Source organism: Gymnoscopelus microlampas, assembly GCF_963454915.1.
Source record: "Gymnoscopelus microlampas genome assembly, chromosome: 11".
NCBI lineage: Eukaryota > Metazoa > Chordata > Actinopteri > Myctophiformes > Myctophidae > Gymnoscopelus > Gymnoscopelus microlampas.
In genome coordinates, this window is record NC_139948.1 from 4,811,760 (window position 1) to 4,875,824 (window position 64,065).

The 64,065-nt window shown below is 41.4% G+C and overlaps 1 protein-coding gene across 1 annotated transcript; it reads right to left on the reverse strand.

Moving 5' to 3' along the window:
• Positions 1 to 23,868: 23,868 nt before the first annotated feature.
• On the reverse strand, positions 23,869 to 34,565 carry LOC311054513 (sodium- and chloride-dependent GABA transporter 2-like; the record flags this gene model as incomplete). Its single annotated transcript, XM_084070528.1, has 14 exons — positions 23,869 to 24,066; positions 24,915 to 25,085; positions 26,672 to 26,772; positions 26,880 to 26,982; positions 29,342 to 29,479; positions 29,795 to 29,907; positions 30,553 to 30,677; positions 30,926 to 31,029; positions 31,161 to 31,295; positions 31,558 to 31,690; positions 32,069 to 32,156; positions 33,470 to 33,610; positions 34,178 to 34,312; positions 34,406 to 34,565. 14 exons carry the CDS (start codon positions 34,563 to 34,565, stop codon positions 23,869 to 23,871), a joined length of 1,845 nt encoding a protein of 614 aa, XP_083926654.1.
• Positions 34,566 to 64,065: the final 29,500 nt, after the last annotated feature.

Consider the following 64,065-nt stretch of genomic DNA (forward strand, 5'->3'; position numbering starts at 1 on the left):
GCCACAGTATCCGGGAGGCTCCTTCCGCATCACCTTCACTGGATCCAGCACAGCACACAACCACACCAAGACAGCTGTCAATCACTCTGCCGACTTCCTGTTTCCTGCAGCAGACCACACCCACCAAGGAAATTACAGTTGTATTCATCACATCAATCTTTCTTCTCATAACATCACTTCTGAGAGTGAGCTCCTGTCTCTCATTGTCACAGGTAACCCGAATGAAATTAACTATACAAGTCACAATATGCAACTCAATCAATCACACTTTAAAATTACTTAATTTCAGAATACATGTCTTTAATGAGAGCTGTTCCATATATGATGTTTTATATTCCAGCCTCTATTTCGACACCAAGCATCTTCAGAGTTTTACTCACAGTGCTGCTGCCGCTGCCTCTGTTACTGCTGTTAGTCCTCTATTGTCTCTGGAAGGTATACATCTTTACCCAATACAAGACTGAAATGTACATTAAGACGTAACTACACCGTTTTGATTTAAGAGCCTGATCTGATCCAGTAAGTAAAAGTTGGGTGCTTCTGTGTTTATCCAGGCTGACAGAGGGCAGAGAGCAGGAGTGGAGAACGTCAAGTTGGTTTCTTATAAGATTGTTGGTCCCGGTGCTGAAGCTGGGCCGAGTCAATTGGCAGAATACCACCTGGACTCAGAGGTGCATCTCCATGTTGAAGCTGGACCCAGTGAAGATGCAGAATACCACCCGTGCATAGAGGAGGATCCCCAAGGAGGTGCTGAAGCTGGACCAAGTGAGGAGGCAGGAGTCCAGGGAACAGAGTTGTAACTCCAAGGAGTTCATGTCACATCCATCACATAACATGACCTCAGTCAAGGTTTGAACAATCACAATGGACACATAAGTACAATGGCCCCGATTCATTATGCTGGTCGTAAACATGGGGTAAATAAAGTTTCTAAAGGAGGGCGTATTTTCTGTACTCACAAAATGACGTGCAATTCTCAAAGTCGTATATCCCTGAGATGTGCGTATGACCAGGTGTAGGACATGATTAATCTGGAAGGCTGCATCCAACAGCATCCAACTTCAACGTCACCGTGCTGAACAGTGGTGCCATGTCCGCTTATTATAAGCAAATTTGGGCTTATTTTTCTGTAAAGTTGCTTGTAAATATTGGCAGCTGTGGGGTGCGTTTTTTTGGGCTTGTTTCTAAAGTGTAGTTGATTATTTGGCTTGCTTCACAATTGTTCAATTATTTTAACCGGTGGTTCTCAAATATTTTTATGTCATAGACCCCCAAGTTAATATGTAGGCTGGAGCCCCGTACCAGATTTGTGTTGTTAGTGTTAATGTTTAGTTAAAAAATATTCCAAATATTCCACATTTTATTTCAATTTATTCGGTTTGGGCGGGGGATGTAGGGTACCTTATGAGCTAGATCTGGGGCCCTGTTTTCGCCAGTGCCTTACCCATTATCCCTAAACTCCTTTGCCATTTCTTACTATTTTTGAAAACATTTTCAAATAGTTCAAATAGCTAATCTACAAGCTCACAACATGTCGATGTAGATTGGCTAGTTGAACTATTTGAAAATGTTTTTTTTTTTAAATAGTAATAAATGCCCCAAAAAATAGGGATAATGGGTAAGGCACTGGCGAAAATATGGCCCCATGTCTTTTTCTTGATAGCTACAGAGTGTGGTCTGGGGTGCATGTCAATGCCTTACAAACAACATGAATAAACCACAAGCAGCAGCTCATGTGTAGGCTGTGGTTGAAAGGTCACTGCCTTTAAAGGAGAATTCCGGTCATTTTAAGTGTTATGTTTGATGTGTGTCAAATCACTTACCAACGTAGGAATGAAAATCGCGTAACTCCACAGAGCCCCCTATCGACCCCCACCGTTGTCATTATAGGAGGATATAGGATAGCCCAAATTCGCCTATTTTAACCAATGCAAAGTCTGTTTTTTTGCTTCTAGTACTCATTGTTGAGTCCCATGATAATGTAACAGGCGCTAAAACTCCCGACAAGCTAACGGCTAATAACAAACGAGCTAACGCTGGGGCTGCTTATCTCTCTGCATGGCAGCCCCAGGTTGCCAGGTCGGGAGAGAAACCAGCAACCAGCATTAGCTCGTTCTGTTATTAGCCGTTAGCTTGTCGGGAGTTTTAGCGCCTGTTACATTATCATGGGACTCAACAATGAGTACTAGAAGCAAAAAAACAGACTTTGCATTGGTTAAAATATGCGAATTTGGGCTATCCTATATCCTCCTATAATGACAACGGTGGGGGTCGATAGGGGGCTCTGTGGAGTTACGCGATTTTCATTCCTACGTTGGTAAGTGATTTGACACACATCAAACATAACACTTAAAATGACAGGAATTCTCCTTTAATAGACCACCGAGGCTCTAAAATATGTAGCTGGTATCAACAGGATGTATAGTTCGGGCCCACGGTGGTTCCAGCTGACAGCTTTAAGTTCAATTTACAGGGCAGGCCAGGAAAAAAAAAAAAAATTAAAGTTGTAAACAACAAAGGCACAACAATGTGAACAGTTTTAAACATTGAATTTATACAACATTGTGTATTGTTGACAAAAACAATAAATAGATAAAGAGAAAACTGATTGAGGTGTCCTGTGTCCTAAATGTTTTATGTGTAGTAGAGGAAGTGTGGATGGTCGATATCATAAGGTGTAGCCACCTTAACCATTAGAACCCATATACTGTACTAATTGATGTATGTTGTTATGACCAGTGGTGTAAAGCAACTGTTGCGGCTGATATCATTCCCAATAAATGATCAGCCGGCAGGCTAAGCCTGGGAGAAATTAAAACTGTATGACGCGCATAAAAATGTAAAATATTCAGTTCCAAACAAATGCTCAAGTTTAAAATGCTTTACTTTCAAGTTCAGTGCACCAAATTATTACAATTTACAATTAAGAAATAATGTAATAAATATGTGTCAAGAAATCGAATAATTTAAACAGTGAGCAATAACAAAATACAAAAAATGCGGTCAACAAAAATATGGCTCTCCCAGCTCACCCTGCGTCCAATGGGCAAACCAACTCATCAATGTAGGTGAGCAGGTGAGAGCCACATTTATAGTCAGTGGAGGCCACCCACAAAGGCACACCCAGCAACAAGGTGCCAATGAGGTGCCTCCATCAATAAGTCAATCCAGTGCACAAATACAATACTCATTTGGCTCCTACATTCCGGCCCCTAATTATGCCTGGGCATTAATTACACATGTATTACTATGCAGGAGACAATGATTAACCTTAGCGAAATTTCATCATTCAAAAATAGAAAAATCAATGCAATTCATTATCATCTGTGTCAATAGAATCTTCATCCATATTCTCCCCTCCGTCTGCGAAAAAGAGAAATAAAGGAGCGAGGAGAGAGAGAGAAAAGTTCAAAGAGCTTAAGAGCTCCAAGCGACAAAGGATTCACAGAGCGGGCGTGCTCCAAGTGAGACTTCATGACCCCTCCGCTTTTTGAAGCTGTGGCAGTCTGCATGTCCTCGTTTGCCTGCTCCTTGGCCTGAACTTCAATCACATCTTCTGGAGAGACCGTTCCAGGGAGATCAGGCTGTGCTGGCCACTCAATTTCAGGCTCGTCCAAGTACGTAGGTCCTGACACCCAAGTGTCAGATCTCAAGCAAGATTCCACCCTCGCCCCTCCGGAAGCCATCTCCACCACCGCAGCTGTCAACTCAATGCGAGAACTTGTGATGGATTGCACTGGAGCCACACGTGCCTTACCGCCCAATACAAAAGAACAGTGGGCCTCATGAAGTTCCTCCAGCCAGACTGTACACTCCTGGGCAGCACCGACTGTTAAAGCATCACTCCAGCCCAGCTGACTTCTGTACGGGCAGTGAAGGCATTTCTTCGCAGCAAACACCACAGGTGCAAGGAATTGGCTGGGATGTTCAGCAACTTTCCTGTTGTTCTGCATCCTGACATCAACCAACTGAGTTGTGGTCTTCTCTAGACAGTCCAAGTTGTTCATCCTGCGCACATTCAGGGACGTCTGCCTTCATCTGCTGCTCCCACAGCTGGTCAAGTCTTGCGACCGAAATCCGAGCGGTGTCAGTTGTGCAGTCTCCTCTCAGGGGGCCATTCACGGTCCAACCCAACATTGTCCTGACCGCATACGGATCTCCATCCACGCTTCTGACCACCTCCCACGGCTCCAAAGCCTTGGGAACATTGGTTCCAATCAGAAGATCCACCCCTGAGTCGATCAATGTCATCTTGATGTGTTCAAGGTGCGGCCATTTCCGCAGATCTTCCTGCCTAGGGATGTTACCATGGTGGACAGGCATACATTTCTGCGTGAACATTGCAGGTAGCTCACAGAAACCTTCTGTGTCCAGCCCAGCTACCTCCAAATCTATCACAATGTGACTGCCCACCACCTTCTCCTGACCCATTGTCCTTAGAAGAATGTCAGACCTTCTTCCCGAGAGATTCAGCCGGTTCATAAGCCCTTCTGTGCAGAATGAAGCAGAGCTCCCAGGATCAAGAAAAGCATACGTGACCAATGTAGTCTGACCTTTCCTGGACTTCACCCGAACCGGAAGTATGGCAAGTGTACAGTCACTCTCTCCGGCCCCAGTAAGACCACTGAACTGTACCGAGATCAAAGGGTTCCTATCTGCTGCCCCTGCTTCTCCTTGAGCTTGCATTGAACCTTTGTCTGTAGAGTAGACATGCAACATGGTGGGATGTCTCATACTGCACACATTGCACACAAGGCGTTTGTGGCAGTCTCTGCTTCTGTGCCCAATGCACATACAGCCAAAGCACACCCCTTTCTCTCTCAAGAAGGACATCTTCTCAGTGTGCGTCTTCCTTTCCAATAGATGGCACATGTCCAAGGAATGCCCAGCTCCACAGAGCAAGCAAGCAACAGATGAGCCATGTTCTCTCTTCAATCCAGCGTCACTGTTTGTGTCGACTGTAGCGACAGTAGTCGCAAAGCTACTTCCTTTTGCTTCAGAAAAGTACTGGGGTTTAGCAGGCCTCACTTCCTTCCTCGGTACTGCAGGGGAGGAATCCTGTAGATCCCCAAACAGTGGGTCACTTGCTATTTTCACCTGCCCTTCAATAAACTCTACAATCTCACGAAAGGTGTCCCTGCGATGGAACCTTTCCTGCAAACTGTAGGCGAGATCTCTCCACTTTTCCCTGAGCTTATAAGGCAACTTCCTAACAACTGTCTGCATGTTAGCAGGGACATCCAGCTCGTGTGTGGACTCGAACTCTCCTAGTGCATTGCAACAAGCCCGCAACAAGAAGCTGTAAGATTGAAGAGCCTTGACGTCCTCAGACTTTAATGCTGGCCACAAGAAGACCTTGTCCATGTAAGCAGATGTGATCTTCAATGGGTCGCCAAAGTGCTCTTGCAGTAAGGATTTGGCCTTGGCATAGCCACTTTCAGCAGACATATGCTGACAGCTTCGAACCATGTCTCTAGGCTGCCCTTTAGTAAATTGTTCAAGATAGTATAAGCAATCTTTAGCATTGCGAGTCTTCTCTTCGATGCAATGCTCAAAGGCTCTCTTGAAAGTTTGGTACTCCAAAGGATCACGATCAAAGATCTGGATGTCACGTCGTGGAAGAAAGAATAGTGACTGTTGTTCAGCCAGCAAAGAAGTGATCTGGTTTTGTTTCTCCAAAATAGCTATCAGCTGACCATGATCGGCACTGTCTTGCGCTAAAGGTGCAGGTTGGTATGACTGTAACTGAGGACGTGCTTGAATGTTATGTGAATGCTGTTCACCTGTCGAAGTATACTGAGATGGCTGACCTACTGGCTGCCCCACTGACACAGGAACAAACATCTCAGCATTAACATTCAATGTATTCATGCCATCTGCCCCACTGGCTACAGCACCAGACACTCGAGAGGTGCCCGAGACTTTCAATACGTGAATTTTAGCTGCTGACGCTGCTATTTCCATCTCCAAATCGAACAGCTCTCTCTTCTTTCTGACCTGCGACCTGACCTATTGTTCCCCACTAAACTGCTTAAATAAATCTAAGCTATCCAATTCAACCCTATGTCTTCAGCATGGAACGATAGGTATTTACATGCCTAGATATATCAGTTCTGAGACGGCAATCCTGGGCCAACCCAATTCACGGGCCATAGAATGAGGGCCGAACCCGTTCATGCACAAGAAAATAACAAACTAATAGCCTATAACCGGAGCTATAGACCATTTTTGTTGACTATGTTGCGGCTGATATCATTCCCAATAAATGATCAGCCGGCAGGCTAAGCCTGGGAGAAATTAAAACTGTATGACGCGCATAAAAATGTAAAATATTCAGTTCCAAACAAATGCTCAAGTTTAAAATGCTTTACTTTCAAGTTCAGTGCACCAAATTATTACAATTTACAATTAAGAAATAATGTAATAAATATGTGTCAAGAAATCGAATAATTTAAACAGTGAGCAATAACAAAATACAAAAAATGCGGTCAACAAAAATATGGCTCTCCCAGCTCACCCTGCGTCCAATGGGCAAACCAACTCATCAATGTAGGTGAGCAGGTGAGAGCCACATTTATAGTCAGTGGAGGCCACCCACAAAGGCACACCCAGCAACAAGGTGCCAATGAGGTGCCTCCATCAATAAGTCAATCCAGTGCACAAATACAATACTCATTTGGCTCCTACAGTAACAAAGTGCATTTACTCAAGTAGGCTACTGTACTTAAGTACACTTTTGAGGAAGTTTTACTTTACTGGAGCATTTCCCATTTTCCATACTTTTACTTCTACTCCAGTAACTCCACTACATCTCAGAGGCAAATATTGTGCTTTTACTCCATTACAATTATTTGAAAACTTTAGTTACTAGTTACTTTGCATTTATAAATTATTACATTATAAAACATACATTAACCACTTTATCCCTATTTTATACATAGTAGGCTATTTGAAAATAGCCGATCTACAAGCTCACAACGCGTCGCGGTGCAACGCGTTGTGAGCTTGTAGATCTGCTATTTTCAAACATTTTAGTACTTTTACTTTTGGTATTTTAAGTATATTTTGATGCCAATACTGTTTTACTTTTACTCAAGTAACATTTTAAACACAGGCCTTTTACTTGTAACAGAATATGTTTATATTGTGGTATTGCTACTTTTACTTAAGTAAAATATGTGAGTATGACCTAGCTCGTAGGCCATAACAAAAACGAGGAAGGCTGGTTTAAAAGTGTGAAAATAATGTATTCATTTACAACATAAAATAACTCAAAATGCCACAAATAATCATATAGGGTGTGTTAATGAAATCAGTAGGGTCAGCAAATCTGTGGTTTTGTGGTACGTAGTGTGGGGTGTTGAATGGTGCACACCAAGGACTAAACTAAAGAGCACCAAACGCTTTCATCTGGGGTGAGAGAGAGAGACTGAAGTGTGGCCAACACCCAGCCTTTTATAGGGCACCGTGGGAACACAGGCCAGGTGCTCCCAATGCACCTGGTTGGCAGCCCACTGCACAACATGCAGGCCCTGTGGAAGACATAACGACAGACAGAATACCCAAACACACAGCAGGCTCTGGTAGGCCAGACTAAAGGGGCTGTGACATAGTCAAATATCAAAAATAATGTTGTTAGCTTGTAGATCTGCTATTTCCAGTGAATGTTGCCAAGCTGTCTAGAACAGAGTTTGTATGACCTGCCTGTATAACCTACATCACTGATATCTATGGAACAGCCCTGCACCTTCACTGACACTAGAGGGAGCCACTATCACATAGGGTTAGGTTAAGGACTGGAAATATTTGACCAACTTTGATACTTTGTTGACCGGGGTCCCCCAGGGCTCTATCCTGCCCCTGCTTTCTTCCTTCTACACCACATCTCATCGCCGAAAAGAACCAATCTGCAAGCCTCATATCGTGACGCATAAGCTTCTGCTGTTTGACAATTATGACATGCCCAACATAATGGGCCTCATTCAGCAACCGTTCTTAAGAGGAAATAGACCCACTTAAGACGTTTTTAAGAAGAGTTTGGAATACACCAGTATCTTCTTAATATTTTGTGAAGCACACTGAAGAGCACTCTTAGGGTGGCCTTTGAGTTCTTACGTGTAATATGTTTGTGCAAATTAACTGTTTCTTCTTTTTTCTCAATTCTACAATTGTATAATGTAGGATTTAAATATTTTTATCTTATCTTTAGAGCAGTGGTTCCCCCGGGAGTCCACAGCAAACGAGGAGCAGTTTAACCATTTTAACCCTATTTGTACTTTGTTTGAAAATAGCTGATCTACAAGCTCACAACGCGTCCCATTACTGCCCATTTTGATCTTATAGATTGGCTATACAATCCAACCCAAACAGACCCGGTTGAGTTGAAGCCCAAGTCCCATACCCACCCTCAACCGGGTCTGTTTGGGTTGTATTGTAATTTTCAGAACCATCAGTGGTTCTCAGATATTTTCATGTCAAGGACCCCCAATAAATGTGACCCCCATCTGAAAATATTTTCTGCCAGGGACTCGCATAAGTGAAGATTTTTGCATTTTTCACAATTTCTAAAGATTCATCAAAATGTTTCGAAAGTAGCCGATCTACACGCTCAAAACAGGCAGTAATTTGATGTGCTGTGATCTTGTAGATCAGCTATCCCAAACAAAGGGTCAAAGTGGTTAAACTGTTCCTTGTTTGGCTGTGGACCCCCTGGAACTCCCTCAAGGACCCCTGGGGGTCCCCAGACCAAACTTTGAGAACCACTGCTCTAAAGACATGATACAAATATTATTGTAATTTAAATCCTACGTATATTATACAACTGTAGAATTGAAGAAACTTCAAGAATACATTATTTTTGCAGAAACATGTCACACTTAAGAACTCAAAGGCCACCCTAAGAGTGCTCTTCAGTGTGTGTAGATTCTGTTCTTACCTAAGAACAGATCACAGCTAAGAAAACATTGGTGTATGTCAAAATCTTCTTAAACACTTCCTAAGTGGGTCTAAGAAGAAATGTTCTCTTAGGAACGGTTGGTGAATGCGGCCCAAGGCACGCACAGCCTATAATAAAACACAGTAAAAGTCTGTTACTTTTCAGGATTCAAATTAAAAAGTAGCTGAAGTAGCAGATCTACAAGCTCAAAGCGCATCACCTTGCGCCGCATTTCGAGCTTGTGGATCTGCTAGTTTTGATGCTTTTGTGTGACGCTGTAGAATGATCAAGTAGGGCATTAATTTACGAAAAAACACAAAAAGTTAAAATATGGAGTTAAGAAGTTTCTGCCCAACAGCAACGATATATAGCAACATTTTCAGAAAACTGTTATGATTTAGAAGACATTTGTAGAATCCGCCTCAGGTCTTAATAATGTCTGACTCCTCCCACCCTTCCCACCATCTCTTTGAACTCCTCCCATCTGGTAGGCCGTTCAAGAGCTTGGGGGGAAGCACCAGCAGGTCATCCAACAACTTCTTCCCCCAAACCATCAGAACCCTGAACGCTCGCCACATATTGCCCCCAAAACTAACATCTTGAGGGATGAATAGCACTTTTATCTATATTGCACTTTGAATGCATCAGCACTTAGGATATTGTTTTACCAATGTTGTCTGCTCTCTCTACCTTGCATCGGCCGTGTCTCCTTTTAACCCATAAAGACTTGAAGCCGATTCTACATGTCTCCTAAATCTCAACAGTATTCTGAAAAACGTATGTTTCTATATCAGTGGTGCTCAATCTTTTTCATGCCAAGGACCCCCAAAACTATATGTATTTGGCCGCGGACCCCCATCAAAATATTTTAAGCAAAGATTTGAGTTAAAATGTTTGCTTTAAAAATATTATTCAAGTATTCAAAGATTTGCACACATTTTCACGATTTTTGAATAGCCAAAGTGTAAAATAATGCTTTTAGCTCAAATCTAAAAATGACACAGTTCCAGGTCTTAATGGGTTAAATGTGTCTATTTTTAAATGTAAAGCACCATGAGTTGAGCATGACCCTCCCCTATTTTCCTCCAGGGACCCCCTTCTGTAAATTTCGACTGGTCCCTTAACAGTACCTTCTCCCCTCAGCAGCCAAGTTACCCTCTAATCCAGTGGTTCTCAACCTTTTCAGGACGCGACCCCCCAAAATAATCATATATGAACTGGCGACCCCCCACCCTGACAAGCATTGGAATTGTAGGAGTTGAGGCATTGCATTTAGTTTGACTGTTCCCAGATACATCAGATACTATCAGATCTACAAGCTCACAACACCTCACAACACGAGTTGTGAGCTTGTAGATCGTCTATTTTCACAATTTTTGCCTCTTATATTATTTGACAATTTGGCCAATGTTTGAGCAGTTTTTATAGTATAGTTTGTTGATTACTTTTGATGCAGTAATGGTCTTTTTTCATTTGATAAATTATATTTAAAAAAATGTATTAAAAAGGTCTTAAAAGTCCTTAAATTGTCACTTCACTGTCATCTGTCCCGACCCACAGGTTGAGAACCACTGCTGTAATCTACCCCCTCCTTCAGTGTGTGTCAACAGAGAAAGCCTTTGAAGCTGAGAAGTGCTTTGGATATCATGTCCATAGGCCTAGTGCTCTGCACTATTCCAACTATAGACAGTAAAATAAAAACAAAAAAGGGGGTGAAAAAACGAAGGGGACGTAACAGTTTCTATACGGACCCGTTTTGCTCTGCAGTGAAACTAACCTACTAAATGAGTTAATGCTCTCTTTTGGCGTGGTGTGGTTTAGAGCTGGGATCGGCAAGATGTTTTCAGCCCGAACACGTCCCGTTACTGACAGCTTTGTGTCCGACCCGAATCAAGCCCGACCATTAATTATTAATATATGCGTCCGACCCGGGGCCCGGCACAGACGCTTTTCTTTCTTTCTTTTTTTTCTCTTTTTTTTTCTTTGAGAAAGGCACTTTATTAGTCAGGCAGGCAGCACATTATAACACGTTTGCCTGTCAGTGTATAATAAAGTGTCTTCCTCAAAGACAAAATAATGAAAAAAAAGAAAGAAAATGCGACTGACTGATTATATTAGGGGTCTGTAAATTACCATGAAAGGGGACCGTTTTATATCTATTCAGTATGTTGATTAAAGGCTACAGTTATCAATAGCCTTTATTGTTTCGGCCTGGCGAGTATATGTTTTGCACCCTGTCTGTCTGTCCGTCCTTCTGTCTGTGAGCAGCCAATATCCGGCACCTTTGGCCCAGTCGCTGCGAAACTATGCACACTCCCTAGATGCCAAAGCAGAACCTCTGCCCCAATTTTTTCAGATCAGACTGTCATAGTCTGTTATAGCGCCACCAGCAGGTATAATTTAGCAAAACACATTTTTGAAACAAAATGCCTCAAAACATGAATGCAGTGTCTATAAAGATATCTTTGATCTCAAGTGACTACTTGGTAAAATAAAGGTAAAAATATAGCTGCAAGCAGCAATAAGCGGTTTCGAGGGATAAGGCAGAGGCAGGCAGAGAGAAAGAGTGAGTGAGTGAGTGAGTGAGTGAGTGAGTGAGTGAGTGAGTGAGAGAGTGTGAGAGAGAGAGAGAGAGAGAGAGAGAGAGAGAGAGAGAGAGAGAGAGAGAGAGAGAGAGAGGAGAAAGAGAGGCAGTTAGAGAGAGAGAGAGAGAGAGAGAGAGAGAGAGAGAGGCAGTGAGAGGCAGTGAGAGAGAGAGCGAGAAGAAGTGAACATGCATTAATTAACAAAGTCATGCTTTTTGTTCAGTAAATTATATTTGCACTGGTTAAATTGGGGTGTGAACCAGGGACCTACAGACTTGCGGGTAGACAGTGTAAAGGATTCCTTTAACAGGTCCGTTCATGAAAGTCCTTGCGGTCTTGTTTCCAATGAGGACCTGTGAGCAATTAGGGGTTAAGAGTCTTGCTCAGGGACAAATTTCATTTCATCAACAGATTTGCTGGCCTGGAATCGTACCTGGGGCAACCAGGGCCTCTGGCTCCCTAGGTGGGCTCACTAACCACTCAGCTATGGCCGCAGTACTGACTGAGCCATTGGATAGACAGAATTGGATTTCATGTGTGGTAAGCTATCATACAGCATGGGTTGCTTATCATCATCTATATATACAATTTGAATCCTGCGCCATGTCGGTTGTCTGTATGCGACGCCAGTGTGACGTAATCTGACATCACGATGACAACGCCAGTGTGACGTAATCTCACGACAGCATGACATCACATGACATCACATCCTACCTATAAATTCTAGGATGCCGTCAGATCGCACCAGTTCGACGGCTTCCATAGTGGGTTTTGGTCATTGGAGAGGTGATGCACGTCACCTCTTTCTGAAGTGGGTACTTTCAAAGCCTGCCGTGGATTTAGGAGAGCACAAAACTCTCTCTCACACTGTGAGGTGCCTGTAAGGTGGCACTGCAAAGTGAACGACGCGTCACGCTAGACGTTCGGGCCGCGTAGCGGCCCCAACTTCTAGTATACATACAAGCTCATAACGCGTCAAATTGTAGATCGGCTGTATGTGGTTACTGTAGGTGTTGTATTAATAATTACATCTGCAAAGTAACAAGTAACTAAAGCTGTCATATGCTGTAATTGTAGTAGAGTAGAAGTAACACAAATGGAAAGTAAAGTAAAAGTACCTCAAAATTGTACTGTGCTTTGTAAGCACTTGTATTGGTACTTGAGTAAATGTACATGTACACTTTTCAGCACCATTGAGGAGCCAATGACTGACAGGCTAGGTATCACCAGGTGCACTAATTGCTATAGTGCAGAGGGACATGGGTTGATATTAATGGTATTAATAGCGTGGCATTGGGCGCTTAAAGTTAAATATTTGAAAAACTAAACATTATTTCAAAGAAAAAGCCACCAGGCCACTAATGAGTTGTGAGTGAAGACAGGTGTGATTGGTGATGAGTGAGAGCAGGTGAGAGGGGTGGATCCAATCCATGGGAATAAGGATATCCTACTATAATCCTACTATAATTCTAGTAATCTCACGGCGGTGTCTTGGGTGGGTCTTGAGTGGACTCTTGATCACACTGCGCATGCGTCGTTGCCAGGTTTCGCGAGAGAAACAAGCAGCAAGGTCTATGAAAACGAGGCCAAACCAAACGAACCCTACAAGCAACGAGATCTATGAAAAGAAGGCCAAACAAAGCGCCTTCAAACATATAACTTGCCTCTTGGAAAACAGCCGATCTACAAGCTCACAACGCGTCCCCACACCCACCTGCACTTTCACAACCAACGCCAAAACACAATACCACCAATATTGCCACTAAAGCGCTTACAATAAGCCGACATGGCAACTCAGCCTGCTTCCATCCACACCATAGACCCCTCCCACTCTCTGAGAGCATTCTGGAAACACACCAGACTTTTCTCACACACACGATGCACAACACATATGCACTTTTAGATCCAGTCCTATTTTAAAAGTCTGCGTATGGGGGACTCGCGTATCCGCGCGCCTGGTGTAGCCGCTACCATTGATAATCACTTGGATCTAAACAAACGCGCTGTACGATGTCTGTGTGTGTGTGTGTGTGTGTGTGTGTGTTTGGACGGGACGACGGGAGCATGAACCGTGGTGTGTGTGTGTGTGTGTGTGTGTGTGTGTGTGTGTGTGTGTGTGTGTGTGTGTGTGTGTGTGTGTGTGTGTGTGTGTGTGTGTGTGTGTGTGTGTGTGTGTGTGTGTGTGTGTGTGTGTGTGAGTGAGTGAGTGAGTGAGTGAGTGAGTGAGTGAGTGAGTGAGTGAGTGAGTGAGTGAGTGAGTGAGTGAGTGAGTGAGTGAGTGAGTGAGTGAGTGTGTGTTCGCGACGGGAGCATGGTTGCTGACTAGATGACTCTTTTCTACACCCACCCTCACTAACCTTCACCTCAGTAAAACAACGACCTAACGAAACGTAAAACGAAGATTGTTGGGGACAGGGATCGAACCAGCGACCTATGGATTCACATGTAAATGTAAACTGTAATGAGTGGGATCTGAACCGGGGACCTTTGGAACATGAGGCTAGTCTTTATTGATTGAGCTAGTCAAACCACAGCCTCAGACAATGAGAAAGGAGAATCCAACAAAACAAAAGGGCGAATGAAGTACGTCATACATTGAAAACAACTACTTTCAAATAAGCATTTCACGTTATCTTTAACAATTGCACATGTATTCATTGATACAGTCATGTTGTGTGCAATGCAATTATAATGATAATGAAGTCTACATGAGGTGGGATTCGAACCGGCGACCCTGTGGTTTCAAGGCAGATGATTAAGCGATCAAGCTATTGGACCAACAGACCTGAGTCTCTGAAAAAGGTGCTCACACATTTATTTGACACAGTTTCACGCAAATTGCTCAGAAATCCTTGGTTTAAATGTTTTTCAAACTGCTCAATATGGCGTAAAATCTGAGGGCGGAGCTCACTGGTCAAAGTGATAGATGTGGTCCTCATGAGTCAAGGCACATGTGTAAGCAAGTTTCACGGCTGTCGGCCAAACGAGGCATGACTTTTGCCTGTTTAAAGTTTGCATGTTCAAAAAATTGCTATAGCGCCCCCCTTTGACCAATTGGAGTAAGATTGGTTTCAGTGATACTTGGAATGACCCTCTACATTATTGCAAAGTTTCAAACAAATGTGAGTCTGCATGTACGTGTTAGGGGCAGACGAATAATTTTCATAAAACTGCAATATTCATTGGCTTATATAAAAGCTTAACGTTTTCACTTATGGAAAATCCGCTCGCTCACGTTTGTAGGCATAGGTCCAAAGTTCATGTGTAAAAAGTTTCTTGCAGATTGTTCAAAGATCCCAGGAGGAGATACATTTTTACTGTTTTTCATATAATTCAAAATGGTGGGAGATCTAAAGGTCAGAGGTCAAAAGTCAGAATGTGAAAGTTGTTCGGCATGAGGAGACACATGTGTGTATTTAAGTTTCATGGCTGTAGGTCAAACAGGGCATGAGTTGTACCTGTTCAAAGTTGGCATTTTTCAATTGATTGCTACAGCGTCACCCTTTGGCCGATGGTTTTGAGTTTCGGGTCTTCGCCGTTTGGCATAGCCCTCTACCATATTGCCGAGTTTCGTAAAAAGCGACCACACGTTTAGGCCAGAACTGCAAAAGCGGCAGAAGAAACGGGGCAGTCTCAATAAGGCTTCGAGCCTGATAGGCCTCGAAACCTTAATAAATAAAGATAAGTCATCATGCTGAGGAAAGAAGATCACACAGTAAATGCAACACACTCCCATGTTCAAGAGCACTAATCACCATACAACCAAGCAGCTGGAACTTTTGTCTTCCATGCCAGTGGTTCTCAAACATTTTCATGCCAAGGATCCCAAAATTGATGTATTTGGTCGCTCCATCTGAAAAGATGTTGTGCTAGGGACCCAGATAACAGAACTATAACATTATGCTATAGTGCTTAAACTGATTGTGATGCTATATTAACTCATTTTGCTGTGGGAACCCCTTCACGGACACACCTGGAAAAAAAGTCCAGGACACCTGGACAAAAAGTCCAGGTGTGATCAAGGACACACTTGCCTCTGTAGTTACAGTTCCAGTCTGCTTAATGTTTCACAGACAGATGAAATGACAAACTGTTTAATGACCATCAAACCGGTTTGTTTGCACCACCCGTGACATGCAATCATACATCAATCAATAATGGTCCAGTGTGTGCTACTGACAGACAGGGAACGTTCCGCACCAGAACGATTTAATCACATCATGATTTTAAATGTTTTAACCTTACATGAAATCAATTATTTATTGTCTCTGCCAGGCCTAAAGGCATGGGGGGAGGGGGGTATGTTTTGCACCCTGTCCGTCCGTCTGTGCGTCCGTCCGTCCATCTGTCTGCGAGCAGCTAATCTCCGGCACCGTTGGCTTGATCGCAGCGAAACTTTGCACACACACTCCCTGGATGCCAATTCCGAACCTCTCCCCCAAATTTTCCACAAGTGCCTGTTATAGATTACAGCCAATACGCCTGTTACAGATTACTGCCAATACTCCTAACTTAAAATAAAGGTTTCTAAAGCTTGAAAAAATATTTGCAAAACTTGATTTTCCCTCATCTTTCAACACTATTCAACCTCGCCTGTTTGTGGATGAACTCTGTAAACTACTTTGGTGTTGACCCTAGTTGTGTTGATTGGATCCTCTCCAATAGATGACGGTGAGGCTGAATGAGAGCATGTCATGTGAGCTCTGTTCATCTACTGCTGCGTTCTGAAATTACTCATTTGTATTATATATGACTGTCAGGGCCAGTTTCATAAATATACTGAAGATTGACAATTGCCAATGACGATGAATCATTCATGGCCCTGTGGTTGATTATTTTTAAACTGGTGCAAAAACAAACTAAACTCAATGTATCAAAGACAAAAGACATAATGGTCCTTTCGTCCTTCATTCAGAACACCATCACTGAGGGTCAAGAGGTAGAACCAATTGTCAGCTACAAATACTTTGGTTCATTAATCAATAACAATCTCACTTTTCATGGTTTGTAGGAGAGGTCTGTAACAACTTTTCTGCCTAAGTAAAGTGTAAGAGAGAGTTTGCTGTTACAATAAAACAACGTATTTCCATACACTGTACGCAAATTACAGCCTTCACTGACTATGTACAAGTTAAAAGGATTCTAGGTAACTTGAAGCCTAAATTTAAAAATATTTATATATATATATATTTTGCATTGTTAGCGGTGCCAGCCGCTCTACATTTGACGGTGTCTGTCCGTCCGTCCGTCCGTCCGTATGTTTGCGGACGGCAAAGATGAAACACATACGGCACTTCAAGAAATGCACACACACACACACACACACACACACACACACACACACACACACACACACACACACACACACACACACACAAGCCAGCACTGCACTGCACACGTGCGCGTACGCACACACACACACACACACACACACACACACACACACACACACACACACACAGAACATGCGGTCCTGCGAGGCGCACCATTGCAACACATGCGCCACTTAAAGAGATGCACACACACAAGCCAGCACTAAACAGGTGCGCAGGCGAACACACACACACACACACACACACACACACACACACACACACACACACACACGCGTAACATGCAGACTTGGGAGGCGCACCATTGCAACACATGCGCCACTTAAAGAAATGCACACACATGTACAAGCCAGCACTGCACACGTGCGTTGGGCGCACACACGCACACACACACACACACACACACACACACACACACACACACACACACACACACACACACACACACACACACACACACACACACACACGCACACACACACACACGCACACACACATACACGTAAAATGCTGACCTGCGAGGCGCACCGTTGCAACACATGCGCCACTTAAGGACATGCACACACACAAGCCAGCACTGCACACGTGCGTGCGCACATGCACACACACACACACACACACACACACACACACACACACACACACACACACACACACACACACACCAGAGGTAAAATAAAAGTGCGGTGGAAGTGCGCCCTAAGAGCGGATTTTTGCTCTTAAAAACAACAGAAACACACACAAAAAAATCTAAGACATTCCAAGTGGTTCTTAAACATGTCCATAGAGGCTGCAGCCAGAAGACCTGTAGAAGCGCATTCCATACCTTTTTGTTTTTGACCTTTTTGAGTAGTGCCAACCACTCCTACATTTGACTTTGTCCGTGTGTGTGTGTGTGTGTGTGTGTGTGTGTGTGTGTGTCTGTATGTATGTTTGAGCACGACCTCAGCATGACCTCAACAGCTGCGGCTGATTGCAACACAAAGATGCAACCAGTTACACTAATTATACACAAACAGGAGTGCAACACACACACGCGCACACACACACACACACACACACACACACACACACACACACACACACACACACACACACACACACACACACACACACACACACACACACACACACACACACACACACACACACACACTTTTGAGTAAAAAATACTTAAACTGAGTAAAAATACTTAAACTGAGTAAAAATACTTAAAATGAGTAAAATACGTAAAAGATGTTAAAATGAGTAAAAACATGTAAAAGTCACGATAGGCACCACTCTCTTCACACTGGGTGTGATTTTTCAGCCTCAGTAGTAGCAGCCTATGTGTGTAAAATGTAAATGTAAGATGTGAAGAATAATGAAATTCACAGTGTTAATCAATTGACAGGACAATGTAAATAGCCTAACCCTATATTGTTCCCCAAACTGCCTGTGTGTGTACAGTATGGCGGCACATTTAAATGACTCACGTCCAAACAAAAGCTCAAGTTTAAAATGTTTTATTTCAGTGTCACCAAACAAATACAATACAAGTTTCCAATACATATATGCAATAAATATGTGCAAAGAAATAATTTAAACAGTGAGCAAAATTCGAAATGAGGTCAACAAAATATACCTCTCCCAGCTCACCCTACCTCCACGGTCAAACCAGCCTTAAGGTGAGCAGGTGAGGACAATTACTTGTAGCCGCTGCAGGCCACCCACAGAGACACTCCCACCATCAAGGTGCCAATGCGGTGCCTACATCTATGAAACCTATCAATACACCCATCACCCAATGCAGTGCGCAAATACAAATAGCCCATTTGGCTCCTTGAGTAACTGTAATATGTATTACTAAAACGTGAACGTAATTAGTTATATTACTAGTTACTGGAAAAAGGTCATTTTTTTTCAATAAGTTACTTTAGTTACTTTCCAACACTGCACACGGAAAGGAAATATATGAACATATATGCCAATATATGGCAGGTATATGCAGAATATATGCTGCATATATGTCATATTCAGGTTCATATATGTGCATATATGTTGATATATAGGGAATATATGTCTCATATATAGCTCATATATGTTCACATATATGCCACAATCAGGTTCATATATGTGCATATATGTTGATATATAGGGAATATATGTCTCATATGTAGCTCATATATGTTCACATATATGCCACAATCAGGTTCATATATTTGCATATATGTCATAAATGCCTACATATATGCCTACATATATAGCTAATATGTATTTGACTTTTTGCATATATGTCATACATAATGCCTATATATATATAGCTCATATCTCCCTTTTTTATTTGCAAGGTAATATGTGCATATCAGTCCAAAGTTATATAAGAAAATGTATTCATTATTTCATTATTGTATATATTTCCATTCAATGTAGATTGTGGTTTGTGGATTGTGGAAGATACTGTATAACATAAAGACAATATTGTTTAATTAGGTCTGCTGCCACTCTTATTTATTTTAAAACACAACTAAAGACCTTTCTGTTTTCCATTGCCTTCTAGAGGCACAACAATTTAAAATGTTTTACATGATGTGAACATAATCATCATTATCAGTTATTATCATTAGTAGTTGTATCCTTCAACTTCTTGTTTATGCCCCAAATGACTGCTATACAGGTTTTGTAGCAATTTTGTAGCAATTATGGAAATATTAGACCCTACTTACTTAAAAATATGTTCATTTAAAAAAAAAAAAGTTTTTACATTTTGGACCAATTTACATTGAGGTGTGCAGATATCCCATGCCGTGCCCATCTATCCTGTTACTTAAAGCAGTGGTTCTCAACCTTTTCAGGCCGAGATCCCCCAAAATAATCATTGAACTGGGGACCCCCAACCCTAATATGCATTTGGAATGTAGGAGTTGATGCATTTAGTTTGACTCTGTTCCACAGATCAATATTGTGAAAATAGCCGATCTACAAGCTCACAACAACGGCTTGATGGGTTATTTTTGCCTCTTTCTTATATTTTTGGCAATTTGGCCAATGTTTGACCAGTTTTTTTGTATAGTTTGTTGATTACTTTTGATGCAGTAATAGTCTTTTTCTTTGCTTTCTTTTATTATTTTTTTTATTTTTTTTAGGTATTAAAAAGTTTACTTAAATTTTACTTCACTGTCATCTGGGAAACTCCCCAAAATCATATGGGGACCCCCCTGTGGTTCCCGACCCACAGGTTGAGAACCGCACTCTCACAGAAATACGTCACGCAGCTCTGGGCGGAGCCTGTTCGTTTTGAATTTGTCATGTGGATCTAACTAACGTCTGTTGGCTGAGCGAACATTTATTTACAAACAAATCGGGTGCTTCTGTGCTTCTACTCTACTAGATAGCAGGTAAGTTCTTTAATTAGTTTATGGAATTATGTTATCTAACTTGTTAGTATCGTAAAAGTGCAATTATATTAGCGTATTAGCCATGGATCACACGACGCTCGTCCGTCATGAGCGTCATGGCTGAACTGCAACCTGGTTTTTGTACTTTTTCTATTTACAACCTGTACATCCACATACACGTTCAGATTTTAAATATAAAGTGCTTACTCCATGGCCACGGATGTTACAAGTCTACTAGGGCACTCGGAAATACCTGTATTGTCTGTATTGTTCAATAAAAAGCATTTTAATTCGATCGGTGGCCATTTTTCCCGTATTTCCTCGTGCTTTCAACTACGCGACCCTATTGGTTGGGAGGTGTACTGCACTCTGATACATTATAACTCTATGACACAATGGCCACCGATCGGATTAAATGCTTTTTATTGAACCATCCGGAATAATACAGGTACTTACACCCACCCGAAGTGAATTGTAACATCCGTGGCCAGGAGTTAAGCACTATATATTTGAAATCAGAACGTGTATGTAGATGTAGGGCCGTAAATGGATAAAGTGCAAACACCAGGTTGAAGTTTCGTCATGACTGTCATGATACAGTGATTCGCTCAGGTTAAGCTTAAATTATGTTTTGTCGTAAGACTGTGTTGCACTCCCAAAAATCACTGATCTACAAGCTCACAGCGACGCATTGTGAGCTTGAGATAAGGTTTTTGGGGTGTGTAACACAGTCTTAGACATGGCATTAGCATATTCATTTCCATGTGGTGCATGAGTGTTTATTTCAGGTATCAGTCCACCTCAGTGAGAGCTAATGTTGGCGTTTGTTTTGACTGTAATTCATTATTATTATTATTATTATTATTATTATTATTATTATTATTATTATTATTATTATTGTTATTATTATATCTGTGAATTTTGAACCTACAGTACAAAGCAAAATCATTTAATTAAGAGAAAGAGAGTACAGTACCAATGGATCCTTAACAGTTCAATTTACACTGAGAATTTTAATGTGCAGACAGCTTTGGTAATCTGTTTCTTTTAACTTAGTTTGTTTTACAGACAGTAGCTAACAAAAGCAGGTAATGGTTCTCAAAGTGAGCACCAGGGACCCCCAGGGGTCATTGGGGGGTTTCTAGGTGGTCCCCTGGTAAATGAGGTTATATAGCATCAAAATCAGTTTAACCACTTAAACCCTATATAAAGTGCCTATTTGAAAATAGCAGATCTACCAGCTATTAAAAAACTAAAGAACACTGTAAACAATATGTGTGGAATATTTTTGAAACACTTTTGTAACTCAAATCTTGAGTCTGCATAGCCAAGTACATACTAATTAGGGGGTCCTTGACATGAACATGTTTGAGAACCACTGATTTGTATAACATGAGTTCATTAATCAGTTCTGCATTGTGAAACACTTTGCCAAGTTCATCAGAAGAACTGAATGAATTATGAGAAGGGGGCACGGTGGTGCGAATTATGAGCAATCTGATGAGTTAACATTACTTTTTAAATTACTAACACACAAATAATGTTTTAAAATATTTCTACTATCACAGTTGCTGAAAGAAACACCTGGCTGGCAGTGAGCACCAGTGCAAAGACTGGACACGACAAGAAGAAGTGCGAAGACGATTTTCAGGTGAAAAGAATATCTGCTGCTACATGATGTCTTTACTTGCATTAGTCTGATGATGTCTTTATTTTTTATTTAATTTTGGGATACTGTGTACTTTCGTTTGATACTTTTTTTTGTTGTTGTTTGACATTCTTCTCCTCTAAAATAATAATCATGAAATATTTCTTAAGGTGGCAAGCCAAAGCGAGGTGAAGGGGATCAGCTGGAAGCCCTGGACGCTGAGAAAAAGACAGCCATAATTGGTGAGCAAAAACAAAAGAATTGAGAAAGGAAAATGGGTAATAGTAATAGCTGATGCCTTAAGTTGGCTACTTTAACATCCTTGTTTCACTATTTATTAGCTATCAGTGGAGACGACATCAGGTAATCATCGACACCATTGGTATCTTGCACGGCTTGGCACCTACTGTAGGGTGATCATACACTAACTTTCCAATTGCTCACTTCCTGATCACAGGATTCTAATAGATCTGGCCTAGTCTGCTTCCACTGTGGTGGTCCTCTGTGTTAGAACACTGTTAGAACACCGGCATCTTCATCCCTCCTTCACCCATACTCATGCAATGACCAGACCATGCCTTTAATTAATTTTCATTCATGCCTTTAATTTATTTGCTTGATTGCGAATATCTTATTGCTCTTACTGGTAAACAACCTGTGCTGATAATCTGTTGTTCGTACAAGTGCAGTTCATGTGATGTCAAACATACCATGAGATCATTTGACAAGTTGTCACTAATAATTGTAAACTTGGACAGACTCAATAAATGCACTGATTTTTCAGAAAGTTCTATATAATTCTAATATTAAGAAAAGATCATGACTAAAATCACTAATCAAATTGTTCCTCTTGCCATGGAGTGGAATGCTTGGAGTCTATAGTAGACTGAGCATTTGGTCCTGTCTTCTAGCTCATTATTTCCCTTTCTCTTCTCTGTAGAGGCAACACAGAAGAAGTGGCCACATGCAACCAAAGGCCAGCTGGGTACACCCATCAATTCCAAGCTGACAGAGCTCCGTTATCGCCCAAGGCAGACTAAGTGAAGAAAGCTGTGCTCCAATGTTTTGTGAGCTTGTAGATTAGCTATTTTGTTTGTTTTATATTGAAACTCAAATATTGAAAACATGCCCATGATGGGAAAGAAAGCTGTGCGCCAATGTTTTGTGAGCTTGTAGATCAGCTATTTTGTTTGTTTTATACTGAAACAAATATTAAAAACATGCCTATGATAGGAAGGATGTGGTAGAGGCGTGAACAATATATATATAATTTGTTTTGTTTTTCTGAATAAATGAATGTTAATGACTTTTAGATTTGTTTTTTATTTATTTATGTAGGTAGGTATATGCATGTATTCCTGAACATATATGTGTAAATAAACATATATGACATATATTTAACACATATATTAAATACATATATGTGCATATTTAACATATATATTGAATACATATATGTGACATATTCGAAATTGGCCGCCTACATATATGTTCTAAACATATATAGACATATATGTGATATATGTACATATATGTAATATACATATATGTGACATATTCGAAATTGGCCGCCTACATATATGTTCTAAACATATATAGACATATATGTGCATATATGTACATATATGTAATATACATATATGTAGGCGGCCAATTTCGAATATGTCACATATATGATGAACATATATGTGACATATATTTAAAAAATGTATGTTCATATATTTCCTTTCCGTGTGGGATTTTTTCTGTACTGAATGTATGCTCCCTTTGAATGATAAAACTGTGTAATGATTTTACACCCAAAAGATAATTCTAGGTCAAGCTAACCTTTTCATCAGAATCACCTTACTGACAATCATTAAACGATTAATCCAGGATTGCTGATTATATATACACATGACTCAGGCTGATTACACTTGAGATACAGCTGGTGAAGACATGAACATAGAACCATGAAAACTAGAACATGATTATAACAGAAATACAAGACCTAGACAAGAGGGGCAAAGTCTGTAACTGTGACACCTGAAGGATGAACCATTATTTTGTTGACAGGAATCACAAGACTTTCATCAGCTTCTCCCTTTCCATCTCTCGCTTCCATCTCTGCTTCTGCGGTCATGTGGTGCAGCAGAGCATTTGTGTTCTGGGTCAGCAGGTCGGCTGGCTCACATAACAAATGGAGGCGCTAATGAGTAGAAATAATTACATTACCCATTATTCCATGAAATTTCACATTTGGGGAATTTACATTCATTCCTAAGTCCTTAAAACATGAACAAACTTACCTGAATAATTGAGCCGAAACATTGTGTGGCTAATAAGGCAGGGATTTATGACATTTGTTCGTATAATATCAATCTTTCCTCGATCGACTCAAGGTCGACTTTTCAACTCAATCTGTGGTTCAGTTTTAAGTCTTAAGTTTTTGAGACGGACCGTATACAGTGATATATTTTTCTTTTCTAGTGCAAAACTCTGTTTTGTAGTCCACCATTTTATGAAAAATGAAGCACCTTTTTTTTCTTAGTTTCAACCTCCAACACACGTGTGACATAGAATCCTTTCCCCTATATTTGCACATACTAGGGCATGACATCATAGCTAAAAGAATACAACATTCAGATCATGCTTTGATTTCCATCTTATAGGGAGACATGTTGTCTGTTTGTAAATATTAACTTAGCTGGCCAATATCATTGGAATAGCAGAATGCCAATTCAGTGGATTTTCCCTTTAAAGAGTATCAAAACTGACAGATTTTTTTTTGTTTACATACAATTATCGATTTAAGATGAGGCACCATGTTAACAACAATTCTTTAGGCCCTCATCACCATATCAGATTCATTCTGAAGACTTTAGTTAGCAGGGTAGGCACAAATAAGACAAAATGGTAGAGTTGAATCAGTGTGGGGACTGCATGGGTACAATGTTATACCAAGTACCACATGTCCACCTACAGAACATAATCCCCTGTCACAGTAGATCTCTCAAATTAATTATTCCAAAATGTTACTGTCTACTGTACTCTCACCTGGCGGAGGGTCCCTGGCCCAGTGGTCAGTTTCATCAGTGCGCACCCTGGTACAAGTACAATGGAGGAGAGAGCCAACAGCCAGCCCATAACGTTGGCCCATTCTGGATAGATATACCAACGGTTGTAAGTTAGGGGCTGGTACTCCACTAAGGAACCTATGAAACAGAGCTGAGGGGAGAAAGGAAACAAAAAAGATTTAGTGTCTATAAATGTTATGGATATTTTTTTTTTTCAAGACAGTTGTCTGACTTTACTTATATTCAAATGCTGTGAATTGTTTTATATTACTCCATTTTGCGGCTTAAAATATGGATATGGGGCATTTTCAAGCAAGACTGACATTATTCAAAAAAGAGCAGGCTATTGAGCAGGCTATCGGTCACTGTCATAAATTCCGGTTTTATGCCCATTTTGTGTCAAATTGATACTGCATGGGCACTGCACAGCAGCAGCATGGTCCCTTTGCGACTCAGTAAACTTAGCAAGTAGCCTATAGTGACAGCCTACAGATGGTGCTGATTACCATTGCAATGTAAGGATATATATTCCATAATCGCAGCATAATAGCCTACTACTCGATGCGTGACTGTCGGTCCGTCAAACACGAGAGAAATTAAAGCCAGCAACATCACGTCACCAGGGTTTCCAGACAGTCTGTCACATACTTTCACTTTCATTGATATAATTGCAAAAGCTGTTGCAGGCTACATAAAAAAAACAGCCTATAAACATCCCTTTGTTTTAGCCAGTTCCACAGAAAAATCACCCCCTGTCTTTGGATTATTGAAAAAGTTCAACCATGGCACGGTCGTGTGTGTGTGTGTGTGTACTTCTTTTCCAAATAAATTACTAGCCGCCATCTGAAAAGTCCTTAATGCAGCTTCCAACAGCAACAACACAAGACATTGACTGTCTTGTGATCATATTGTGTAGCCTAAATCATCCAACCTCACCGCTGGATATACTATGTGCATACAGTGTTCTTTCACTCTCTCCAGCTGTAGCCTGTTAAAGATCGTTAAGCCTCTCCGAAAGTTTAACAAAGTATATTGAGCAACAGAGAGTAAGTGTAACATTTTAGTCCTAAACTAAAACAACCTCAAAACAACTGAAGCAGTGACATGAGGTAATGATTTTGCCTTTGCAATAATTGAGAGCAACAATCTAGACTAGCGTGACATATACGGTAAATTTCTCACCTTGAAAACAATGCAATGCAGACACACATGTACTGCTATGTGTCTGAATGGGAAACGTTTATTTATTTTTCTTTTAATCAAAATAAGAAAATCATTTTGGATTTTTTTGTTAAAAAAATTGTGATTTTAATAACTGACCTCAATATGGACCCATAATAAGTTTTGCCATAATCATGCAGCTCTAACAGTGACACAGCCATGACAGCAAAAATGATATACAGTAGTATATATTTTTTCTTTTTGTAATCACTTTAGGCTTTTCATGCATGGGCAGGGCATCAATATTAAATCCATATCATGATATTAGACTGGATATGGTCTGTGATTTTGATATTGTACTATTATATGGCATAAGCGTTATTTTTCATGTTTTCCCTCTGTATTGGCGAGTACACCAAATTAAGTACTTGTACTCGGCCTTAAACAAATGGCTCTAGTTCTTAGATAGAAAATCGGTATCGGAAAAAAACGGTTAAAAAAAAACAGTAATCGGTATCGGCCAAGGATTTTGCAATCGGTGCATCTCTAGCTACAGATAATGTTGCTTCAACTCACCAGTGAGACCAAGGGGGTGAGATAGAGCCAGCAGAGTTTGAACATGGGATTGGGGCGCACGCCTGTCATGTCATGTATGATGCCACACATACGATCTGCTCCTGATTCAGAATTTGGTACAGGGTTATGGACAGAGGTTAGCTGTTTGTAAATGTTTGGACATTGCGATTGCTTGTCAATGACTTTGTATTATTTCTGAAATACTCACCAATTATCCAGCCGAAAGCCAGGGATTCAAACACAGCAAGAAAGAGAAGGCAGGCTCCATTGCAGGCATAGTAATCTAATAGCTGGAACACATACATCCCCCCCTGGTGGCAAGAGACATGAGGTGTGATTGCAATTTGCAACAAAGTTTATTTTCTGTCGTTTGGTTTTCAAACAATAGGTCACACACATAGGGTCACACCTGAACCTAACCTCTAATCTCTGCTGTCTGGCAGAGACCAGCTAATTCCAAATTGTTAATTTTTCAGGAAATGACAAAAAAAAAAGTGGAGTTAGGAGGTTTTGTTCATCATTGATAAGAACAGCTAAATGGACCTCCAAGCTCACAATGAGGTTGGAGGACAAAAGGGGGTGGAGCTTGGAGTCAGCAAGACCAGCTAACTCCATGCCCCTTTGGTGGAGTTAGCTGGTTTAGCAGAAAGTTTGAGAATCCAATGGAGTTAGCTGGTTTTCTCAGAAGCGCTTTTCAATACTTTTCATTGGTTCAATATTTTTTAAATCAACACACAAATGTAAAGAGTGTTCAATAGCACTGATTTATCATGGAATAAACTGCTAACTGGTTTCTGCCGGGCAGCAACAATATTTAAAATGTGTTTTCCCAGGGTGCAGTTGAGAATCTGAGCTTAAAGGGATATTTCACTTTCAAAAAAACTTTGGGTCATTTTATCATCTACTCAGGCTTTTGTCAGCCCCCCAGACCGTTTTTAAAGGAGACATCCGGCATTTTCAATGTTATCTTTGATGTGTCGCTTAGCACTCACCAACATTGAAAGGGTCGTTGCGTTAAAGGGCAAGACCACTTTCGTAGAGGTTTGGGTTGTGTGGTTACCTTGCCATGATGTAACTCCAAAGGTGGGCAAGAAATAAAAAATAATTGCTCCATTGATTAGAAATTGATAATTCAAAATATGCTCCTCATTGACTTACATTGTACGGTAAAACTGCTCTCAAAGTCACTCTTTTAGCACAGAAACGAACGCAAACAAAGTTGAGTCAGACAATATAGAACATCACCAAACCCAGTACTGTTTTTTTTTTAAATAAAAATGTCAACTTCCTGTTGATTTTGCCATTTTTAATAATTAGAAAACCCGGACTGGATCGGCGGATCCGGATCCAGATCTTCAAATAGTAAAATCAACAGGAAGTTGACATTTTTATAAAAAAAAAAAAACAGTACTGGGTTTGGTGATGCTCTATATTGTCTGAATCAGCTATGTTTGGGTTCATTTATGTGCTAAAAGAGTGACTTTGAGAGCTGTTTTACCGTACAATGTAAGTCAATGAGGAGCATATTTTGAATTATCAATTTCTAATCAATAGAGCAATTATTTTTGATTTCTTGCCCACCTTTGGAGTTACATCATGGCAAGGTAACTACACAACCCAAACCTCTACCAAAGTGGTCTTACCCTTTAATCCCATTGAGTCCGTTTCGTCCCGTCTAACGACCCCCTCCGTCGACATAATGGAGGCGCGAGAATAGCAGAAATTCGCCTATTTTAACAAATGCAAAGTCCGTTTTTTTTCTCCTAGTAGTCATTGTGGAGTCTCATGAGACCCTAACAGGCGGTGAAAGTCCCGACGAGCTAACCGCTAATGCACAACGAGCTAATGCTAGTTGCTTATTTCTCTCCCAGTACCTGGCAACTCGTGTTGCCAGGCAGGGAAATAAGCAACTAGCATTAGCTTGTTGTGCATTAGCGGTTAGCTCGTCGGGAAACGGACTAAATGGGATTAACGCAACGACCCTTTTAATGTTGGTGAGTGCTAAGCGACACATCAAAGATAACATTGAAAATGCCCTGATGTCTCCTTTAAGTTGCTTGATTCAGTATTTAGATATTTGATATTCATTTTATCAGACACGCCCCCTTCCTATACAAACCCATTATAACTTCAAACTCCATTTTTAACAAGGACGGGTGTTTTTGATGAATCTAACATGTTAAAAATTGAGTTTGAAGTTATAATGCGTTTGTATAGGAAGGGGGCGTGTCGATAAAATTAATATCAAATATCTAAATACTGAATCCAGCAACTTGAAAATGGTCTGGGGGGCTCTCAAAAGCCTGAGTAGACAATAAAATGACCCAAAGTTTTTTTGAAAGCAAAATATCCCTTTAAGTTTTCTTTTTTTGGTGTCAGCCTTTTTGACCTTTGGGAAGAATTAGTGGTCACCCACGGTGCAAGCTTTTAATGTTGCTACTATTATGAACCTCTCTATCCCACCTTTGAGCATATTGTATGTGTCTCAATATTGCCACTGGCATTTCAATATGTATTTCAGAGATTTTTTTTGTGGTGGTCACTTTGCTACTATGATGCCTATTTGGCAACAGGCATGCATTGTTAGCGTGTTACCCGCCAAGCTATGCTGTTGTGTAATATGCTGATAGGCATTTATGCATAAGAAGAAAAAATTAAATAAATACAGACCTCAGTGATCATGATAAGCTGGGAGGAGAAGCAGATAATGCAGAATATGAGAAGGAAGATCTCCCGTCGCCATTTCCTACGCAGCACTGTGGGAAACATATCTGTAATGGATGTCATCACCGACTCCATAAAAACAAACTAAAAAAAAAAACACGGAGGGTGAGTGTAGCAGTAGTAGCTCAGAGCCCCTGAATATCTCTGTTTCGTTTGTTTTTAAAGCAGAATAAAAGTGCAAGTAGGACTATATGTTACATGGGCTTATTAATGCTGCATCTTCTTCTGATTACTGACATACAACATAAAGTATTTCACAACAACAACAAAAGTCACTAGACTAGCCCATAACCACAAAATGTAGCAGTTCTGATTTTATATAGTAAACGTGATTTCACAGCAACCACTATGACCCAAATATATTTCAGTATCAAATGTAGTCTTCCATTTGTACATCACCTGTGAATCCAGACCCAAGACAACGATCATGAAAAAGAAACAGACAGCCCATAGCTGAGGTAGGGGCATCATGGCTATTGCCTGAGGGTATGCAATGAAGGCCAGCCCTGGACCTGAAAACAGAAACATAACACTGTAGATCATTACCATTTGTCATTGCTCAATGTTATCCAACCATGAGCCGGTGTATGAGTCTGAGACACAGCCAAGGCCTGATGCAACAGGGCTGCCAGTGTCTCCTCAAATGTGAATTTGACCAAATCATCGCTGGCAGTGCCAATTCAGTGCACAGTGGCACTTGTACTGAGTGGTCAACTGGTATAACCCCTAACATAATCTAACCAACTCACAGAAAATACATCTTTCATGACCTTCTGCTGCTAGTTTACTTGGTACTTGCTTGAATAATCCCACACACAAAGTCTGTATGACTTCAGAATACATATCATACTATAATTCTAGTAACCGTCTTGAGTAGGTGCGTAGGTGAAGCGTAGGTGAAGCTACCCGGTTCTCCTCAGTGGCTGGACCAATTGCTCTGATTTTGCACACAGCCATTGACCATTACCATCTGAACTTAACTGTGAAGCCCGTTATTCAATTTCATCAAATCTCAGCTTCTTATTAGCGTTTATATGTCAAACAATGTCGCCTCCCGGGTTGCCAGATCATGTGCGCATATCCCCCCACGGATGCGTCGACCGGGTATGGTCTAGTTTATATAATTGACGTAGACATTGTGACTTGCAGTAGGCTACCTGACTCTGCCACTTCATCAATGGGAACACCCTGCTCGTGAGCCATGAATCCCAGCACTGAGAAGACGGCAAATCCAGCTACTATGCTAGTGGCACTGTTCAGCAAACACAGACATAGGGAGTCTCTGCAAAACAAAATAAAATCATAGTCTTTAGCGAGATGTGACCTCACAATAATTAAAAACAGCTGTATTTTGAATATCTTACATTTGGTCATTAGCACATTTTTTACAACAAGTAGGCCTAGTTATTATGGACCAGTATAGATACAGATTTACGTTACAGTATGTGTTCACAGCCACCCATTTTTCTTATTGCTATGGATACCAAGTAACCTACGCAACTTCACACAATAATTTTTTTGCAGACTCGCCTGTAGCAGTTGTTGTTGTACATGTTGTAGCTCCCTAGAACAGTTAAGGAACCCACCCCTATACTGTAAGAGAAGAAGACCTGGCTAACAGCTTCCATCCACACCTGTTCAGACAAAAATATTAATGAGAGATGCATGCATAAAGGCATACAGTTAACCTCTCATGGACTGAAATCAGCCTATAATGTTTGAATTTATTGTATCCAGCTTAAACGGTTAGATCCTAATCTTCTACCTGTGGGTTGGTGAGATGTGAGGGATCAGGAAGGACGTAGTACGCAATGCCTTGTAAAGCCCCTGGTAGAGTGAGTCCACGGATCAGAAGAATCAATAACATTGCATAGGGGAGGGTAGCGGTGAAATATACCACCTGAAAATGGGGTGCAGTACGTTAATCCTACAGCACATTCCTCCGACAGCGCAGCGCTCCGACGTTTCAATACTAAACCCGAACCAAACCCGCACCCTAACCCTAGCCGCACGCGGATGCCACATAGTCGGAGAAAAGGTCTGTCGGATTATCGCATGCCTCCCCTGAAAATGATGGGTTGTTATTGCATCCACAAAAATGTTAATAGTGAATACTACAGTGATAGAATGACTTTATCAGTATTGTATTTGTGCACACATACCTTTCCAGTTGACCTGACTCCTTTCCAAATACAAAAGTAGCAGATTATCCACATAGCAATGACGCATAACACAATCTCCCATCTGATGCTGCCCACCTCTTCAATACCTCCTGAGATAGCCAGCACTCGTCGCCTGGACAGAAAGACAGATTGTACAAAGAAGATGCATTTAATTTATTGTCTGGCTGAAATGGATGATATATGAAAGCCTCTACTGATACCAATAGTTTCCCATTGATACTTCCATCGAAGTCAGTTTTACATGTGTGATAACTGAGTATTCAAAGGAAGGCAATTTCACCACTTTTGCCACAGTCACACATGTATACTCTTCAACAATCCTTCACATGGAAGTGCATGTTGGATGTATTAGCATACAGTGTTCATTTCTAATAGAAGGTAAGTAAAAGTTACTTTTCTTATTTAGTAATGTTGCAATATAAAAGGAAAAAAGGATTTAGGGAGCAGAAACAGAAAGCAAAGTATCTACAATCATCCCTTATAAACATACTCCCAGAATTCTGTGGCAGCAGAGGTGGTGTTGGTCTGGTTAGCCCATTTGTTGAAACCATTTTGTGATGAGAAGTTTACACAATTATCTGATGGAGTAGAGAGAACATATTTAACTTGGTTATCATATAAATGATGATAATAGTATTAATAATAATTTTAATTATTTTATTCATAATGCACGTTTAATGAAAGTGAAATTCAATCATGTAGTCAAGAGGATTTGAAGAGATTTGATTAATGTGTTTATCACAGACACTACAGGATTTGAACAGTTCAATGGTTGAATGTGTATTAAATCGATGTGTTATTTTATGTCAGTACTTACCTTCTTCATTTAATTAGTGTGTAACCATTCTACTAATTATGACACGCTCTCAGAAAACACAAGACAATTACGGATCCAAAATTTTCCTTTTATGGTTATAAAGCATGGGATTATTGAATAGTTACATTAGCAGCATGGCATATAGTCAGTGAGCCAGACAAGATTTAATTATCGAAAGAGTGGGCAAAACCAAACCTATGTTAAATTGTTCATAGGGTCAATACGAGTAAATAAATATATGATAACCTCTCCACAGGAGTAGCTTTTTCATGGTTATCACACATTTTGTTATTTTCCCCATACGTACATGACAGGTGAAAAAATGTCAAAATTTAAAAAAGAGTTATCATAATGAAACTTCCTGAGTTGATTACTTACATGAAGACAATGATTTATCGTATTACAAGTTTTCTGAAATTGTATATTTAAATATGCAAATTAGGCATTTAGTCCATGAGCCTGAGCCCCAAAATTGAGCCAGATATTGAATATTCCATCGTTAAAAACCTTTGACTCCTACATCTTAACAAAATGAAATAAGTATGTTGACTCTGGCTTTGTCCAATGTTCCAATGTTGATTCAGGAAAGGTATGCAAATTTGGGCATATTTTCCTAATGCCTAATTTGCATATTTAAATATACGATTTCAGAAAACTTGTAATACGATAAATCATTGTCTTCATGTAAGTAATCAACTCAGGAAGTTTCATTATGATAACTCTTTTTTAAATTTTGCAATTTTTTCACCTGTCATGTACGTATGGGGAAAATAACAAAATGTGTGATAACCATGAAAAAGCTACTCCTGTGGAAAGGTTATCATATATTTATTTACTCGTATTGACCCTATGAACAATTTAATATAGGTTTGGTTTAGCCCACTCTTTCGATAATCATTGCTCAATTTTGGGGCTCTGGCTCATGGACTAATATAATGGAAAGTGATGTAGACTATCTGATCAGATAGGCTTTCAAGTGATTTGTATGTCAAATTGTATGTGTTATATGGGGCTATGGATAGCCTCAGTTTGTGTACAAAATTGAGAAGTTAAATATGCTGTACAATGTCTTACCTGTGTTCCAGGGGTTGTTACAACTGGCCCAAGGGAGATTGAAGTTGAAGGATGAGACGAGGTAGAACAACCCCCAGGCCAAAATAATGATATAATACGTAGACCAGTAGAAAAGAATCAGCTGCCCTGCATACCCTATACCTGTTGGGCAAAAAAATCATTTTTACTGGTCAGCTTTGCACATACACTAAATGGAGTTGGTAGGTAGGCTATGTGATATAATACAACTACATTATACTAGTGGCAAATAAGACAGAGAACAGACCATACATACAGAAATGTATAGACATGGGAGTATTTCATTTATCATGCACAGTAGTTGCACTGATTGCAATACACATTTGCAGCAAATCAGACAAGACACGCACACGCACGCACACACTTGCACACACTCGTTGTAACAATAACAACCATTCAAAGGCTGTTCAAATGTTTGCTATTGCTGTTTAGACTTTGTAATTGACCAGCCCCTCTGGCACGAGACCAAGCATAATTGTTCATGTCCTATTCCATTCTGTGAATCCAATTGGCTGATTAAAGGGTGAAGTGGGTTTTGAGTTTGGGGATTTACTATAGCCAGTGTGACCTAAAGACAAAAACATCACCTTTATGCCTTGACCACCACCAATGCCACCATCAAATCCCTTTTCATCTTGACTGTGTGAACCACAGTAGATTTCCCGAATTGGTTTTATCGTTATGAATTACCTTCTGCCAGTGGACACAACTTCCTCCAGCAAGTGATACCCCCCTCCTGGGTGAACTGGCCCATGGAGGTCTCCAGAAGGAACAGGGGTACACCACATGTTGCCACAAATATCAGGTATGGCAACAGAAATGCACCTGAATTACACAGAGCATCACTACCTTGAATAAATCTTGAAGGGTTAAACATTTATAAACCGTTGGCAAATGATTTGTTTTCAACAGACTTACCTCCTCCATTTTTGTAGCAGAGGTATGGGAATCGCCACACATTGCCTAGGCCGACAATTTGACCCGCTACAGCCAGGAAAAATTCCACTTTGCTTCCCCAATGTCCTCTTTCTTCAATCATTACCTCTTCTGCCCGTTCAACTGTGCATCTTTTCAACATTTCCAGAAGCTTTGACTATAGGTCTTGGTTTATATCTTTCCTATATTCCTTCTTTTTGTCCAGGTTTTTATCTCTGATTGTTGGTGTCTATCAGATCTACAGTGTGCCTTATAAAGCCCAGATTGGGTGATTTATTACAAAATAACAGGGAAAACGTCACAATCACAACACTAAACATGATGTGACACCAAACATGATAAGGCTGACAAAGACTGTCTGGGGAACAATGCTAATAAACACATGAGGGCTGATTACACATGAAACACCTGGGGAAGACATGGACATAGAACCATGAAAACTAGAACAAGAACATAACATAGAAATACAAGACCTAGACAAGACAGGCAAAGTCTGAGACCACAAGGCTCTAAAATGTGTAGCTTACACATTCTACACATCCCGTTCGTATCAACAGGATGTAGCATGGGTACTTCTTTCAGAGGCCTACAGTGGGTTAATTTTATTCTGGACAGCTGACAGCAATAAGGTTCAGTTCCCAGGGCAGGAAAAGAGGCATTTCAAATTAAACTAGAAAAAGTGCTCCTCGGAGCACAGGTCTCCGTCAGGTCAAGTACGTTGTTGTGGCCTCCTAGTGGCGCTATAATATGCCAATGTGAAAAGGATGCCATTTATTCTTAGGCCTTTCACGGCAATCGGACACTGCATTCATAATTTGAGGCATTTTGTCCCCAAAAATATGTTTAGCTAAATTAGACCTGCTGGTGGCGCTATAACAGGCCAACGTGAAAAGGGTGGCATTTCTTCCTCTGCCTAGTGGGAATGTGAATGTGAAATTTCACGGAAATTGCAAGCTGCGTGAATAATTTTACATTTTTCTTTAAAAAGTTTAAAACTGTTTTTTCAATGGTAAAATGTACTACTCTTAGTTCCTACTGGACTGTCCTCAGACGTTGTAGCCTCAGACATGGCTGTCCAACCTAATGTATACTTGGACAGTTTCTCTCCAATCGAGCTCTCTGCATTTACTTTGATGATCACATCTTCCAAACCAACAACATGTCTATTAGATCCAGTCCCAACTAGACTACTTAAAGAGGTCCTGACCCCAGTTGATATATTCTTACTCGATAAGATCAATATGTCTCTGGTGACAGGCTACGTGCCACAGTCCTTTAAGTTAGCTGTAATCAAACTTCTCCTCAAAAAGCCTACTCTCGATTCAGGCATTTCAGCTAACTATAGACCTATCAAACCTTCCATTTCTCTTTAAGATCATTGAGAAAGCAGTCGCCAAGCAGATATGTGACTTTTTACATAACAACAATGTATTTGATGCTTTTCAGTCAGGATTCAGAGCACACCATAGCAGTGAGACGGCATTGGGTGAGAGTTAAAAATGACCTCCTTTCTGTACTGGTTTTGTTCGACCTTAGTGCTGCATTTGATACTATGACCACCATATTTTTTTGCAGAGACTAGAGCACTTGGTTGGCATTAAGGGTGCTGCACTGAACTGGTTTGAGTCCTATCTGTCTGACAGATTTCAGTTTGTAAAAGTTAATCTTCAATACTTGCGTAATATTGCGAAAGTTAGGCACTTTCTGTCTCAAAATGACGCAGACAAACTTGTTCACACATTTGTTACTTCTAGGCTGGACTACTGCAACTCGTTATTATCAGGCTGCCCAAGTAAGTCCCTAAACAGCCTGCAGCTAGTCCAGAATGCTGTTGCGCAGATACTGACAGGAACCAGAAGAAGAGATCATATCACTCCTTCACTGGCCTTTCTGCACTGGCTCACGGTTAAATACGGAATAGAATTTACAATTCTCCTCCTCACCTACAACGCTCTCAATGGACAGGCACTACTGTATCTTAAAGACCTCATCGAGCCTTATGAACCTGCCAGAGCACCATTGTGTTCACTGTATGCAGAAATGCTTAAGGTTCCAAAAATCCCAGAAAAGGTAACAGGAGGCAGAGCATTTAAGTTTCAGGCACCTCAGCTGTGGAACCTTCTCCCAGTTTCGGTCCGTGAAGCAGACACACTCTGTATATTTAAGACTAGATTAAAAACCTTTTATGATAAAGCCTATAGCTAGATTGCTTTTCTCAGTTCTCAGTCACCCTACAGCCATCCTCTCTCCTCTCTCCACCTCCCCTCTTCCATACATCCCCTTCCTCTCTCCTCTCGTCCTCTCTCTTCTCCTCCTCCCTTTGGTTGTGTGGGTTCATGTCCCACCGGTGCAATTGTAATTAACACTGTACGGACTCACGCTCCAGTAAGGCCTGCCACTAATTCCTCATCCGGCGACCCGCTCCCCAGAGTTTTTTTTGTCTCCCACTTTGCAGTTCCATGGACTGTTATTACGGACCTCCAGGAGGAGGTATGGCACTAGTAGAGAAGCTAACGTCCCTGTACCAGGTAATCTGGAAGAAGGGTGAAGTCCCTCAAGACTTCAAGGACGCATCCATAGTGCATATCTACAAGAGGAAAGGGGACAGGGCATCTTGCGATAACCATCGCGGTATAGCCCTCCTGAGCATCGCAGGAAAGATCTTGGCGAGAATCATCCTCAACCGGCTCATCAGCCATGTAGCTGAGAATGCTGTCCCTGAATCCCAATGTGGTTTCCGCGCAGGCAGAGGTACTTGTGACATGATCTTTGCCATCCGCCAGTTGCAAGAAAAGTGCAGAGAGCAGAACAAAGGCCTTTATATGGTGTTCGTCGACCTCACCAAGGCCTTTGACACAGTCAATCGTGAGGGCCTGTGGAAGATCCTTGGCAAGTTTGGCTGTCCAGATAAGTTGATCGATCTCATCGCTTCCTTTCATGATGGAATGCAAGCCAGGGTCCAGGAAAATGGTGATGCATCCGAGCCGTTCCCAGTCAGGAATGGAGTGAAGCAAGGATGCGTTCTGGCACCAACTCTCTTCTCCATCCTGTTCTCCGCAATGCTGCTAGATGCTTTCACAGACTGTGAAAGAGGTGTTTACATCCAGTTCCGCTTCAGTGGCAAACTATTCAACTTGCGGAGACTCCAGGCAAGGACCAAAGTGTTCGAGGCTCTACTGCGGGAATTCCTCTTTGCTGATGACTGTGCACTGACAGCTACCACTCCTGACGACATCCAGTACATCGTAAACCGCTTCTCAGTATCCTGTAGGCGCAGGGCCGGACTTACCGTTGGGCTAGGGGGGGCTACAGCCCCCGGGCCTCCAACTGGGGGGGCCTCCGATTTTTTTGGTAATTCTTTTTTTTTTTTTTTTTTATCAAATATTTTTTTTTACGATGAAATTGTAAAGTATTGCAATCCAATTCAAGTGAGATTTATGTTTAGTTATTGTATATTTAGTTGTTTTATGGTTAAAACATCGAGAGCCTCTGCTATCCACACTGTCACTGCCACTGAAGACAGTGCCTGTAGAGGCTGTCAAAGCCTAATCCGGTCTAAAGCCCGCCTACTACTGTATCCAGTATTTTCCACACACACATACATGCACACACCACTTCCGTATCCGCTCTAGCCCCACCGACCCCCCCCCGTGTAAATCCCAAAATGGTTTGGTCCACAGCAGTCCGCATTCATTCCTCCTTATTGCACGTTACGAGTAACGAGTGTGTTTTGGGGCGAAAACACTCGCCCCAAAACACACTCGCCCCTATTTTTTTCGCCGGCCGAGGCCGCTGGATATACCCGGGGCGAGTGTGTTTTGGGGCGATGCGTTTATGTCGGCCTGGCGCAGCATGCAACATCCAACATGTGGTTTTTCACCGGTTTGTTTACAAGTCGAATTTGGGAAAAGAGCTCGACAACAACACAATGAGAGGATACAAGAGCTATCTGTGCTAGTTGCAAAGTGTGCAGATTTAAGCAAGTATTTTAAAACGGTGAAAGCTACCGAGGAAAAAGAAATAGAGAGTGGTAGACCGACCCCCGCCGACTCGAGGAGTTACATCCAAGGATTCGTAGTGTATAAGTATAATTATAAACAAACAACCTCCTGGTGCTTCCAAGTTGGGGGGTAGTTTTACCAAAACCAAAGGTATTGAAGAGGAGGATGTGGAGAATGTTACGGTCATCAGAGATCAAAGGATTTAGCAGCTGCCAATGAAGTGTGGCTGCATCAGTGATGAGTAAGTCTACTATTAAAGTTAATATAAAGCAAACTTCATGTTCTGAACAAAACTCACACGTCTCTGTGCCAAACCTTCTATTCGTTATACTTTACAGTAGCTATTGATAATCGTAGATGGTTGATGATGCTCAATTCCTCTGCTCTGCTCATTATTTGAAACAGCCAGTGGTGGGTAAAATAAAATGTATATTACTGCTATAAATATGCATCCATATACTACTCCACTTTGGACCCAAATAACCGAATTAAACCCGAAATTAAAAGAAAAATAACGCGAATTACCCGAAAATGTTTCTCGCGCGCGAACGGGGCAAGCATGCACGCGCGCGCGCGCCAGTGGGGCCTCGATAATTACTCTAGCCCACGGGCCTCGACTCCTCTTAATCCGGCACTGTGTAGGCGCTTTGGTCTGACTATAAGCTTGGGGAAGACAGAGGCCATGTTTCAACCACCTCCATCAACTCGGAACCCTGCTGCGCTCACCCCACCACCAGTGACCATAGACAATACGGATCTCAAGACCGTAGAGAAGTTTTGCTACCTGGGCAGCACCATCTCTAGCTGGATCTCTGGACAACGAGATCTCATTGCGTATCTCCAAAGCAAGCTCATCCTTTGGAAGACTGATAAAGAAGCTGTGGAAAATCATGGTATAAAACACAAAAACTGCTGTCTACAGAGCAGTAGTTTTGAGTGCCCTACTCTACGGTTGTGAAACTTGGACAACCTACCGTCGTCACATCCAGCAACTGGAACGGTTTCACCAGAGGTGCATGCGCTCAATATGCAACATCAAGTGGCAGGACAAGGTGTCAAATCTCAAGGTACTGCAGAAGTGTGGTCTACCCAGCGTTGAAAGCCTGATCATCAAGGCCCAGCTCCGGTGGGCAGGTCATGTTGTCCGAATGCCTGATAGCCGCATACCAAAGATGCTGCTCTACGGGCAGCTGAAGGAGGGGCAGCGTGGCCTGGGAAGACCCCTTCTCCGCTTCAGAGACACACTGAAGGCCAACCTCAGGAGCTGAAAAATTGATGCAGCAAACTGGGAGGATAAAGCTACCGACAGGGAAGGGTGGAGGCATCAAGTTACCCAAGGCATTGAGACTTTCGAACAGGCAAGAGAGAACAGGACAAAACTCCCTGCAGTATCTGTGGAAGACTGTGTGTCCCAGGGATAGGTCTACGCTCCCACATGAGGAGCCACGTTAAAAGGAAATAACTGCATGTCTACTCATCCGTCGGATCGACGGGAGACTCCACCATACTATACCACTATCTATACTGTATATTATCTCAACATTCTTATATTATACCATTATATACTATATAACATTATTGTTGTACTATATTATATTATTATATACTATCTTACACTATTATATTTACTATTATTGTTATTGCTACTACTTGCATCTCCCTCTCTGTCTCTCCTCTGTCTCTCCCTCTCTCTCTCTCTACTCCCCCCCCACCCGACACGGTCAAGGCAGACGGCCTCCCACCCTAGAGCCTAGGTCTGCCTAATCTCTCAAGAACAGATTCTGCTCTGCGTCGGTAGCCGTGTTGACAACCCGTGCACATTGGTTACAAGTGGGCGTGCTATCAGATCAGGAAGCAGGCCGCGCTTTACCCAATCAAATGTAGTGGGCGGGATTTACGTGTGTGCCGTTCCTTCCCCACTAGAAACAAGCCGAAACTCATTTAACAATAGCGTCCTCGAAGCCGGCAAGACCACGGAAAGTTAGTAACATTTTAAATTGCTTACATTTAATAAACAAGTGGGCTTACAACCAAAACGATCCATGTTCTTTGGTGTTAGTGTTCCATGGAGAAAAATTGTTAGTGGGAATGAAAACATGAAGGCAGACCAAAAACCCTGGTTTCCTTGCGCACGGGTGCTCCGTTGAGCTTGTCCCAGAGCCAAGTGAATAAGTAAAAAACAGCAGAGGGTGCTGTTTTTCCTTTTTATTTGGCAATGGGTTACCAGATTGGGGTCTGCCTGACGTTTCTTCCAGTTAGGGGGAGTTTTTCGTTGCCACTGTCGCAAAATTGCTTGCTCAGGGTGGGAAAATTTCGGGTCTCTGCTCTACATGTAAAGTGTCTTGAGACAACTTGTGTTTTGACACTTTAATACAATGAATCATCTTTTAAATCACGTTTGAAAACGTACTATTAAATCAAGGCATTTTCTTGGTTTTATTAGCCTCTTTCATCAACCTTTCTTTCCTTTTATAGTCCATGGGCCCAGGTCAGAATTTTCACTAATCAGGGACACTCAAGGTGGCAAATTCTAGTTTGGTATTTTGAAAAGGTCTATATCCCTAGATAATATTTCAACATGATAACCCTTCCCAAGTAGTAGCTTAGTCCTAGTTATCAGCCTTCAATGACACCAACCATAGATCCAAAGAATGAAAAAATCGCCTAACCTTTTTTGAATAGAACATGTCATACAGAGGGAAAAAAACATTATTCAATCTCTTACATTCACTTATTTAACCACATGAACCCTAGCATGCCTATTCTGGGGCAAACATTCAGCAAATGGCATGCCTACAAGCTCACAACACTTCACGTTGTGATACGATGTGAACAGCATTTTCACTAATCGGGGTCGCTCAAGTGCAACATTTGCAAAATCTAGTTTTGTATTTTGAATAGGTCTATATCCCTAGATGATATTTGATCATGATAGCCTTTCCCAAGTGGTAGATTAGTCACAGTTATCAGTCTTCAAAGACACCAACCATAATTGATCGATCATAATTATGATTGTCTGTCTGTCTGTCTGTCTGTCTGTCTGTCATAGGATGTTTTGCTATACATTTGTCATTTTCCTCTTTATATGAAACTTTTCTTGCAGTTAAATCATTTAGTATCAACATCTCTATTAGACATATAATTCCCAGTGATTTATTAATGGTAACGACCAACCACGTATCTGGTTACAGAGCTGCTGTTTAAGCCAAAAATCACAGCCTTCCCCTCCATAAACAGGGTTTCTGAGGACCAGCAAAAAAAAGAATAGACCCTCGTCTTTCCCCCCGGACATCTGATGTTTACATCGTTATTCAAAAAGAATGTCTGTGGGCATAGGCGGCGGGTGAGCCCGACATTTGGGAAGGCTGATACGGGACACATGCACGCGCGCGCGTGCATGTGTCCCCCTCCAGCGCGCGCGAGATTTTTTTTCGGGTTTACCGCGGATAAAGTTACTTTTTGGTTACTTTATTTCGGTTTTAGGGTTAGGGTTAGGGTTAGATATTGACCAGCGACAGCACACACAATATATAGTAGCCTAAATAATGCTGCGCACATTTATTATATATAATTTGCTAAATTTCAAAAAATTTCCAGGATAACATTTGGGAAGGCTTAGCCTACCCTAGCCTTCATTACCCGCCGCCTATGTCTGTGGGTCTCGAAAGATGCTGGCAGTGGCTGATTAATTAATTAATTCCCGGCAGTTAATATGTTAAGAAGTAGCTACATCAGAGCCTGATCTGATCCAGTAAGTACAAGTTGGGTGCGTCTGTGTTTCTCCCGGCTGACAGAGGGCAAGAGAGCAGGAGTGGAGAACGTTGAGTTGGTTAGCACATGATGCAATATGTCATCATCTTTAGTGTATAGTCAGTTAGATTGTGACTCTGCGGTTTCAAGAGGTTCTTCTCGTTCTATAGCTGTACCATCATGGAAGGTTATCTGACTGTTATCTATGTGTTTGCTGCTGCCACACATAACTCCCCCTTCATTAACAGGGCTTCTGGGGGCAAGCTGCTGGGGATGGAGGGTTCCAACTTCAGACTTGGAGAAGGAAGCCTAATTGGAGAGTTTTCACAAACAAGTATTAGTTTCATAAAAGGGCTCCAATTTTGGATAATTCTTTAACCACTTAAACCCTATAGGCATTGACTGATGTCCCCCGGGGGTCTGTAGGGGGTGTATTCAGGGGTCCTCTCCTTTTTCTGCATTTACATCAAATCTCTACGCAGAAAATGGCAAATCTACAAGCTCACAATGTTGTGATCTGCTATTTTTGGTGAACGTTTGCCTACAGTATTTTCATAATGTTGAAAATACTGTTACTGATACTGAAAGTTATGACATGCTCAGTGATATTGAATGTTATGACATGCTCAGAATAGGGTGGCGTTGAATGTGGCTATAGGAATAATTCGTCCTGAAAGTATGTTTTTTTTCCTTATCAATTACTCCTGATGCCTTAAATTCAAGAATAATTTTAGTTTTTCTCGCATGGCTCCACGATGAATGAAATAATCCCAAAAACAGAGAAAATGTATGATGAATATAAGTTGAGAGGCTGAGTTTAACATCACCAAAAAAAAAACATGAACTCACACAACTCTAATCCAATTGTTATAAATCCAGTCACATACTTCTAAAACGGGTACATTTTTGCTGAAATGTTACTTTTTAAACTATTTATGTTATAAACAGTTTCACACACGAATGAGGAGCACACCTGGGCAAGCGATCAACATGAGCTGAGTTCACATGCATGCACTATGCACTAGTTATCCAGCAATGTTTTAAATAGTAACATTTGAGTGAAAATTAGGTGTTTTGGAAGTAAGCATATGAATACACGACATCTGAATTATACTATAAGATTTGTTTGAGTTTATACATTGTAGATACAAATATATAATAATATTTTTTTTTCTGTTGAAAAACTTAAATACTCAAATACATTCTTCAAGTATTTTTCTTAGGATTCTTCATTCACCGTGGAGGCATGAGCGAAAGTCACAAAACCTCCATGAATTCAAGGCTTCATGGGGTGAGGGTGAAATATTTTGGGGCTTAAGTATATAATTCCTTTGAGGCATTCTTTGAACAATCTGGTCAAAATGATAGCCTCTACACGGCCTCATAAGTAAGTATAGTGTGGTTGTGATTTGAGTCATATAGGGGGGTATGTCTTTCACACTGAAGCAACAACCAGAGTTTGCTGTTATCTGACCTGGCTCCATGGTCATCACCCATTCCCAGGTCCAACAGGGCTCAGCTTCAGTGTGAAAGGGTGAACACATGTAACTCAACCAAGGATATTATATATTTTTTCAGCAGCTTTTATTTTTTTTTTGGCTTCATGTTTTCAATTAAAAAAAATGTTTTTGTTTTTACAATGTGTTTGCTTTTTATTTTGTGTTAATGCTTAGTTTTAGTTGTGTTATTATTAGTTTTAATGTTAATGTTTTTTTGTAATATGGGGTAGTCAAGGGCAAAATTAAAAAAAAATCGGAAAGAAGTGAAAATAGGCAATCTACCGGCTCACAACGTGTCACATCGGGGTGTGTTGTGATCTGGTAGATTGGTTATTTTCACATTTCACAAGAAACATATTGGCTATTGACAAAGACTAAAACTAAGAGCATTTCCTTAGTTTCCTTTTAAGGCAATCATAGTTCTATTAGTAGAATAGAAACATTTTTTTTAAGTCAAGCAGGTTAAGCTGATGTGGTACATCTGACCGGGTGCACTACGTTAGTCCGACAGACCATTCCTCCGACAGGCCATTCCTCCGACGTTTACTATACTAACCCTATACCTAACCCTAGCCCTAACCTTAACCGCACGCGGAAGCCACGTAGTCGGAGTAATGGGATGTCGGACTTACAGTATACTGTCCCCCATCTGACCTTGGCCTGCAGCCTTTAGAACACATGTGGGCAACATACGGCCCGAGGACCGGAACCTGGCCCGTGAACAATCTGACAGCCCACAGCGTCCTCATAGGACACAATAAACTTGAACTTGAACTTGAGTTTGTGTATGCTCCAAGCAGCAACACTGCCCCCATGGAAAGATGCCACGTTCGCCCCTTCAGGATATAAGGCCCGTGCAATAGGGCAAGTGGAAGCTGGTGTTTCATTACACAGATTACACAATATTTGGTGTTAGCAGAACACCAGCTTCTACTTCCTTTATTGCAATGTTTGCACGACAAACGTGGCATATTTCCATGGGGGCATTGTTGCTGCTCGGAGCATACAAAAGCTGCATCCTAATTGATTGATTAGTTGATTGTATTAACTACTTAAAGGATAATTTCAGACTAGCCTTTTTCTTACCCTTCTATGATGTTATTATATCCTAGGATGAGTGGTACAGTAGAAAAATGTCATAACTCCCGAGTCCACCGCAGCTAAAAACCTGAGTATTCATTTATTTTTTATATCTGACATTCATATTGACAGAACATTCTCCACAGTGTTTGTGTTCAATGCGCCCCTCCGGAAGTCTCGCAAGATGAGATTTCACCCGTGATTTCATCCAAGTCCACTTGTAAACACTATGACGGCCCATTTGGGACAAAAACACTGTGGCGAGGTTTCTGTCATTATGAACGTCAGATATCAACAAAAAAAAGTACGTGATCTAGCGCATGGACCGTCCGCTCGGGTTTTTATCTGCGGTGGACTCGGGATGGAGTTATGACATTTTTCTACTGTACCAGGATATAATAATATCATATAAAGGTAAGAAAAAGGCTAGTCCGAAATGTTAAGCCCTATTTTATACAAAAAAAAATAAACAATGCAGAGTAAAACCAGGGAGGCGAGATATGCTCTTTTTCCAAATCGATTAACAAGGAAGTGAATGGAGGAGGAAATCTTTTGATCAAGTGATCTCTGAGGATGAAATAGTCACTCATGTGTCAGCGAACAGCGCCATCTAGTGGAAAAAACACTGAAAACAACAAAACACGTCAAACCCGTCAAAGGCAGTCTGGGCCTTTGGGAAAAAACACGTCAATGTCAGTGAATGAGTTAAAAACAATGAATGACTTTGCGGTTACAATAAAACAACGTATTTGCATACACACAGTACGCAGTCGCACATTACAGCCTTCAAGTATAAGTTAAGCATTTCCTGGCTGTTATGCCATCCTCATACAGCCTATAGATCTAGCCTTTCAGATCATTAGTCAACCCTTGTTTTCTATTTAGCTAACTAGTCAAAGTTCTGATTCCATACCAGACTTGTGCATGAAACCATGTTCATATTTCACCCATTCATAATAGCCCTCTACTTCTGGTTTGTAGGTCCAATACGTCATCTCCAGTGGAGATGATCTCCCCAGAGTAAGGTAGCTTGCTGCCAGAGCCATGATGTGCTTTAGCCAGCATCCTTATATGAGCAACACACTCACCTTGTTTGTGAGTACTGTAGGCTAACTATCATATTCATGGGTTGTGTAGTTCTGTATGATAGTGAGTATTGTAGGTCAACAATCATATTTATAGGTTGTGCAGTTGGTGCATCGCAATGATCACTTGCATAGTTATCATTTATTTTACTCAAGACTCCAGAACATGGAGGGAGGTTTTTCAGTAAAAGTGATGGTATTATGGGGCTTGTGTGTTTGTGTGTGCCTCGACGGAGCGGGCGGTATAGTATCTGCTATCTGTGTGCTGGTTGTTGTGGGCCGGTCTGGGCCAAAATGTCAGGGCCGAATTTCAGATCATGACTGATACCTTTATTTTGCCTGGCACAGCCAGCTGGCAGATTCATCAGGTTCCCAGGTTAACCTTTATAACATGTTTTTGCTTTTGTACACACACTGTCCTATTGTTACAAGTTGTTTTTTTTGTTTGGACATGTGCCAATCTTGACGGTCCACCTACATATAGTAACATGTGGCCAGTCCTCTGCACAGGCACACTGCGATGCTGTTTCCACAGGCAGTAGCTTTCCTCGTCCTGATGGGTGAGTTGATTAAATTAGTTAGTTGGTTCTTATTAAATACAGTTTCAGAAGTTATTTGTTTAAGTTAGCTTACTATGTATTATACTGCTGCTGTGAGTTAATGGTTCATCTGGATGATGCTTGACTGAGGCAGTTCTCACAGTAGTCACAGGTCACCAGTTGACTGTTATCTATTTTGCCAGTCATTTTGTGGATGTGCTCTATAATTGTGCGTCTTGTTCCTTGTCCATAGCTGGTGTTTCTAATAGTCAGAGGGTTGACTGTTCATACTTTGGTCTACTGGATCATTTAAACCTGACAAGCAAAAGTGATGTGCACGCAAATGTTCGGCCTGTGAGAAACTGGACAACACCCACCCTTGTTAGGATAGAGTTTATGATAAATGGCATGGAGGCGGTAAGGACCCTTTATGATTTTGATTAAACTGCATGACGATTTTGTGCCACTTTATTGTAAAACGTCACTTTCACTGTTCCTTCTAAAATAACTCTGTGCAGAATGCGATGTCTCAAACCCTCACCTGCAATTCCCGGATAATGATGGTGAGAATTGAGACACTAATGAAACACCTGTTGATGGTATTACGATAGATAGTGTTTAAACTGTCACGGTCATTGCTAGAAATATCACCAAGTTGGTGTTATGATTGTGCTACCTCATAATTATTGTTTGGATAATTCCTGTTGCCTAATTTAGAGACTAAACTAAACTAATCCTTTCTATACACAGGGCTGGAACAATGAATTCCTCTCCTGGGATCCAAATGAGTTTTGTGGAATAGATCATCTTATCGTCCCAAGAGACATGCTGTGGTTCCCAGATATAGCTATCATTGAGGAGTATGTCAAAATCAGCATGTTACTGCAATGAAATCCTTGTTTGTTGAACTTACTTATTTTTTTATTGTCCATTGTCACTGCAGGGTAATTTGCAATGACACTCTACTTCCAATAATGTATACTGCTCAAAAAAATAAAGGGAACACTTTGATCCCTTAATCCTTTTGAGTTTTTTCATGAACTGTGTACATACTGCTAACAAAAAAAATCAAAAGAATTAAGGGATCAAAGTGTTCCCTTTATTTTTTTGAGCAGTGTATATTAGTCAAAAGGGATGTCTCACATGGTCTGAGCATGTGTGTGCTTGTATGAGTGTTAAATGTAAAATAACATAATCTCACTTCTGCCCTATCAGTGTATCTGACCGTGGGGCTACTATCAATGATCCATATGTCATTGTGTATCCCAATGGTGGGATACAAGCAACGCAATTTCGCCGATTGACCACCATGTGTCAGATGGATCCTATGGACTTCCCTTTTGATACTCAAAAATGTAGCATCACCTTTATATCCATTATCCACTCAGGTAAGTCATGCTAACACTGCTAAAGATTGTGTGTGCATGCACGCATGTTTGTTTCAATACTGATCAATACTTAATTAGGTCATTGTTTTTTTTATTTTGAAATTGTTTTCATCTTCTCAGACCGAGGCATAATATTGGATCAATTCTCTAATGGCTCTGAACTTACCCAGATGTCAACAGAACATATACTTACCAAAGGGGAATGGGATCTCAAGAAGATTACCATTAATACAAGTTATATTACCTTTGAAGTTGCAACAGGTTATACAAGGCTTACTTATGAGGTATTACAATGATATATATATATATATATATATATATATATATATATATATATATATATATATATATATATATATATATATACATATATACATATATACATATATATATAGATATAGATATATTCATATTGAATTTGCCACACACACACACACACACACACACACAAAACATGTGTGTGTGCATGCGTGCGTGCGTGCGTGCGTGCGTGCGTGTATGTGTAACAAATTCAATATGTTTTCTTGCCTCATCTCTGTGACCTTACAAATCCAGATCACCATAGCTAGGAGACCAATGCTGTATGTAACGAGCGTCATACTGCCTCTCACCTACTTCCTGATTCTGGACGTGGCTTCCTCCTACATCAGCAATGCCAGAGGAGACAAATTGGGCTTCAAAGTCACCCTTGTGCTGTCCTCTGTCTCCACTGTCTCTTTCTTACTGATGATTCTCAGAGACATTCTGCCCTCCACCACTGAAAACGTGCCTAGGATAGGTGAGGGAACCTTTCACACCTTGGTCTACAGAATACACTGGGGAATAAAGCCATGCATTGTCCTTTGTTCCCCTCACTATCAATGATGGTGTCACTCTGTTCTAATTGTAGCTCTGTACTGCCTTGTCATCTTCACCTTGATGACCGTAAGTCTCCTGAAGACCATTATGGTAAACTTCCTGGTGGACATGGATGGTTACGTCAGTCAGGATGCTCTGAACGCCACCAACGCCTCTGAGGAGACTCTGGAAGAAACTGACCTTCACAAAGGTATTTCACACACTCTAAAAAGATACTCGCTTCATGTCACTCCATCAAAACAAATTTTGGATAAAAACTACAGACAACAATGGTTGTTTGTTCATCTGCGATTAATTCATAGATATATCATCTTAATAGATTATACATTTTGGATAAATTATTGTATCCTTTCAGAACCTGGTGCAGATGGTGAGAATGGTGAAGACAGAACAGTGAGTCATGCTCTGCTGCTGAAACTGATCCTAAAGGAGGTGAAAGAGGCTCGTCAGGACTGCTTCTCTGCTGCTAGGACAGGACAAGACAAGAAGAAGTGTGGATACTACACTGCACTGGCCACATACATAGATATTTTGTTCTTGGTAATGTACATTATTACCATTGTAGCCTTTTTGGTGTACATGTACAATGTGTGGTTAAAATAGATGACAATGGGGTGCCGCTGGCCTAGCGGTGCAGGCGCATACCACATACGCTGGTAATCCAGTTTGACAGCGTGCCGCGGGTTCGACTCCCGATCCCGGTGACCTTTGCTGTGTGTCACCCCATCTCTCTCCCCGTTTTGTGTCAGCCTACTTTATGTATCAATAACAGGCAGAAAAAGCCACCAAAAATAATAATAAGAAAATTAAAAAATAGATGACATGGATATGTACAGCATTGATGATGTAGATCTTCCAGTCCAGCAACTTGTGATAGACACAGTTTTTCAAGCATGGTGTCAAAGGGGCCAGACGGTCTCATTTTCACTGTCTGTCTGTCTGTCTGTCTGTCTGTCTGTCTGTCTGTCTCTGTCTGTCTGTCTGTCTGTCTGTCTGTCTGTCTGTCTGTCTGTCTGTCTGTGTATCTATCTGTATGTCTGTCACCACACAAGTAGACCAATCTGCTATTTAAATCACAACTTAAGCTCACACTGCTACATACAGTACAGTGAAACACAAGACCAAGCTCCATAGGCAATGTTTATAAACGTTAGCATACAAAGCTCACGTTAGCATGTGAGTACATCATTAGTGATGTGTGGGCATTGTTAAGCTACTATGTATGCATATCACTGTATTGTACTGTTCAGTGTAAAAGGATGGGGGACACAATTCTCCCACTAGAATAATAACTAATACATCTTTTCAATTTAGATTTTAAGATGTGGACTATTATATTTAAGACAGTTAACCAGACAACTGATACTGATAATGTAACTGTCTGAGAGCTCTGTTTGACAGTGTCTATACTAAAAGTGTAACTATTATAATATACTGGGGCATCCTGGTGGCTTGAATTAAAACATGGTCATGACCATGGATGTTCAGTTCATAACCATCCCCTCTTTTTACTTATTTGATGTTTCTCTGTATTTAACAGTGAAATAAAATTTAAAAATGATGAAAAACATTGATGATGATGATGTTGATTCAGTGTCATAACTTCACAGAGAGCTGACTGTTGCAAGGTAACTGTCCATGGAAAATGATATCAGCCACTTATTACTACAGCCAGTAGAGCCTACAGTTCAGTGTTTAGGCTTGCATCTGGAAGTTTGGGAAATAATCAATAGTAATTCCTTGGTGAACAAGGGCAGAGTAACTGGTCTAAATGACAGCTGCCCTTTACAGTTCCACCCAAGTGGTCAAGTTTGCTGATGACAACACAGTGATAAGTCTGATCACAAATGACGATGAGCTTATCGTAGACTACAAGAGGCCATGCAGATTACACTCCCCCATCCAGATTGACGACACTGCAGTGGAGAGGGTCAGCGAGTCCACTGCGTGGGGACCTCACACAACAATGTAAATCAAGTATGAATCACCAAAGCCAAAAGCAGTCTCAAGGAAAAAAGGATTACATGAGTTTTTATACACATCATTTGCATACATGTATATATTAGGGTTGGGTACTGAAATTTGGTTCCAAGTAGGAACCGAATAAAAAATGGCGGTTACCGGGTACCCATAAAAATAATATAATTTTGGTTCTGCATATTGGTTCCTAGACCCACTAAAGGCGTTTAGAAGACATACTACATATAGGCTACAGCACAAACTGAATCGGCAAAACACCGTTGTAGGGGAAAGTATACATCAGCAGGGTCTCTCTCGGTAACACACAGTCGTATGGAAGACTACACACTGCATCTCTCCAAGCCCAGCTGCAATAACTGATCTCAATATGGACCCCTTAGTGATGATACGTTTGCCATAATCATGTAGCTCTACAACATAGGCATAATGGTACAAAAATAAACATTTGGCCTCTTATTGTTTTACCATTTTGGAACGGAAATAGGGAACCATTAGGAACCGGAACCTTTAAGCAGAACCGGAACCGGAACCAGACTCATAACAATCCTAACGATACCAATCCCTATACGTTACATTCAAAATAATTATGTCTATGGACGTTATTGTATGGTCCCACGTGAGTTACAGATCATGTTTACACTCCGTTCCAAGAAAACCATGGACCCTACTTGTCCAGAAACACTCCACTGGGCCCTCAGGGCAAGAGGTCACACGCAAACCATGACTTTTGTTATGGTTGGCAGATCTGGAAACGATCCAAGGAAGTCAACAGCGACAGAAACATAAGCTATAACATGTTACAGCTGAGCTGTTAACAATCCGTGGGCCCACGGCCGTTTTTGCATTTTTCAGACAAACAAACAAGTGTAGGTCTATACAGTAAGTGTGTGTGTCACCTAGGCAAGCTACAGTATATACCATTTTAAAGGTAAAGTGATAATGATGCAAACTATTATATGATAGCATCAAAACTGACGCTACAATCAACACCGAAGTCCGACATACACAAACAAACAAACAAACAATCACAAAGCTGCAGCGACTTGTTGAAAGTTCTACTCCATCAATATGAAATATTTCCACATCATGTTCTTACTTCGGGGAAGAGTGATTAAGTGATTTATAAAGTTCAAACCCCTTTTTTCCTTCAAGGACCCCACAGAAACCCCCATAGGGCATAGCGGTGGTGGCCATTTTGTGGTCAAAAAATGCCATTCATTTTTCCCATAGAGATTTCCAAAAAATATTTACATCAATTATTTTAAGCCTAGAATCAAGCCATCCAGGCTACTGGTGAATCATGACCATAACACACTTGATTCTGTGAAAAACTAATTTTGAAAACCGCAAAACATTTCTTTATTAAATATAGTATACTATATACCCGCGCACGGGGCCCAACAAGGGCGCGCTTATATTGGGGTACCAAAATCGTCGGATTAAAATTTGCAAAAAATATATATATATCTTTTTCCTAGGGGTCCGCGGACCCCCTGGTCGAGTCCTTGGTGTCATGAGCCTAGGCTATTTTGTAGCAAATGCGCAGCAGCACAACGCACTGTTGTTGTTTTCCACGCTCGCGCTAATGAAACACTAAACAGAGAAGCGTGTGATTGTGAGGTTGAGCGTTCATGTATTAGCATTGTAGTGACCTGAATGGAGCGTGGAAGCAGAAGAGATGGTGCAGTGAAGGGGACGTGAAGGACACGCTTCTGTTGTTGTTGATCTGGCGAGGCGGACATTTCAATGGCGGCCGCTTCGTGTTGTTTCGGCTAAACCCGTCGGCGTTCGGTGTCGGTGGTGCGCACGGTAAAGGGTGCGGAACGTTTTCCCCTTCCGTTTGAGGCCGTAATGTGGTGAGTAGAATTAATTATGTTGCGAGGTGGAAAATATGTAGTGAGCAATGATAGGTGGCCTACGCCACCCGTAAATTCACCGCGCACGCCGTGGCTACTGTGGTGGCGAGATCTGGTGTGTCGGTGTTGTGTTTACTCGACAACAAAGCTGTGGGTATGGCGTCAGTGGCGGGGCGGAAATCAATCCTCGATTATATAAGTAGATTATATAATTAAATATTCAATTTTTAATACATTTTTTCACAGAAATGTTTTATGGTCATGGGCTAGGTAAGGCTTCATACTGTGGCCACTAGGGGTGTGCCGATACACTAATTTCACCAAACGATACGATACGATATTTGGCTCACAACTTCGATACGATATCGATACGATACGATACGCACTTTTTTTATTATGAAAATATATGGAGGAGGAAAAAAGTAAATGCAAACAAATAATTCTGTTTTTGCATTATTCAGACATGCAAACTTGTAGCTTTTCAGCTACAATAGCCGTTTTCAATCCAAATAGGGCAATAGTGTGACACCTGACTGAAAAAAAACCAACATGTTGTCACCCTTTTCACCTCGGGGCTGTTTGCATGCCTGATTATAATGATTGTAAAAAAAATAAAAAATAATTAAAAACAATATTTTTTTCCCCCAAAACGATACATATCGTCACGAAAACGTATCGCGATATATCGTGGGACGATATATCGGCACACCCCTAGTGGCCACATTGTGTTTTCCAGCTCATACATGATAATAGCAGCGTTATAAAGGCATCTATTTATAGAAAATATTTAGGCGAACATTTAAAACCTTCTATTCCAGTAAGTTCAAACTTGTATCACTCAATGTCAGTTTCACATAGAGTTGATTTTTTTTGCTGGGGTATGCTAAGTGTTACCTTCAAAATGAGACAATGCCCATGCATTTATTCCAATGGTTCAAGAACAACAATCAATTTTAGGGATGCACCGATGTATCGGCCTTACATTGGCATCGGCCGATATTAGCCTCGTTGACTGCCATCGGCGTATCAGTGAATAACTTGACTTTCACCGATGGCAGTGGCCGATGTTCACTGACTGTGCTTGCTATGATGATGTGTTTTCTGCAGCCTATGTACCAAACTGCAGTTCCAGATTAGATCCCTAGGTGGTGGTATAATACTACACTCACACACCAAAAGAACAACTGCACATGCGCAGTAGGTAGGTTTTCTGCACGAGTAAGATTCATAGATCTGTAGTTGATTGTCATAGCACGGTCAACTGCATAACTATGAAAAGCGCCCAAAAAGGTGGTGAGAGTCAGGGCAAATACTGTGGCATGGTCATGCTGGACCTCCAACAAGCGTTCAACACTGTAAACCATTCAATTTTACTTGATAAGCTGAGGGCGATTGGTTTTGATAGCACATCACTAAACTGGATGAGATCTTACCTGGAGGGTAGAGAACAAGTGGTTGACATCAACGGAACCATGTCCTCACCCTGTGAGGTGAGCTGTGGGGTTCCTTAGGGCAGCATTCTAGGGCCGTTACTGTTCCTTCTATACATTAACGACATGAACGCTGCCTGTAACTGCAAATTGTTTCTGTTCGCTGATGACTCTGCACTCCAAACATTCCCTCAGACAGATGGATGTAAACGATGTCAAGGCCAAGTCGATGACACAATTATCTCTAGCAAAGAAGAGATTACCTATTTGGGTTGTATTCTTGACAAACTGACAGGTGAAAGCATGGCGACAAAGGTGGTCAAAAGAGTAAACCAGAGAACCAAATTTATGGGCAGAGTTTCCTCTTTTGTCAACCCTCAGGCCCTCAGGACCCTCTCATAATGCCAGAAATATGGCGAAAGCTATGAAGGAGAGTAATCTTACTAGTTTTGGTTGCATGGCGCACTCTCTGCAACTAGTGGTTCATGATTGCGTTCTGACCCAGCCTAGCGTCTCAAGTGTGTTGGCAATATGCCGAAAAATAGTCGTCCACTTCAAACATTCACCCCTTGCCTACTCGCGCCTGCAGACTGTACAGCCAACACCAAAAAGATTACAGCAAGATGTCCCCACTCGCTGGAACAGTACATATCCCATGATGGCCAGCTTTCTGGAACAAAAGCATGCACTCGCTGCATATGCAGTTGACCACGACCTCCCCGCAACTCTCACTGCGCAACACTGGGGATTAATTGAAAACGTAATCACACTTCTCTCCCCAACAACAACTGACAAGAGATATCAGCTCAACAGAGGCGTCGGTTGCTGACGTGATCCCCTCGGTGAGAGGGTGAGAGGTGATCACCATCGACAGGAATATCACCATCGTTTTCCAGCACCGGGGCAAATAGCCCGCAAATACCTGTGTGCTCCATGCACAAGCGTGGACAGTGATCGGCTGTTCAGCACTGTGGCTCACGTTTTGGATGAGAAGAGAAATAGACTGACCTGTGACAAGGCAGAGATGCGCGTCTTTGTAAGGAAGAATGCAATGGAAACATAAGAAGGTGTATTGTATGAAAAATACAAGAGGTGAAACTGTGAAAAGTTACACCCCCCCCCCCCCCCCCCCCCCCCCAAATAAACTATATTTTTTATATTCACAACCAACAGTAGGAGGAGAACATAAAATGAATGCTGGTTTATTATAGGCCCTATTTAGCGCCCTATTTAGCGTCCATTTGGTTCCATATGTGTCTTCTTGGGGTTACAAAAACACCCTAAACAAAAGAAAGATTGAGCAACTATGTTCTATTTTTCATATTAACTACTAGTAGCCTAATCGTTTACAATCAAGCTGTCTAAAACACGGGCGAGTCGGGCGTGACTTGTTTTCTCTCTCGCTCTCTCTCTCTCTCTCTCTCTCTCTCTCTCTCTCTCTCTCTTTTTTCCTCCGATCATAAAGTCAGTTTCAATATGCAACAGAAAACACTGCATACAAAGCTTGAGTGAAAAGAAAAAGAAAAGAGTAGCGTGTCAGACAAACCAAAATGCAACACATCTGGCAAACACAATAACGCACGCACGCACACACCGAGCCACCCCGCAAACTTTACTCCACTCGCCTAGGAAAGTGTGAGTGTGCGTGGGTGTCTCAAACACCAGCAGTCAGCAGACGCATACGTTAATGAGCGCATGCATTGATAGACAACAACATTGTTTATTAGACATTATCAAAACTAATATAATAGTGCTTTGCAATCAGTCTATTATTATTAGAGCCGTTGTCAGGGAAAGTGCTATCATCATTATAAGCCCTCTACACACACACACACACACACACACACACACACACACACACGCGCGCGCGCGCGCGCGCGCGCACACACACGCACACACACACACACACACACACACACACACACACACACACACACACACCATCAGCTGTCACATTCTCTCAGAAAGCACTGACTGCAGTCAGCACTGACTCGGCGCTGCCTTATGTCCAACCATACATTACATGAAGGCCAAACACACCATACAGTGCAGGGCATATATGAACGCTATTAAATCGCTGCACGTTTGACTTACCAATATGATTTAATAGTGCTTTCTTTTAAGGCGAAGTCCTTTTAAGGTCGGAAACATCCAACTGATGCAACGTGTGATTCAATGGACAAGTTAGATGGTTCAGTCTGTTGTCATGAATCGATGCAGTCCCCAGTCTATTTATGATCATTTCCAGTTTGCAAAATGATCTTTCCCCACTGATACAGGGAAGAGATACATTCTGAGAGCAATGTCAACGTTGGAAAACGGATGAGCTGTCGCTCTTTCAGTGGTACGATGTGTCAATGAGCAGCTCTCATATTTACATTTGATGAGGAAACTTGTGCGACATCTTTGCTCAAGAAAGTCTTGGTAGCCTACTTGCAGTAGCATCCGTTTGTGTTGGTTGAAATATTGAAGACATTTTCAGTAGTTTTGCTATATATTAGTTTTTTCTCTGCTGTTCTAGCCACTTTTGGGCATGGCTGAGATATTTCCGTATAGTAATTTTGAATCACCCGCTGCCAACGTGCTGCTGCTACGTGGGGGAAAAAAGCGCCAGATATGTTAAAAAGCAAGCGAATGCATAGCATGGGGCACCAATGCTATTTTTTCCAGCCCAATTACTTAAAATTGGCCAATCTGGCAACATTGTTCACTGCGCAACTAAACAGAAGTGAGACTCCCACTGTGGGAGATACCATGTCAATTACATACATAATTCAATAAATTAAAGTTGTATGACCCCCCCTAAAGCCAAAATAAAAAAAACATTGAAATTCCGTGCATAGACAACTGGAAAACCCGAAAATCCGTGCATAGCCTCCTCGCATCTCCCCCATTGTGACTAAACCATTTCGGAGGCGCGCAGTCTCAAGGGAATTGTCGCCACGTAAGAGACCACCGAGCGAGCTAAAGCGAGCGAGTTGCCGTCTCGAACGTTGCGACATTCCCTTGAGCCTACTCAGCGCCGTTTGAGTTATGTACCGATAGGCAGAGAATCGTAAATTTTGTTGTGGGGACTGCTCTGCTTCCGGGTTTTTCCGGGTTGCGACTGGTTAGCGCCCACTGTGGTTTGCGCCCACCGTGGGACTCGCCGTACATATGCACGGAATTTCGGAGTTTCTAGGCGACTATGCACGGAATGACATGCACTGGATCCGTGCAATGTATACTAAATCTCTGGCGATCAGGCTGTAGTAGCACTGCATCTTGACTTGAATGTATAATAGTCTATAATGGTGCATCCCTAATCAATTTACTGGGTTTGCTGTGTATAGGAATTTATTTCAGGTTAAAAGGATAACTGAAACATCAGTTCATGCACATAACAAGTATATCATAATTAAATGTGGATTTATTATGGATCTCTTTTACAACACACACACACACACACACACACACACACACACACACACACACACACACACACACACACACACACACACACACACACACACACACACACACACACGCTTTCACTGCTGTAATTGTTGTGAGTGGCCACTTATCCCACATCCTGCAGAGACAGACAGGCTCTTTCTTCCTGTCCCGCCTCTGTCATCATCTCAAATGTTATCATTACTGTCATTACTTAACCGTTTAAGCCCTATTTTGTCACCAGCTTGTAGAAAGAAAGATTTGCCTTTCATACAACCCAAAATGCGACACCTCGCAACCACAATAAAGGGATCAGACTGGCATGACATGTGAGACACAAAAAACTATCAAACCTATTTAAAAACTAACTGACTCTCTTGAGCACGCGCATACACACACACACACACACACACACACACACACACACACACACACACACACACACACACACACACACACACACACACACACACACACACACACACACACACACACACACACACACACACACAACTCAAGACTTCTTGTGGTTGTCGGGGGACTGGGAGGGGGGGGGGGGTTATGGGAGTCCCGAAGACAGAAAAGCCTGCCTAGAAAAACAGCCAGTGCAGGAAATAGTTATAGTCTGTTTCTCACGCACGCACTCACGCACGCACACAACGTGCCATGATGCGACGTGTTGTGAGCTTATAGATCTGCTATTTTGGCTATGTTTCTGACCTCATCCATAAAATGAAAACTGCAATCGGGGACTAGTTTTGAATGAATAAAAGGTTATTTTTAACCAAACTGAATGGTAGAGTGTGTTAAAACAATACAACTATGATATAATGGAACCAAATGGACCCTTACGGGTGTGTAACAGTGAGTGTACAAATGGAACAGGTCTATAACTCTGAGAGTGTACAAAATGGAACCATTTGTACTTGAGGCTAATGAGGGTCCGGGTGGTTCCTATAGCTGTGGACCTCCTTCAACTCCCTCAAGAGGAACTCCTGGGGGTTCCCAGACCCCACTTTCAGGAACCACCGGCCTATTTTAAGGAGAGAAGGTGGGGTTAGTTTGTTTACCTGCCTGGTGAAAAGGATGGCGGCGGCATGGTGATGCGGGTGCTGGTTCTGCCACTTGCAGAAGCTCTTCAGCGTGGCCGACACGTTCTTGGACACCTCCAGCCCCTTGTCTTTCTCCGTCACCGTGGTGACTCGCACAACCGACAGCCGGACGGGGTTCTCGATGCTGGTGTGTCCGTAGAGCCGCAAGGCGATGTTCGCCCCCTCCCCCTCCTCCACCGCCCAAACAATCGAGCCGTTCCGAGCCGAGGTCTGCCAGACCTGCACCAGCAGCAGCCGGAGCCCCAGCATCACACAGCGGCCGCCACTCATTGTTCACCACTGCTGCCAGGAGGAGGAGGAGGAGGAGGAGAAGAGCATGGATGTAATAATCCACATTTAAGATGGGAGAGCCGTCATTTCAGGAGGATAATCCCCGGTTTCCTCGTACTGTAATAGGACCGCGGGGAGAAGTCCTGCCCCTCTCTCAATATCACCACTCTGTTTCTCTCTTTCTCCCTCCCTCCCTATCTGTCTATTTATCTCTCTCTCTGTGTGTGTGTGTGTGTGTGTGTGTGTGTGTGTGTGTGTGTGTGTGTGTGCGTGCGTGCGTGCGTGCGTGCGTGCGTGCGTGCGTGCGTGTTTGCGTGTTTACGCACACGCAAACGCACACGCACAACAAACTGTGTGTGTGTGTGTGTGTGTGTGTGTGTGTGTGTGTGTGTGTGTGTGTGTGTGTGTGTGTGTGTGTGTGTGTGTGTGTGTGTGTGCGTGCGTGCGTGCATGTGGCATTGCCAATTGGATCTAATGGCTACATACCTGTCTGCTTAGAGGGCTTATAGCCACACACACCTCTCTTTGAATACATTTCTCTCTCTCTCTCTCTCTCTCTCTCTCTCTCTCTCTCTCTCTCTCTCTCTCTCTCTCTCTCTCTCTCTCTTTTTAATTAATAAAGAAATTAATAATAAAGGGGGCTTATGATGGTTCCATGATCATCACACGCACACACGCACACACGCACACACACACACACACACACACACACACACACACACACACACACACACACACACACACACACACTTCATGAGCAGCTGCAGGGAAATGAATGTGTGTGCGAGTGTGTGTGCTGGGTTGTAAGAGTTGTGATACAGCAGAATGCAAAACAGTGCAAACAGAGTGTACTGTATACCCAAAAACAAAAGTGAACTAATGCTCAAAAGACCCTGGGGTTCCAAAAAGGGTCTCTCTCTCTCTCTCTCTCTCTGGATTTCTCTTTCACCCAACTGTCAAGTGTCCTGGCCACTGTATGTAAAACACACACGTAAAGACTCTCTGAACTGGAGATGTCTGCGACCCGTGCGAGACAGGATGTTTGTAAAGTTCACTGCAATGCCAGATGGTGGGTGTGTGTGTGTGTGTGTGTGAGAGAGAGAGAGAGAGAGAGAGAGAGAGAGAGAGAGAGAGAGAGAGAGAGAGAGAGAGAGAGAGAGAGAGAGAGAGAGAGAGAGAGAGAGAGAGAGAGAGAGATTGAATAACCATAGTGCAGACAGAGCCTGGAGGTGTTAGAACAATGTAATTCATATCTTTGCTGAAGGACAGTAATATTATATATATGTTCCTAAAAGCATTTAAAGAATATCTGTGCGGGAAAAACACTGCTGTGTGTGACAAAACTTTAGAACATTGGAAGACATACTCAAATGTTTTACTCAAAGGGTTAGACCACTTTGGTAGAGGTTTGGGTTGTGTTGTGACCTTGCCACGATGTAACTCCGAAGGTGGGGAAAAATGGTAAATAATTGCTCCATTGACTAGAAATTGATAATTAAACTATTATATGTAATATAAATATATAATATATAAGTAGCCTATATAAGCACAGTCACATGCTATAGTGGTGGAAAGTTCTAAGTACATTCCCTTTTATAATATAGCACGTGGAGGGACTAGGGGCTCCGTGGATGGCCTCCTGTCCGGGCCCCTAGTTTTTATAAAAATGTCAATTTCCTGTTGTAGCATTATATTTGGGGCATTAAGCAGATGCTCTTATCAAGAGTGACTACAATAAGTAAACACATAAATCAAATTCACAGAGACAGTGTAGTGCCTCAGTAATACACGATCACAGGTAATAAAGAACTTATAGCATCAGTCTGAACAATATAATATAAAAACAAACACAAATCTGTTCATTGTAATGTTGTGTAATGTCATTGACACACTGCAGCCTCTTACATAACCACCATCACAAAACATCAATTAACACAATTTAACACAAATCCTCTCTTCTGGTGGTCCTCTGGCACAAAACCTTTGCACATGGTTAGGATGGCATTTCTTTCTTGGCCTAGAGGGGATGTGTGTGAGCTACTGACGACTGAGTCACATGTAACCTATTCACAATTGGTTGGCAATAATAAAATATCAGATGCACAATAAAGTGCGGGGTGCGTAATTGTTGCGTATACCAATGGAATAAAATTATTAACTTTGCAGACTACGCCACTTAGGTTTGGAGGAGCCTAAGAACTCCTTAATTAACTCTTTTTGTTTTAACAGGCTATTCACAGGTTCGAGGTAACTGGGTAAGTACTTTTACTTTAGGAGAACACAACACTGATAAAACTGAACTGAGACCAACACAGTGGATAAAAAGGGGTAAACGTACATTTATTATAAATCGTCCCTGATACAAGAGGCCTCTGTGCCTTTAAAACACATACAAATAAACACAATCCTAAAATATAAACCCTAAACTCCTATGGCGCCGCTAAACTAACTAAAATGTATTCACTACCAAACTAAAATGCAAACATGGGCGGGAACAACAATAATAGCATGAGCGCAAATAAATAGCAAAATAGGCAACAATACTTTACAAAAGTAAAGTGCGGTGCGAGATAAAGTGCGTTCAGTACTATGTGGTCTTAGGCCAATTCAAGTGCAACACCGGGGGTTTTCTTCGGCCAAATAGCAGAGTGTGCAAATAGCAAATTGTGCAAATAATAGCAAAGGTGCATCAAATACTTCTTGACAAGTAAAGTGCAGGTGCTATTAAAATACAATAAAATGCTATAAATAATTAAGACAATTGTGTGGAAATACTGGGGGAAAATAGGTCCAAGCCAGGACTCTTCAATGTTCGTCTGTTTCTTTATCACCGTCTGAAAATACAGAAGCAAGGGGCCAGTTCATCTGTTTACAGACAAGGTACTGTGGGCTGCTAGCAGTGGTGGCTATCACAATTACGAGTGCTTTCGCTGCCTACTGATGGAGTTGCGCGTTGCAACACTTTAGCCTCTCTGTCGTCCGCTCCACTCCAGGCCCTGCTTCGCTCCTTATATGGTCTGGTCCCTGCTGCTGTCGTCCTCTCCTTCCCCTCTGCACACACGGTCTTAATACGGGTCTGTCTATAATGGAGCCGTCTGCCAATGTTTGCTCGTTACTTTCGGTGGCTGACAGCACATGCTCTCCCGTCTCTCACGCCCTTTACCTCGGCTACGCTCTGGGACTTTCTGTGTCGCACCGGTCCTTTCACACACAATCCTGCTCTGCGTCTTACTCGTTCCTCTTCCTTTTTGAACTGAGCGGTTCTACTCATTTCTCTGGAGTCGCCGCGCCCTCCTCGGTCGTGGTTGGCTGCTGGTGACGTAACCTGCTGTGTGGTTGGGTCGTGGGGACCGCACCCAAGCGTCAATCAATCTCACAGCTGTTTGCTGTCATTGTCAATTTGGGGCATACCAAGTGGCTCGGGGACCGGGGGAAAACATGTCCATTCAGAAAAGAGGCATTAATGGGCATTTTTGGGCATTTGCAGTTGCTCAGTAAACCCGCAGTTTGCTGGTGTTTTTGTACGTCATTGGAAATTTACAGTTGAAAATGTTTACTGTGAAATTCGTCTATATACTTTGGAAATCAGTGATTTACCGTTCCTCTGCCAGACAAAGACCCAGCAGGAGACTGGCCATTTCCTTTGACATCCAAATTCAAATTCACATTCATTGTTTAAAGAGGGGGTCTCTCTCTCCCTATCCCCATTACCAAAGCAAAAATGGAACAAAACAAAACTATACTTTTCAATGTTTTTGTTAAGGGCTTAAAAAAAAAATCCCTATACATTCTGTAACCATTGGTTCTCAAAGTGGGGTCCAGGGACCACCATGGGTCTTGAGGGCGTTCCAGGGGGTCCCCAGCTAAATGATAGGAAGGAACCAAATGGACCCTTATGGGTCTGTAAGTAAAAGTGTATAGACATGGAACCAAATGGACCTGTGAAACGTGTATGTTGTACGTGTTTCAGAGTTAAATTAACAATGATTTGAATTAAAGATAAAGATGAATTTGGGTCCCAAAGATAGAAATGCCATTGGACTGGGGTCCCTGAAATTAAACTGGGTGAACATCACTGCTATCATCACTGCTATCACTTCATTTTCACTGCTATCACAGCACAGAAATAATCCAAATATACAAATTCAACACCATTAAAAAAGTGAAACGTAAAACTATTTATATAAACTCTGTCTGTCTGCCTGTCTGTCTGTATGGGTCTGTAAAGCTTTATTTTTGCTACAGTCGTATGACAGTTGCACAAATAAAAAATAAGAACATTTTGGCAGCTTCCCTGCTGTATCTGAGTATGCTGACCCCTGATGTACATGAAATAATGCAGTAAAGACTTTTTTTTATTAGAAAAAGGCACAGAGATAATCCAAATACAAATGACATTATCAAAAAAGTCAACAAGTAAAACTATATAAAAAAAGTAGTCCAAATTAAACACTATCAAAAAAGTCAACAAGTAAAACTATAAAAAAAGGTTTTCTTTTTGCCATTTTCCCCCCTAAACCTGAAGCCATTTGTAATCGTGTATATTAATGTTATTTAGTGTTCAAAACAAAATAAGGTGACCTCAGTAATAATACTGATAATAGTACTACTGAATAATTCCAAGGATTAATTGCTCCTCAGTTGTTGTTGTTTTTAGCTTTGTTGTTTTTATTATTCTTATTCTGTTGCTATTATATTTATTCCTTGCATTGTTAATTCTAATTTAGAGTTGATGTATTTGCTTATTTAAAACAACATCTATATAATGAAGTGTCTTGTTATTATTATCAATATCATTATTATTACCCATTATTATTATTATTATTATTATTATTATTATTATTATTATTATTATTATTATTATTATTATTATGTATAGCAGGGACTCATAATACATACTCTGGTAATAGGTGGCGGTATACACCTCAGCTGTAAGCCATTATTATTATTATTATTATTATTATTATTATTATTATTATTATTATTATTATTATTATCAAGTTGTATAATTCATTATTAGCACTAAACATACTTTATTTAGGCCTTACAGGGACTCAATATACTCCAGTTCAGTAGGTGGCGGTATACACCGGATATACGCAACGGATGCTTACATCAAATGACTGACCAGAGTGTTGCCATATTTTGCGAGAGAAATAAGAAGCCAGGTCTATGAAAACAAGCCCAAAACTGTGTATTGGCTATAGTCATGTGGCGACTAATAAGCCACATGGCCTATATACATATATATATATATATATATATATACATATATATATATATATATATATATATATATATATATATATATATATATATATATATATATATATATATATATTGAAAATAGCCGATGTACAAG